At 38.2% G+C, this 72,089-nt stretch overlaps 1 protein-coding gene across 7 annotated transcripts; it reads left to right on the top strand.

Moving 5' to 3' along the window:
- The first annotated feature begins 7,006 nt into the window (after positions 1–7,006).
- Positions 7,007–37,211, top strand: CD55 (CD55 molecule (Cromer blood group)). 7 transcript variants are annotated; one of them, XM_043924577.1, is made up of 12 exons: positions 8,087–8,487; positions 9,222–9,413; positions 10,797–10,988; positions 12,338–12,437; positions 13,431–13,516; positions 17,779–17,967; positions 22,238–22,294; positions 23,177–23,260; positions 26,258–26,278; positions 32,601–32,673; positions 34,681–34,774; positions 36,007–36,143. In XM_043924577.1, exons 1-11 carry the CDS (start codon positions 8,388–8,390, stop codon positions 34,736–34,738), a joined length of 1,152 nt encoding a protein of 383 aa, XP_043780512.1. In that variant the 5' UTR covers positions 8,087–8,387; the 3' UTR covers positions 34,739–34,774; positions 36,007–36,143. The 7 variants fall into 7 exon arrangements, with proteins under 7 accessions (XP_043780507.1, XP_043780508.1, XP_043780509.1 ...); XM_043924573.1 differs by having other exon boundaries at positions 8,080–8,487; positions 22,238–23,260; XM_043924572.1 differs by lacking the exons at positions 26,258–26,278; positions 32,601–32,673 and adding an exon at positions 7,007–7,071 and having other exon boundaries at positions 8,303–8,487; positions 22,238–23,260; positions 36,007–37,211.
- The last annotated feature ends 34,878 nt before the right edge of the window (positions 37,212–72,089 follow it).

Below are 72,089 nucleotides of genomic sequence, written 5' to 3' on the forward strand. Positions count from 1 at the left end.
CTCCTAGGTTTTCATTTAATGGGAAGTCACACTTGGAAGTTCCAATGGATGTACTGGTAATAACGAGCCCTCTGATTTGACCATGTGCCTCTCAGACTATAGTAAACAACCAGGGTTATACTATCCAAATCAAAGGGTTTATCCAACATGCTTACAAGTTTTTGTCGTGTGGTCAGTTTTCTCAGGTATATAAAACACAGTTTTTTGGAAGTCAGCAAAGTCACTACTATTGTTCCTTATAGGCTAAGACTCCTGCACAGGCTGATATTATAGCACAAGTAAGGTTAACACTACTTAATTAAATCTGATCTACTAGATGAGGGGGCAAAAAGGAGAAAGATACTTTTGATTGTAGGACTTCCTTGGTGGCTCAGCAGTAAAGAACCAGCCTGCGATGTGGGTGACTCAGGTTTGATCCCTGGGTAGGGAAGATCCCCTGGAGAAGAAAATGGCAGCCCACTCCAGTGTTCTTGCCTGGAGAATCCCATGGATGGAGGAGCCTGGTGGGCTACAGTCCATGGAGTCACGAACGAGCCAGACACCCTTTGGGACTAAACAACAACACATTTGACTGTGCTGTTCTTGATATAATGACTTACTTGGTTCTTTGTTGCTGAAGCCCACTAACTCCAGAGCTGAAAACTGATCTCATTTTTTATCAACTTTATGGGCGTGCAATTTACATAAGCCAAATGGAATCATTTACAGTATTCAGTTTGATGAATTTTGACAAATGCATGCACACATAACTGCCACCCCAACGGATGTTATACAAAGCTTTTTTTGTTGCCCTCAGAATTTCCCCATTGCCCTTTTGCAATCAGTCCTCCTACCTCTTTGGCATGCCCACTTTAGATGGCCGCTAATTATATTTTTATCACAGTAAATATTTTGCTTGTTATAGAATCTCACACAAATGAAATCATATAGCATGTACTCTTATGTGTCTAGGTACTCTTGGCCGAGCGTGTTTTTCAGATTCATTCATGCTGTTGATGGTATCACTGCTGCTGCTGCTGCTGCTAAGTCACTTCAGTCCGGTCCAACTCTGTGCGACCCCACAGACAGCAGCCCACCAGGCTCCTCTGTCCATGGGATTCTCCAGGCAAGAACACTGGAGTAGGTTGCCATTGCCTTCTCCAATGGTATCACTAATCTGTTCCTTTTTAATACTGAGTACATATGGAAGTACCAATGTATGCATGCACTACGATTTTTTAAATCCATTCAGCTGTTGATAGACATTTGAACTGTTTCCATGTGTGGCTATGACGAATAAAGCTTCTAGGAGCATTTATGTGCAAGTCTTTTGTAGATATGTTTTTCTTTTCCCTGGGTCAATACTTAGAATTGGAATTGCTAGGTCATGGGGTCGCAAAGAGTCAGACACAACTGAACCACTAACATAGAAGGTATCCATTGAACTTTTTAAGAAGTGGCCAAAGTGTTTCCCAAAGTGGTTGTACTATGTTACATTCTCACTAGCAATGTACAAGAATTCCAGGTGTTCTTATCCTCACTAATAAAAGGTCTTTTAAAACTTCAGTCTCTCCAATGGAGTGTTTAGTAGTAAACTACTGCTTTTGATTTTTATTTCCTTGATGAATAATGATGTGGAACTTTTCTCCCCATGCTTATTTTGGCCATTTGAATATATTTTTTTTTCCATAAAATGTCTTCAAGTAACAGAGGCAAGAAATGGGAAGGGACCTAGATCTGAATGGATAATGATATTATTCTTTGAATAAAGCAGATTTGAAGTAGAGAGAGAGGGGCTGAAAATTAAAAGAGGCTCACTTTCATGTATGTCTCAAATAAACTCAAAATCGTCCTATATAGGTCTTTTATCCTGGAAAATTCTTTACTCTCTTTTTCACCTATTGAGGTTCTAATCGGATACAGAGGTCATGGAAGATTTATCTAAATTACGGACTATGAGAGAGAAATGGCCAAAGTTGAAATAATGCTTTCAGTCTTTATCGTAGTACATCTGCTGTGCTTATTAAACAAGTTAATAAATTCCAGGGTCATAAGGAAGATAGACTGGTAAATATAACAACCGTTTATTCAATACTTACTCTGTGCATGAAATTGCACTAGGGAATAAAAGACAAGATGATAAATTAGACCTTGTAATTACCATAAAGAAGTTCAAACCTTCTTGCAATTTAGAGTTATCCTTCAGTGAGCCCCAAATGTGGCAGAATGTACTAAAAAAGAATCAGCAAGGAGAGGCAAAGTGCTTTGAATCACAAGGATTAGTATGTAGGAGGGAGAAGAAAGGATACTACAGAAGTCTTAGACGAGGTGGTAAAAAATGGAGACCTCCAGGAAAGAGCATTTTCACCAGTGATTGCAGTCAAGCCTCGTTTGAATTGCCTTCTTTACAGCAGACTGCTTGGCTTTACATGAAAAAGTGCAATTTATTCCAGGGAAATGCTCATCTTTAGGTAACTGGCTTTTATTTGACAATGAAAAGCGAAGTGGTAAGAAAATATTTACCCACTAATGAATCCTTCTGAGAAATATCAAGGAACAGTTATCTTTAATTATGTACCAACAAATATAAAGTAACGTGTAGTGGAAGGATCACAATTTTAAAGCTACTGAGACCTGGATTCAAATCGTGGCTTTGCTATATATATCTCTTGATCCAATCATTTTTTCCCCTGAGCATCTGTGTTATACAAAAATAGATGTAGTAGTCGTTTGCTTGTGGCATTGCCATGATGTCTAAGCAGTGAGTTAGTCCTCAAACTAAGAGTAGCACATGCTATGTGATCCTTAAGTACAAATATCTTTTTTTTCTCCTCACCCTTCTGCAATTATACTGAGCTCAGATTGTAATTTTGCTTTTTAATTTGCAAGGTCATAAATCAAGGCAAACAGAATGCAGATGGGATTACAGGGGAAGTAGGGAGGGAGACAATGTTAAATAAATCTGAATCTTTGTAAATGACTAATTTTGCCAATGGTGAAATTCTACTGGGTGGGGAAGGAAGAAGGCGGATAATGGAATGATCTCAACACTATTAGCATCTCCTTGATACTCCTGTTACAGAGGTTTCAGATTCTCTGTCACGATATATTTTTTCAAATACACGAAAAGTGGGCATGGCCTGGTATATGAAGTGCTCGTTCATGCCTGTCATTGTCATCAATTGTTGGTAATAGTCGTTGAGTATTTACTGTGAGTCACACAAAGTATCAAGTGTCTTACATACATCACTTCACTTATCTTTCACAAAAACCCTATTTGGTAGGCAACATTATCACATCTGAGTTAAAATAAGTGATTTGTGCTACAGTGGTTGGATACCATGCCGCATAGAAAGTAAGGGAGCAACAAAATTAAGACAATATGACTCCCAGACTGCCCCCTCAGTCTTTGTGCTATGTTGCTTCCCATCACACACTCACACATATACACAAATACACATATACTCACACACACGTGAACATACATACACATGCATACCTGCACATACTCACACATTCACATACCTTCAGAAGCACAGCCACACACACATTAATACACACACACACGCATATAGACACATACTCAAACACACAGATACATACATACACACACACACACCCCCCACACAGGTTTCTGGTTCCTGCCACCACCTCCACTTCGGCAAAAGTTCACTGTCATCTCACAAAATCAGGGCTTGGCTAGAAACATTTGCTCATGTGAGTCAAGCAAGCATCATGCTTCCGTTCGGCCTCTGAGCCTTTCCTCACAGACAAGGAAGCCGGAGGCAGGGCAGGATGCCACCATGCCAAGTGCAAATATCACATGGTATTAAGTCACTGTTATGGGGTACTGCTAAACCTGCCCCTAGTGGGAAAAAAAAAAAAAAAGCTAAATTTGATATAGTACACTGATACCTTGATCAGTGAATTCCTGAAGAGTAAACTCCCCTTAAAAGAAGGAGGGGTCTTCTCTTCAGCTTTCATTAATTTTTAGGAATACACTTATTCTGTGCAGCACGGCTGCCCTGGTTTGCAACTGTGCAACAAAATATCTCAGAAAAAAGTTTTGTTTTTCATTGGCCACTTTAAGATTGACTGGGGATAATTCTAGGCTGAGTTATGAATGCAAATACGAAATAGACTGATTTAGAATTGAGGAACTGAAAGATCCTGAAAGGTGGTGGTCCTTTGGTACTGGGTCTGATTGTGAGCAGAGCATTTTGCAGAGGGGGTGTGCTGAGCAGTGCAACAGAGGGGTTAGGGTCCTAAGCCCCAGCTCCGCCCCTCACTGCCCAGTGATCTGGAGGCATTTAACCTCCGTAAACACCAACCGCCTCCCTGACAGCTAGAGTGATAATACCTGGCTTAAGGCTTTGTGTCTCTAGGCTTCCAGGAAATGGCACTTCTTTTCCTTCCACTGTTCCCTCCTTCCCCTTTATCATCTGCACTGTATTGCGGAGGCGAGGGAGTGATGGGGCAAGGCTCAGGCCTCAGGCCTCTGAGTTTCTGTTTACATTCTCCCCCTTGGTTACCACGCCTTCAGCCATATCATCCAAGCTCCAGCTCAACCTCATCTACGTTTTCATCTATAGACCTCCACGTGGACACCCTGCAAGGCATTTTACATTCAACAAGTGCACAGCCAATTTTTTTTTTTTCCCCAAATTCTTATTTCTTCCCTAAACTAGCTCTTAACTTTGAAACAATTCTTTCAAATAGGACCCCTAGGCTCAAATACCAAAGTGCTGAGTCAGCTTTAACACTTTTTCCCCCTTGTTTCCTTATCTCTGAGTCACCAAATTGTAAGTTCTTCCATTGAAACATATTTGGTAAGAACAATCATAAAAACTCAAATGGCTGTAAAAATTGTGTCAAGGGGTTTTTAGAGTAACAAGATTGTTTCCTTAACATACATTTATTAATTTAAAATTAAAGAAATTTCTGTTCTCCAATCTTAAGTGGCTCGGCCATTGCACAGTGAGCTATAATAAATCGAGTCTTTGCTCAGTCACCCCCATTGCAACATCCTACACACAACTGTGAACTTCACCTCAACTTCCTGCTTAAAATCTTCAACTGTCCTCCAGTGTTTCAGAATAGCACTAAATGCAGAAAAGCCTTGCATTTAAGGTTCCCTCAAATCTATTGCCAGTCTATGTTTCAACCTTTTATTGCTCCAATTCACTTCTACAAGTTCTCCCTAAACAAAACTCCTTACTCCTCTTGGAATAAACTGTGCTTTTCCTGACCCCAAATCTCTGCTCATACCATTCTTATCTATTTTCATATTTTCCCTATTACACTGATATTCATTTGTCATATTTAGTTGAATCACTAGGATGTCAGCCTCCTCTGCCCCAACAGCCATATTCCTTTTTGTCTTTTCTGAACCCTCAGAGCACATTGACTGTGGTATGCTCATGGCACTTATCACATAAAACCTCTCTCTTAGGTTACAGATTCTGAAACACAAATATCGCCACTTTCTTAAGTGCTTCTGAGTACTAAGTGGCCCTCAGTGTATTAAAAACCTTTGATGTAGTCATTGGATGGTGCCTGGGACAGTGGTGGAAGCCATGTTTTCTAACCTCTGCGAAAATCGTAGAGCTATTTTCTATTTTGTTAAATGTTTTTCAACCTAATTATATAAACATTGCTTTGGAATTCCAAAGCTCTGTAGAGACTAATCTTGTCCCAAATATTTCTTGATCAATGGGTACCTGAGTCCCTGAGAATACACAGATATTTTTTATGGACCAAGTATGAAGGCTCAGGACCACAGATGTCATCAGATGTAGCTGGTCTCAAATCATCTCCCCAAATTGCCTAACTCAGAGTCCTCCACATAGAGGAAATTTTGCTGCTTAACTCCAACAAAAAGAATGTAGTGTGGTAGAGTAGGGTAGGTAAGTAGAGGTTTGGGAATAAGACAAACTGGATTTAGATTCTGGCCTGGTCACTTACTAGCTGCACAGATTTGGGTAAATTGCTTACCTTCTCAGCTTGCTTCCTCATCTCTAAGATGTGGACAGTTATCTCCACTTTAAGAAGTTGTCATGGCAAAACAGTGTATAATGTCTATATTGGAACACAACAAATTGAAGCCAAAATAATCTAAATTACAAATTTGAATATCTAATTTTTCTTAATCATGCATAGATTTTTATCATAGAACTTTTTTCTAAGTTGAATAAGTGGAAATCTTTTTTTTTTCTTTCTTTCTTTTTTCAACATTCTGAGGAAATGTTGTAATTTTGGGAGTGCTGTTACTGAAAGTATTACTAGAGTCTAGTCAGTTACTTCTCATAAAAGTTCCCTTAAAAAAAGATGAGTTATTAACTAAGTAGTTTGGAAGGTAAATGCTTAGAGCATTTAGTGTGGTTAAGCTGGGTGATAGACATTTTTTTTTTTCTACATTTGCAGACTTCAATGTTTTCTTTGAATAAAAAATTATTACATTCACTTAATAAACTGTTCTAACAGGCCTCATAGATAAGTCTTCTAGCAACTCCATAACTGGCCTTGATCTTCAACTATTTTTTATGATACCACTTTGCCTTTCACACCACTTCTATGAGCTCAAGCAGGGGTGTACACTATCTGCCTATGATGGTGTAGCAAAAGGGAGTGGCAGTTAAAGCCAAGGGAGGCTCTTTGGAAAAATAAATGAAGATCTGGTATAACTTCTAAAACACTCTGAGCCCTTATACACTTTGTGATTTTATGCCAAATATGGACTTAAAAATAAGGTATTTTGATATCAAGGATGAGGACCACATTAGATGGTTTTAAAAGCACTCCCCTCCCCTTCTAAACTCTAAGGTGTTTTAATACCAATTGGCTTCAGTGAAAACCTATAGGACTTCCCTTCCTGGATGGTTCTAGCACTGGGTAACACACAGTTCCGTTCAGTACAGTAAGCATGAGTCAGAGAAAATACTGTTGTAGAAACTGATGTTTTCCTCCTTGTAAAGCTCACACTAACCAATAAAGAGTGACCAGAAAGCATTTAGGAAAGGATAAGAGGCATGGACTCCGCAGCTGGTCCGCGGACCAAGGCATAATTTCAAGTTGGGGATTCCATGTAATCAGGTAAAGTGTCTGGGGGGATAGGAAACCCAGGCTAGGACTCTGCTAACCAGCTCAGTTACCCTATTGAAGGGAAACACGTTCTGAGTTGGTCCCGGTGAGGATGAATAACTGGCCTCTCATCAATGTCCTTTGGTGTTTTCGGCAGGAACAGTCCCCTGACCAGCAGTCCTAGCTCTGTGGTTCTCAAACTGGCTGCAGAGTAGAATTACGTGGACCGCTCTAAACAATCCTGATGTCCTGCGGGTCCCATCTCCAGAGATTCTAATTTAACTCCAGGTGTAGCTTGAACATTTGGATTTTAAAAACATCCCCATGCCATTCTAAGGTGTGGCCACCCTGGCAAACCCCTGGCATATACTTAAGGTTTTTCTAACAAAGCTTCCTCTTAAAATCCACCCTCTTCCTATTTAGCTTTCTAGCGCTCCGTTTTTGTTTTTACAATTTTCTCCCAGCCGACACACGTCTACAGCACAGGCCGGTGACTTTCTACTTGCAGTCACATGACAGCAGTCCCTAAGTAGAATCCAAGAGGTGTCCTTGGTTTATAAGGAATACCCCTGGCGATGAAAGCGATTCTCATGCAAACACGCTAAGAACACTGTTCACTCCCTGCTGTTTCTCGACCTGCTTTCTTGGCTGGTTTCCCATTTGCTGTTTTCAGATTACAGAATGCTCAAGGAGACAGCACGCGGTGGTTCTTCCCTCCCATCTTCTTGTTGCCATTTGACAGACCTCCAAGGTGAAGACGCCAGGTCGCTGGGTGCGTCCCATTTCTCAGCTCCGGGGGCAACCTCCAAGCCCGCCGCACCTACCGCCTAGCTTTGCAGCACTCAAAGGCGCTTCATTTCCACTTAAACTAATCCAGATTCCGGGCCTGGAACGCCTATGCCGCTTAACCAGTCCTCTCGCCTCCTTTCCCCCTATTATTTTGTTTACGTAAGAAAGCAGATATTTACATTTCCACTTGGCGGCTCATAGCAGGCTCCACCCTAGCAAAGAGAAAGCAAGAGTCCCAGCGTTTGGCCCCGGCGAGCTGCTTTCCCTGCCCCGGGCCCCTCTTTTTCCTCTTTTTCGGATCCCAGGGGCCCGTGAAGATGGGGCTCCCGCCCTTACCCCGCCCAGCACCTGGTGTGAGAAAAGCCCTCGCCCACTCATCTGGTTCGCAGTCGTTTGGTGATTCACAGCCCCGGCCCCGCCCAGGGCGCTAATCTAACTTGTTGCTCAACTTCAGAGCGCTGCCCAGACTTCAGCTCCCGTTTCCAGCCCGCTGTGTCTTCACCGCGGAGGCCCGCGCCCGGTCCCCGTCCCCGCGCGCGATGAGCCCCGCGCGCCCGCGCGCCCGCGTGCTGCTGAGCCTGCTGGGCGGGCTGGGCCCTCAGCTGCTGCTGCTACTCCTGCGTCCTCCGGCTGCGTCGGGTGAGTGGCGGTCCGGGGCGCAAGCCCACCCCTGCGGTTCAGCCTTTGGGGCAGGGTGGAAGGGGTGGAGGTCGTCGGCGCGACAGCCGAGGGGTCCGCGGAGCGCGGCGGGCGAGCCGTGTGGGCATCCCTAATGTTCCCGGAGCCCTCCACCTGTAAGGGTCAGCCCTCTACTGGCACGATCCCTGGGGACGGAAAGGGCTCTTCGCTGCTCACCTGCCACTAGGAGGTTTACTGTGCTGGACCCCAGCTGGCAGGGTTTTAGGAGGGAGCCATGGAGGGGAGATGGGCAAACGTCGAGAAGCCAAAAAGACAGGCAGAGGTCGAAGGGAGTGAATCCTCAGCATCTCCTTAAGGCTGGGAGGCCAGATCACTGCCCACCACAGGGTCCAGCCGAGCCCAGACTTGGCACTACAAGTTTGCGCGTCGTCTCCTCCAGGTGTAACGTTCCAAGGGGGCATCTGTCTGTATTGTGGGCCTCGAAACAGCATCTCTGTGAAAGTCTAGAGCTCTCTCTGTATGTATATGATAACGAGGGGCAGGAATTTCTTTTAGTTTTGAATTAATTGGCAGACAGGAAGCCTGGCAAGTTCTTGATATGTCAGCTCAGCACTGGATGGAAATATTATGCAGGCATCAAAGGCTTTTGCTGCCTCCCTTATTTGTCTTGGGAAAAGAATGTTGCTGTGAATTGAAAAGTGGTATTTCCTTCAGTTTTGTTTATTCCTTCCTAGGTGACTGCGGCCTTCCCCCAGATGTACCTAATGCCCAAGCAACTTTGGAAAGTTGGAAGTTGGGAACAAGTTTTGCTGAGGGACAGAAAGTAAACTACAAATGTAACAAAGGCTTTGTAAAAGTTCGTGGCAAGGCAGACTCAGTGGTCTGTCAAAATAATAAATGGTCAGAGCTTGCTGAATTTTGTAATCGTAAGTTCTTCATTTCATTTTAGAAAAGTTATGGGAATGGAATGTTTCTTAAGTTTAATTTTATCCCTCTTTGGAATGACTGGTAATTGATAGTTTTCTAGCATTATTAATCACCTGGGTATACCTGTTGGCAATTCACAATCTAGCTAATTGATGGCATTACTTCCTGGAATAGGTCCTGCTCTTCATTAACAGGTTTTTTTTTTTTTTTTTCCCCTAACACTGTAACTCTTGAACTGATTAATAGCGAAAATAAACAATAGGTACTGTTTAGGGAGTAAATTACCGATAACTATGTTTGGCAGTTACCTTGAGACACATAACAGAATCCTCTGTAGGACTTGCCCAGTACCACTCTGTGGTGATACTTTTTAAAAATTCTCAATTTTCATTTCAAAATCTATCTTTATAGGCATTTCCCTAGTTTGGCCTTGACATGTACAAGTAAAGATAAAATGTAATTCCTGCATTTGAACAACTTGGAGCAATAGAAGCTACAGTGAGCATAGAAACTGCCACAAGTACTTTTTGAAATCAGGTGTGAAATCAGCTTTAACTTTTTGTTTTTATTTATCCATGATCCAAGGCAGGAGGTTGAAGTACATGTCTTTGCACATGTATCATGTTTTAGTGTTTAGAACTATTCTGCATAGAGTACTTCGTCTAATTCTTCAAACAACTCCCTGAGGATGTTAAGGACTTATTCACATTTTACAGTTGAGAAAGCAGCCCCCAGTTAAACAACTTCCTTGGGCTCGGGAGCTCCTTATGCAGATGAGCCAGCGAGTCTGTTGACGATAGATCTAATGCCCCTTACACTATATGATGCCACTATAAATTCGCATTTGTCTGGATGGTTCCAGTTTTTAAATACTTCCTGTGCTCCATTGGCTCATCTGATCCTTGCCTCCATAGGTTGTCCTGAGGATTCAATGAGTTCATATGTGTAAAACATTTACAAGTACTCAATAAATGTTAGCTGTTATTATTAACTATTATTGTTGTCCAGGACACTAGCCCAGGGATCTGGAAATGCTGGTTCTTACCTATCCCTATGATACATGGGACAGGGTAAGGGAATTGGCATTAATAGAGTCAATGCCAGAATGATGCCAGGCAACTTAAATAAGTTACACTTTCTGAGTTGTGGATGGAGTGACTTTAGTGTACCAAATCTACTTCACAGGGCTCTAGTAACTGGGGAATGAAAATTTACATGTGAATATGCTGATACACTATCAATGCCATAGTGACATTAATATGAATACTAAATGTACAAAGAAATACGAGAAAAAGTGATCTAAGGACCAGATAATTAGACAGAGATTGTAACATCAAGTGATACTCATTTTTTGTTGTTGTTGCTTTTGTTAATACTTTCAGGGAGCTGTGACTTTCCAAGCAGGCTACTTTTTGCATCTCTCAAAAAGTCTTATACCCAACAGAATTATTTCCCAGAAGGTTCCACTGTGGAATATGAGTGCCGTCCAGGATACATAAGGGACCCTTCTCTCTCAGGAAACATAACTTGTCTTCAGAATTTTACGTGGTCCAAACCTGATGGATTTTGTAAAAGTGAGTACAGCTTTAAAGAGTAATCGTAGTCATATGGTGTTTGGGGAAAAAATGTTTCTTCCTTCACTCATAGACGAAGTCTATGTGTACATATTATTATTTAGAACAATTCTTAAATGAACCATTAGAACCAATTTGTTTTAAATTAGGCAAACTAATTACTTGTGAGCTAGAAATATTACTTTGCTCCCTGATTTCACATTTAAGGTTTCAGTTCAGTTCAGTCACTCAGTCGTGTCCAACTCTTTGTGACCCTATGACCCACAGCTCGCCAGGTCTCCCTGTCCATCTCCAACTCCCGGAATCCACCCAAACCCATGTCCATTTAGTTGATGATGCCATCCAACCATCTTATCCTCTGCCATCCCCTTCTGCCCTCAATCTTTCCCAGCACCAGGGTCTTTTCAAATGAGTCAGCTCTTCACATCAGGTGGCCAAATATTGTAGTTTCAGCTTCAACATCAGTCCTTCCAATGAACACCCTGGACTGATCTCCTTTAGGACTGACTGGTTGGATCTCCTTGTAGTCCAAGGGACTCTCAAGAGTCTTCTCCAACACCACAGTTCAAAAGCATCAATTCTTTGGCGCTCAGCTTTCTTTATAGTCCAACACTCACAAGCATACATGACCACTGTGAAAACCTTTAAGATTAAACCTAGTTTGCTGCTGCTGCTGAGTCACGTCAGTCATGTCTGACTCTGCGCGACCCCATAGATGGGAGCCCACCAGGCTCCCCCATCCCTGGGATTCTCCAAGCAACAACACTAGAGTGGGTTGCCATTTCCTTCTCCCTGTGCATGAAAGTGAAAAGTGAAGTGAAGTTGCTCAGTCATGTCCAACTCAGCAACCCCATGGACTGCAGCCTGGCAGGCTCCTCCATCTATGGGATTTTCCAGGCAAGAGTACTAGAGTGGGGTGCCTAAAAATGAAATATTGGTAAAGAACTCTCCTGCCAATGCAGGAGACTTAAGAGACAGGAGTTTGATCCCTGGGTCAGGAAGGTCCCCTGGAGAAGGAAATGGCCCACTCCAGTATTCTTCCCTGGAGAATCCCATGGACTGAGGAGCCTGGCAGGCTGCAGTCCACAGGGCCGCATGGAGTTGGATGTGACTGAAGCGACTTAACATGGTGCAAAATGACTTAAGTGTATATTTTGAGGAAAGTGAAAGTCGCTCAGTCGTGTTTGACTCTTTGTGACCCCATGGACTAATACGTTGCTTTCTTGAAACTGATCAAATGAAGGTACAATTTAAATAGTTGGATAAGTAATAGCAATGGTTCAGATGGTGAAATTGCATAGATGTGCCTGATAATTTAATGAAAAAAATCAACTTATATTCTTTCCTAGAAAGATCATGTCCTAAGCCTAGAGAAATAGAAAATGGTCATGTCAAGATAACAACTGACATACTATTTGGTGCGGAGATCTATTTTTCATGTAACACAGGGTAAGTTTGAGCATATGAAACACTATATTTAACAACTGGGAAAACAAATTAGGATTTAAGATGGAAACTTTTTGATTTGTGACCAGTGTTTACGAGCAATAAAACTACCCTTCTGCTCAATGATGAACTCATTGCAGTTAAAATTAGTAAAATGGGGCAAAAAAGGAATATTTCTTATAATACCGCCACAATTCTCTCAATTGTTAGATTTCATTATAAAATTTTAACTGTGACTTGTAGAGGAAAAAACTTGTGATAAGTTGATGATCCTTGGAGAAATTAAATCTTTCAGTGTTGAAACCAGTCTTTACCTAAATAATGAGTTTGCATTTGTTTGTTTTCTTTGTATGCAAATAATCTGTTATAAAATATCAAGGGTGAAAAACAATCATTCTTAGTGTAAAAATACCCTTCTGACCTAAGATCTTTTGTAAGTTCTCTATATATGGGAAAGGGGTATTGTCATTGAGGATTATCAGTGTTTCAAGTGCTACTAAAAACTTTATATTCATTTTCTCATTTAATATCTGTAAATTGAACTATGATATTTTATTCTGTGTGTGTGTATCCGTGTTCTTTATAAAGCTACCAGTATCATTTGTCTCCTGTACTAAACACAGATATTTGGATCATTAATAACAAATCTGGGGATACTTTGAATGCTTTAAATATAAGTACATTCTGTTATTCTATGGAATCTATATTGATCTTTGAGAACTCAGAAATAGAAAAGATTTAAGCATCTGTATTCAACATATGCCTTACCCAAATAAAAAATATTTTGCTTATCTTACACTTTTTTATCTTTGATGTCACCCTTTTAGATATAAGTTTTTCTTTTCCTTTAAACTGCCAAATGAGCCTTTATCAACTGTTGTTTTGTCTCTGTCTCCTGGTGTAACAAATATTGTAAGGTGCTATTCTGAAGGAGTTAAGGGAAGTCAAATATGTGTGAATGGAACTTAATGTTTTTTTCTTCCCTCATTATTTTAGGTACAAATTAGTTGGTGCAGCTTCTAGTTACTGTGCTGCTATGGGAAATACTGTTGGGTGGGCTGATGAATTTCCAGAATGTCAAGGTAAGACTGAAAAATTCTAAGCACTCTGCTATGGGACTGAATAATCAATGATAAATTGCTTTTTGGTCTTTAAAATTACCCTCAGTATATATTTGTAGTACCCTCACCTTCCAATGTGTGAATGTTTTGCCTAGTTTATATAACTCTATTAGTAATGCTTCTTAGTTTATTAACCATGAGGATAAAGGATCAAAAATTAACTAAGGTTTATATTGTGCTTGGTCATTTATTATCTTATCATTCCTTCTAACAGTCAAATAAAATAGATTTGGGATGTTTTTCCCCCTCCTTCATAATTTTTAATTTTTGGTGGTTAAAATACTATTCATTAGAAGGTCTCTATGACTTGACCGTATATGCCAAAATAAGTGGCCAAAGTAGGCACTGAACCCAGACCTCTTGATTTTAAACCCGTCATTCTTCTAAGACCTAGTGTTACTTACACTAGACCCCTTTAAGGATTGTTAACTGAGCTAATTATGTTGAAGTGTTTTAAACCGTGATATACTTTTATCTTTAGAGAAAGAAGCATTCATAGTAATGAAGAAATAACTGCACTTGAAAATTCTATCTTCTCAAGAGGGAAGAGGGCACAGAGATTAATTTCCTAAAAGGGTATATCAAGTTAGATGTATGTGCATTAGCGACATATGTCTCCTGAAAACAGAGGAGTAGATATGTGCTGTGTTTTAAAAAGTAGGTTTTATTTCTCTCATCCTCGTTGAAATTATTGCTCATTTCAAGTTTTGGTGTTATTAAGAGCAGGAAACGTGAGTAGATATAGTATAATTTAACAAGCATCACACTCTTTGGTAGGGAAAGTGTGGGGTCAGCTGATAAGAAGACAAATGAAATGAGGCCTTGCCAACCAGGAGTTTGCTCTTGCCACACCCCCCCTTGGACCCCACCTCCTATATCTACTATTTCTTCCTCTTTTTCATTATTATTTTCAAGTATCCATCCTTACTACCTGCCATCACCTTTCCTATTTCCATCATCCAGTTAGGCATTCTGTAAATGATACTAAAGCAAACATGGAAAGCAAGCAGGAGCTGCAGTTACTGCTGCTAAGTCTCTTCAATCGTGTCCGACTCTGTGCGACCCCATAGACGGAAGCCCATCAGGCTCCCCTGTCCCTGGGATTCTCCAGGCAAGAACACTGGAGTGGGTTGCCATTTCCTTCTCCAATGCATGAAAGTGAAAATTGAAACGGAAGTCACTCAGTCATGTCTGACTCTTAGCGACCCCATGGACTGCAGCCTACCAGGCTCCTCCGTCCATGGGATTTTCCAGGCAAGAGCAATGGAGTGGGTTGCCATTGCCTTCTCCAAAGCAGGAGCTAGACCGTATCTTTTTTGCTGACAGAGGCAACAGCTTATCACAAAGTCTGGACAAGCAGTCTCCCAGCTGAGGCCAACATATTTACAAGCAACCGCTGTCATGAATTTCACAGAAATGTGTACACCAAGCGTGTGTTCCAGCACAGAAGAGCTTTTGCGCTGCAAACCCCATTTCTCTTTGTGTTTGCCTATAGCTAGTCCAGATCTTGCTCTCGGTCTAACATCTTCAACTCTGTGGTAAAAACCCTGATGTCCATATTTTCAGCTCTGACTGTCTTACCTGGCTCTGCAACTCTGCAATCACTGACATCTGTATTCTGTGGGAAAGAGCCCTTTTCATTCAGCAACCCCATGTCTTCAACTATCCCTATTAAAGCCCTACTTCTCCTAGTGTAGACTTTCCATTAAAAACTTCAAGTGGAAAGTATAAACTCTTAAGCAATGAGGTTTTTGACCTTGCCTGAGCACACAGCATATCTCAAGTATGCAGTCTGGGCCTTTATCAACACATGAGGCAGCATTGGTGTCCCTGTATGGATGTGGATATGGAGGTGTGGATCCAAAGAAGGAAGGAACAATGGGCATATTCAGAACTTTTCCTTGGTCATACATCAATCAGAGGTGACACTTGTTCACCTCTGAAGAAAGCCTCAGTGTCAGAAACACCTGTTTTCCTACCTTTCTGCCAGTATTTTCTTTTCAACAATAATTTTAGTTGACGGCTAGTACACACTAGCCTAGAATCAGTCGCTGCTATATAATATCTGTCATTCCAGGCTCCTCTCATTATCTTAACCTCTCACTTGTAATCACCAAATATTATTTCCTTTATCTCTTAATGTATTTCTCAAACCTGTATTTTATCTTCTATATATAACACTTTTAATATGGCTTACTAGCCTTCATTTCGACTTTTCAATAAGGGCTATTCCTAACATTTTCAGGGCCTAGGACAAGAGTATAAATGGAGGTCCCAGGGCCTCCGTGGTAGCATCTGACTGCAATGCGGGAGACCCAGGTTTGATCCCTGGGTCACAAGATCCCCTGGAGAAGGAAATGGCAACCCACTCCAGTATTCTTGCCTGGAAAATCCCGTGGGCTGAGAATCCTGGTAGGCTACAGTCTGTGGGGTCACAAGGAGTCGGACAGGACTGAGTGACTTCACTCACTCACTCAGTCTAAGATTCAGCCTTTCTCAAGTTGGTGCCCCCTTCTCACACTGTGAGGGGTCTCTGATGCCTGTAAGTGGATAGCTCGACCTACACACCCAAATCATATCCCCTGTAACCCTTAGCCCCACTCCGTTGAACTCTGGCCTAAAAGTGGACACCTCAGCAGTATAGACTATTGTCAAGAATATGGACGAGGAAAAGCCCTGAAAGGAGTGTTGGCCCAGGGAGTTCTGGGCACCAGTTCCTGGAGCATGATTTAGACGGGGTGGGGAGGAGCTCACATTGAGCCTGCTGTCTCAGCCCTGCAGTTCCCCATCCAGCAGAGAGAGGCACACCCAGAGGAGGGCAAGAGCATGGCCTTTCACGAGGTGGGAGCTAGGCAGGAGTTCCACTTGCTCAAGTGATGCTGACTGCAGTGGCCTCCAGCCTGCATCTCAGACACCTTCAGTGTTTTATCCAGCCTCAACCCAGTCATCCACCTGAAACACAAACGTGACTTGTCTCTTTCCTTCTTGAGAGAGACTTGATAGTATCTCCTCATCATTTACAATGTACAAACCCCTTCCTATAGTGTACAAGTCTAGCCATAGCCTATCCAATTCTCCACACGTTATGTCTTGCCCTCCTCCTTCAGAAACTGCTGAGGTTGTCTGGATACCTCAGACTTCTTCATGTCCCCACATCATTCCTATGATGCTGCCTTTGCCGGGAAATCCCTTCAGTGCCCCCACCCCTTTTATTTTGTTTCTTAAGAGTTTGCTCTGGAATTTCTCCTCGCAGCTTTCCCTGACTGTACCCACAGTCCCGGGCTGGGTAGCTGTTCTTTATTTCCATAACACTGTACACGCTTCTGTGATAATCCTCACCATTTTGTATGGACATGACCTCTTTGAATGTCTCTTTCTACTATAGTTTAAGACAGAGGAACTGTATCTTACTTGGTTATACTTCTATTTATAGAACAATGCCCAGTACGTATTAGGTGCTCGGAAACTGTTGGGACTGAACTGATGGTAATGTGTGTTGTCAATACCCACTCAGCCCAGTGTCAATCAGATTAGCTTGTTTTTATTCCCTGCTTTGATCAGTGGCCTAAAAGTAATTCATAAATAGCTAGTATTGTCTGGGTACTTAAGGGTATTTGATGTAATATAATTTGACTTCTACATGTGATCACATTGCTTTCCTGCTTAAAAAAAAGACAAGAAGAACAGCTTCATGTCTCTAGAGAATGTGGACCCATCAAATTTTTTATTAGGGAAGCTGCCAGGGAGAGGCTTCTTTTTATAATATGACAATCAATACTTTGCTTGTATTTGTTTTACAAATTCAGCTGCTCAGTAAGATTTACTTCAAATAAAAGGCCAAGAGTCAACACATGCTTTAAAAATTTTATCCTGAAAATTATAGTCTAATTTTGACTTTTAAAATCTTTTGCTCTATCCAAAATTTCTGTTTCCCATGCATGCCACTTACATTCCCAGCTCCTTTCATTCAGTATTGTTTCTCCCTGGAATCAAAAGCAGAGCCCTCTCCTCTGCTCTAAGGAGGGTACATCTTAGGTTTAAACTCGAGTCCTTTTACTCCTTAAATGGAAGTCTCTGCCTTGCTTTCTCTGAGATGAAATGTTCAATTTAGAAGAATGGTATATTTTAATTTTTTTAAATAAAATATTTAACCTATTTTAATCTTGTTTATAAAAATATCTTGGGGATTTAATTTATTAACATATGTTATGATGTTTTAAAAGAAATTTTATGCCCAGAACCACCAAAAGTTGACCATGGGATGATTCAAGAGAAACAAAACAGTTATGCATACGGACAATCTGTAACATATAAATGTATGGAAGGCTTCACCCTACATGGAGAGAGCTCTATCTATTGTAAGGTAGAAGATGACAAAGGAGCGTGGAGTGGCCCCCTACCTCAATGCAGAGGTAATCAGTTTGCGAAGTTACATTTCTGTTTATCCTTACCCTTGGGTCTGTATATGGGCTTCAGAGAGTATACAAACTCCCTGAGAAATGAATGTAAAATGTTGTACATATGCATATTTGCATTTTTCTGGGGAATAGACTCTACGAGGGGGTCTATGACTTCCAAAAAGGAAGAAGCACCGATGTGGAGAACATATGTTGTTGCTGCTGTTGTTTAGTTGCTTAGTCGTGTCTTAGTCTATGTGACCCCATGGACCGTAGCCTGCCAGACTCCTCTGTCCATGGGATCCTCCAGGCAAGAATACTGGAATGGGTTGCCATTTGCTTCTCCAGGGGATCTTCCCAACCCAGGAATCAAACTTGAGTCTCCACTTCTCCTGCATTACAGGCAGATTCCTTTACTGCTGAGCCACCGTATGGTAAAATACAAATAATACACACATGACCTCTGTGAGTATATGTATTTGTGTAATAGTGCAGGTGTGTGCATACTCAGTCATGTCTGACTCTTTGTGACCCTATGGATTACAGCCCACCAGGCTCCTCTGTCCATGGTATTCTCTAGGCAAGAATACTGGAGTGGGTTGCCATTTCCTGTTCCAGGGGACCTTCCTGACCCAAGGATCAAAGCCAGGTCTCCTGTGTCTCCTGCATTGCAGGTGGATTCTTTACTGCTTGAACCACAGAGAAGGATGGCGATGTATTTTATATATATATATATATATATATATATATACACACACACATATATATTTATATGCACACACGTATGTCTCGTGTTTTTAGTGAATTAGGTTATATTTGCTGATTCTTACCATGTTACTTTCAATGAGTTAATATAGATATATTCTTGTTTATAAAAAAAGTGTATAAATTGGTTTATTTAATTGAGAGGAAATCTTTGAGCTGGAGGATCTAAATAATGATCTTATATGTTGTGACAACAAAGAGAAACTCTTGCCTACCTCTTGACTTCATTGAATTGTACTGTTTTCTGCCTCCAGAATTTCTCTCTTATTGACAATGCGCTCTTCTTTACATTTCTAGAACTTTCCTAGGAGGTGGCATTTATTTAAGCAGTATCATATTCAAATGCCAGTATAACTCAAAGAAATGCTGCTTTTATAATTATACTTGAATTTTATTAGCATGGTTTTTAAATAGCATTGCTTATTAATAGTAATTTTTTCATATAAGTGATAGACATGAATATTATGAAGCAGTGTTAAAACTAGGCTTCCCAGGTAGCTCATCTGGTGAAGAATCTACCTGCAATGCAGAAGACCTCAGTTTGATTCCTGGGTTGGGAAGTTCCCCTGGAGAAGGGATAGGCTACCCACTCCAGTATTCTTGGGCTTCCCTGGTAGCTCAGACAGTAAGGAATCCACCTGCAATGCAGGAGACCTGGGTTTGATCCCTGGATTGGGAAGATCCTATGGAGGAGGGCATGGCAACCCACTCCAGTATTCTTGTCTGGTGAATCCCCATGGACAGAGGATCCTGGCGGGCTACAGTCCATGGGGTCACAGAGAGTCGGACATGACTGAGTGATTAAGCACAGCACAATGTTTAAACCATGTTGATGATTATATAAAATGAGAAGCAAAAGTCTCTTCTAGTCCTACCCTCAGAAGTAGCCACTCTTTACAAATTTTTGTTATTTATTCTAGGAAATAAATATACATACACATATTTCTTTTTAAAATCATATTAATTATATGGATATATTATTTACTTAACCAGTCTCCTGTTGAAGGGAATTTAGTATCTGTTCTAGTTTTTAAAAAATTATTTTACAAAAGTTCTACAGTAAATATTATTCTGTTCCTTATATCTGTGCAAGTACATTTTTTACAATAAATTCCTTGCAGTGTAATTACAATATCAAAGATATATGCATTTAAACTTTTGATAGATGTTACCAATATTGTTTCAAAAGAAACTGTACCAATTTACTGTCCCAGTAATATTGCATATTTGTTCTCTGTATCATTAATGATAACAGTTATTATGATGTGGAGATGTGATAGTTAAAGGATGGAAATTTCATTTAGTTGTTTGAATTCATTTAAAGTGAGTGAATTTTGATATTTTAAAATTTAGCCATATGAGCCACTTCATATTTATTTCCCCTATTTTATTAAATACTCAGCTATTTAGAATTTATAATTCTGTGGTAATGCTCAAGGATGTCATGGCAGGCCAATGCTGGCATGACAATAACTACAAAACCTGGGTAGATTATTTTTAAAAACCATATTTTAAAGGCAAAAATTGTTCCCTCAGGGGAATAAGTAGGGCTGAATGAGCTAAAATTCCAAGTGAAGGCAAACGATTCTGATGTGCACGTAGGCTGAGGATCTGTCTTGAGCCAGATAAAAGACCATTGCTCTTGGTCGTTGTGGTTAGCTAGGATAACACACTAGAAACTGGAAATCCTCAAATGCTGACCCAGTTTTTCCTAAGAGCCATTTGCCGATTTCTAGGAATGCAGATGAGACTGGGGAGCTAGACCCCAAGCTGCCAAAGTACAAAATGAGATCTTCCTGACCCTTATGGTATTTGGACAACAGACCCATCACAAGAACAGGCTTGTATCAAGCATACAGCCAGCGTCCTTCTTATAACATTTAAGCTCATTTGGAAGCTTTGTGGAGAGAGAGGTTGTGTTGCTAGAGAGAGCACTGCTGAAGCATTGACTTGGATCGCCCACAGTCTCTCAGGGCTGAGGAAGAAAGATCCACTTCCAAGAAGCAGCGGCAAGAGCAGAAGTAGGCTGTGTCATATGGGAAAACTGTAACCCAGCTCGGTCCTCATGGGTCAGGATGTGGTCACCGCAAACCAATCTGCCTATCAGAAGAGGGTACTCTCCCTTTGGAAGATCATATCATCTGAATTTTATACAATGTATTGCATATAATAAAAATTATGAGATGTGGAGAGATGTAAGAAATTATAACCAAATTAGGAGAAATGAAAAGCAAATAAGAAAAATCTAGATAATTGAGTTAGCAGATAAGGACTTTAAGTGATTAATATATTCAAGATACTAACAGAAAAGATAGAGAACTTCAGCAGAGATTTGGAGTCTATAAAATGGAGTAAAATAGACATTCTTCAATAGGAAAATATAGTAGCTGAGCAGCACAGTAGACAGGTTTAACAGCAATTTGGACATAGCAGGAGATGGTAGATGGAAGAAAGGTTAATTAAAACTGAAAGACAAAAAGAAAAATAAAGTAAAATACAGACCAAATTTGAGGACATTTGAGATATGACTGTTCTAATTATGATAAAAAAAAAAATAGGGGAGAGAAAGAGAGAGAGGGAGAGAAGTGTAAGAAATATACTAAGAGATAATGACTGAAAAATTTCCCAAAGTGATGAAGTATATCAACCAAGAGATTCCAAAAACCTTCAGGACTCTAAGCAGAATAAAAACAAAATCATCTCCAGGCACCTCATAGCAAAACTTTTTGGAAACTCATTCATTTTACAGATGAGAAAACTGAAGCTTAGAGAAGTTGACAGCAGTCTCTAATATGTGGTCAGACAGGCTTACACACTGCTCAGTACTGCCTTATGAGGGAGATTGGATCAGCAATCCAAAGTCAAATAGACCTAAAATTTTAATGTTAGATTGGTGACTCTCAGAATAGGGTCTTCACTAAATTTGCACTTCAGATATTTGTTATCTCACCTAAAATCCAAAGAGGAACTAAACTATTTTTCTATGTAAAGTTGGTAACCAACACAGGAGGAGAAAAGGGATTTACTGTAGTCTGACTGAATTTATTGCTTTAAAAGAGAAGTGAAACAAAACAAGTTCCCAAGGTCACTAACATGTCCTGACTGCTTTGGAAAAAGTGACTATGTTGTGCTTATCTTTGTTGGTTCAAGGTTGCATCCTGTTCTTCTTTGGTCTTGGCATGAGGGAAAGAGGACAATTTATGAGAAAAACTCTTTATTTGAGGGGTTTTAAGAATGAGATCACTGCCAGTTCTGACTTTGATTTCCTTTTTCAAATAGAAAACAGTTTTAGGAATCTCAATATTACTTTGGTGTTGCCTATAGGTACAACTTATTTCAAAGCAAAGATAATATATAGCATTTCAGTTCCTTGGGAAAGACATGAGAATACTTGGTTTCCTAAAAGTCTTACTTAGATATTTTTGGGGAAAGAGAAGAGTCAGAGCAAACAGTTGGTTCCTAAATCTTAACTTGGACAGCATTATTTACCTAATTTTATTATAACATTTTTCTTCTACAGAAACTTTTTACAATGTCATACCAAAAGTTCCGAAACCCACTGAAGTAAATGTTCCAGGTACCAAAGTCTTATCAACTCCTCAGAAACCCACCACTGTAAATGTTTCAGCTACAGAAACCCCACCAACTCCTCAGAAACCCACCACTGTAAATGTTCCAGCTACAGAAATCTCACCAACTCCTCAGAAACCCACCACTATAAATATTTCAGCTACAGAAACCCCACCAACTCCTCAGAAACCCACCACTGTAAATGTTCCAGCCACAGAAACCTCACCAACTCCTCAGAAACCCACCACGGTAAATGTTCCAGCTACAGAAACCTCACCGACTCCTCAGAAACCCACCACTGTAAATATTTCAGCTACAGAAACCCCACCAGCTCCTCAGAAACCCACCACTGTAAATGTTCCAGCCACAGAAACCTCACCAACTCCTCAGAAACCCACCACTATAAATGTTCCAGCTACAGAAACCTCACCAACTCCTCAGAAACCCACCACTGTAAATATTTCAGCTACAGAGACCCCACCAACTCCTCAGAAACCCACCACTGTAAATGTTCCAGCTACAGAAACCTCACCAACTCCTCAGAAACTCATCACAATAAATTCTTCAGCTACAAAGCCCACACTAGTTTCTCAGACATACACCACTGTAAATGTTCCAGCTACAAAGGTCCCATCACCTTCTCAGAAACCTTCCACAGCCAATGATTCCGCCATGACAGCCTGGAATTCCCCAATATCAAACACTGTCTCTACAGCAGCTCAGAATCCCATCATGGCAAATGCTTCTACAACCACACCAACAACCCAAAGATTCACCCCAGCAAAATCTTTACTTACACAGAATCTTAAAGCTACACAGAAGTCCACTTCTATACATACGACCGAGGGTCTCCGTATAACACAAAGACTGACCTCTGCTCATGTTACAGCAGCAAAAAGCACAGCTGTTCCCAGGACAAGCCCGCGTTTTCATACAACAAGCACACCTAAAGGAAGAGGAAGCGCTCCTTCAGGTCAGTTGACTCAGTTCAGGTTTCCACATATGGCTTTTATGTGCCATGGTAGAAATTTCACATTCATCAGGGTTAAAAAAATTTAAGTAGTCTCTGGTTTATTGTAGGGAGAGTTTCTTCATAGCAATGTTCTGACTTTCTACAGAGGCTAACTTTGGATTGTGCTAGAGCATACCTTTAAGAAAGAAATATTTTTGCAATGATACAGAAAAAGGTTGTGGTGTCATAAAAGCAATTCTAAATTAAGGTCAGTAAAAAAATGCTGCTTTTCATGTTAGCTTTAGGGAGTCACTGAATTCCTCATGATCCTTCAAAGAACCAAGTATGTATAATCCTTTAGGTTGATTTCTAGGTCTGATTCAGTGACAGCGACCCATCCCTCAAGCATGCTAAAGGAACTCTCCAGATTCCCTAGAGTTGCTGATTTGGTTAAGTACCTTAATAGTATCTTCTGAGTAATTAAAAACACAGAGTTCTTTGAAATCTTTCAGGTTAACTCTTTAAATGACAGTTTTTATGAAAGCAGAGTAACATATGCTTTAGATTTAAGGAAAACTTACTGAGTGAATGAAACCCATCTAACTAATGCTTTTTCAGACCACCAGGATATCTTCTTATTTTACAACTTGCTTAATGAATAGCCATTTTTATAGACACTTTTGTTCTCTAATAGAGATATGTGGATTTTTGGTTGTTTTTATCCATTAAAAATATACATAAAGGCTTAATAACTTTCCTAAAGCAAATATCAGTGTAACTACCACATATGTCAAGAAATAGAGCAGCATCAGCCCCTCAATTTCCAGATGCTCTGTCGATTCTGAACTCTGTTCTCTGACTTCTCCAGCCAGTGGAACTGTGGCTTTCCACTCTCTGTGCCAAGTGGCCTAGGGATTTCTCCCTGCTGCATGCAGGCAGATCCCACTCCTTGCAGCTCATCTGCTGCCTGAGCTCTCTCAGTTTTGATTTATTTCTTCCTGAGTTAGTTTGTTCTTCCGTGTCTTCAGATAGTTATCATTGTTGATTTTTCAGTACGTTGTCCAGATTTCATAAATTGCCATACTCAAGCTCATTTGGCCATTAGCCACAATCTTTAAGAACTTTAAACATTATAGATATTATTGTTGAAATTTCATTTGTATGTTTCTTTATTCCTTTAGGTAAAAGGTCAAATACACAAAATCTCACTCCAATTAGTTCCCCTTTTTAAAAAGCGAACTTCAATTCCTGCCTGCTTCTTTAAAAAAATTTTTTTATCAAAGTATAGTTGATTTACAATGTTGTGTTCATTTCTTCCATACGGCAAAGTGACTCAGCTTGTATGTATAAATCCCAACCTTCTAATTTCTCTCTCCCTCCAACCTTTCCCCTTTGGTAACCATAAATTTTGTGTTCTAAGTCTGTGAGTCTGTTTCTGTTTTGTAAATAAGTTCATTTGTGTCTTTTTTTTTTAGATTTCACAATACATGCTGTCATATGATAGTTCTCTTTGTCTGACTTACTTCACTCAGTGTGACAATCTAAAGGTTCATCCATTTTGCTGCAAATGACATTATTTCATTCTTTTTATGGCTGAGTAATATTCCCTTGTATACATGTACCACATCTTCTTTATCCATCCCTCTGCCGATGGACATTTAGGCTGCCTCCATGGACAGAGCAGCCTGGCAGGAGTCCATGGGTCGCAGAGTCGGGCACGACTGAGCGACTAAGCGCACACACAGCAACACTATTCTAGGTTTTTTAAGGACCCTCCATGGTGGCTGTATCAATTTGCATTCCCTCCAACAGTGTGGAATGGTTCCCTTTTCTCCACACCCTCTTCAGCATTTACTGTTTGTAGACTTTTTGATGATGGCCATTCTGACCAGTGTGAGATAGTACCTCATTGTGTAAGCTTCCTCTCTGTGTTTTTATTCTTATGCTACATTACTGCTTTGCATGTTTTTTATAATTTATGTAAACAGTATGTCATATGTTTCATTACCTAACTTGACCTTTTGCACTCAACATTGCTTTTGTGGCTTATATTGATCCAGTTAGATTCAGTTCATTAATTTTAACATTTATATGTGGTTACTGACTTCTTAAAATTTTATAACATCTCTGGCCTTAAAAATTTTTGGTTGAACATATAGGTTTAATAGGGCAAAGTGAAGAGAAACAAGTTCACTTAGTATAAATTTGTTATAGAGCTAACTGTGTTGCAATACTTTTTTTCTGCATGAATATAAGATAATTTAACAAATTAACTTAAACTTCTCAATTATTTTAAATGATTATAATAAAAATACAGTGAACATTTGGGATCGAATTTCTCTCTTATATACAATTAATTTACCCTTTAAATATTGTATGCCTTTTCTGCTCTTATTGAAAAAATAGTAGTAGCTACTACTGAGTGTGATCCAGAGTGGCATGTACCATGCACCTTCCATTTGTCAGTGTTAGTCCTTACAGTAACCTTGATTTGCCATCAAGTCATATAACCAAATTTACATAGTGTTTATTTCAGTATTCAATAGCTCTTTAATCACATTTTATGTTTCTATTGTTGGCTGACTTTGTTTAATAGAAAGAAAAGAAAGTGAAGTCGCTCAGTCATGTCTGACTCTTTGCGACCCCATGGACTGTAGCGTACCAGGATCCTCAGTCCATGGGATTTTCCAGGCAAGAATACTGGAGTGGGTTGCCATTTCCTTCTCCAGGGGATCTTCCTGACCCAGAGATCGAACACCGGTCTCCCGCATTGTAGGCAGACGCTTTACCGTCTGAGCTACCAGAGAAGCCCTTGTTTAATAGAGATAGATACTGATGTGTGTTACTTGATTGTTAGTAATATGATTGCTTTCATTAATTTATTTATAATTGTTTCTTTTAGTTACTTTTGAACTTTAAGTACAGTTGATTGATAAACATATATTTATTAAATTGCTAGCAAATCAATGACTTTAAAGCATTTTACTTTTGTAATTCTTTCCTTTTTTCCTTCTTTAGTTGCTAGCATCATTGCATCGGGTAAGTGTGTCTTTCTGAGAGTTCGCAGAATTTGTCGTCGCTTTTGGATATATAATTCCTGGAAAAGAATGTGGTTTTTTTACTGTCTTTGTTGTCACTAAGGCGTGACCAACTCTTTGTGATCCCATGGACTGTAGCATGTCAAGCTCCTCTGCCCTCCACTATCTCCCAGAGTTTGGTCAAATTCATGTCCATTGAGTTGGTGATATTGTCTTAGGGATACTATCAGAATACAGTATGTGTGGGTGCCAAAGAGAAAACAGGTAAAGGCATCTTATTGACATGTTTGCGGGCACCATTAGGTACTCAGTATGTTAGAGTACTCAGTATGTTAACATTTCCCACCATGTTCTTGTTCCAGGGTAATTTTAGGACAACTTCAAATCATTTGGCCAATCAGTCAAGTATTATTGCTTGTCTAGTGGCTCACTGCATCTCCTTCTAGTGCCTAAGAATCACAAAAGGAGAGAGTTATCAATACAGTTTCTATCCTCAAGTGTTTTATAATTAATCATAAACTACTCACTGACTATTTCTAGATTTGTCCTATCTCAAGTAAAACAAAGAATGTTACTTTTGGTTATATCGTCTTCCTTTTCCCTTCCCTGTCAGTGGTTTAAAGTAAAGTTTCTCCAAAAAATACTCTGTTGTGGGCATGAGACCAAAAACATACCTGTTGCAATTTCTTCTATCATTCGGTCCAGTCCTTTTTTGTTTGTAAATATATCATCTGATGTTATGTATTAACAAGATTAATGAGATGGTGAAAGAAATGTCTGTTAAGAAGCAATACAGCTAAATTGGCATATTGATAAGTAATGTCTAATGGAAAATACACATAAAAATTTTTAAAAAGCACTTTGATTTATGTGTTTATAAGCTAAAAGCTCATCTTATGCATGCATGAATTAGCCATATGACTATGAAACTGAAAGTAATACTTGCTTTTATTATTTTCATTGTTACTTATTACAGTTTTTATGTTTTAGGCAAACCTCTTTTAAGCTAAAAGATTTATTTTGAAAGATTCCAACAGTTGCAATTCACTTTGTCCTTTCTATATTTTAAATAAAAATAAATACATTCTAAGTGAAAATCTCATGATCTAATGGCTTAATGACATTTTTAATAGATGAACTTAAAATTTAATAGATAAGCTTTTTCTTACCAGCTCAGTGGCATTCAGTGAAGATTTGAGGTGCTTATTATTTTCTCTAAAATTCTTTAAGTATATATTGTGTGATTTTCCAGAAACTTTCCCTTAGGGTTAGTTGTAATTCCAACCTGTGCTCAAAAATAAAGAGGAATTCCTTCCCTCTTATATCAGACATATGGTAATATTTTTCTTTGGGATCTTATACTTGTAAAACATAAACCTGAAAATTATCTTTACTTCTTAAATAGTCTGTGAATGAGGTCACTTTTCTCATTTTAAAGATAAACTCTACAACAAGGAAATTGCTTTTATTGATTCTACTGCAAAGGACATGAGTGACACAAATGATATTAGAACTTTGCATTTGAATGCAAAAACTTTGAATATTTTCCTGTTTAATTTTGCCAAGAAATAGAGACTGACTGCTCATCTCAGAGCTTTGTCTGCTGTGTCAGTGAAGCCTGCCTTGTGGTTTTCTTCAAACATTTTATTTGTTTATTTGTTTTTGACTGTGTCAGGCCTCAGTTGTCACCTGTGAGAGCTTCGTTGTGGTGCGAAGGCTTTACAGTTCGCTGCCCATGGGCATCTGACTGAGGCCTAGTTGCCCCAAAGCATGTGGGATCTTTAGTTCCCTGTCCTGGGATCAAACCCGCATTCCCTGCTTTGGAAGGCAGGTTCTTAACCACTGGACCTCTAGCGATATCCCTGCGAGATGATTTGTAAAGCTGTTCTCTGCTGTGTACTAGTGTATTTTCCAAAAACAATTTTTTTTCCTTTTTTTTTCATTATTACCCTCTCCCCCTCAAAGATCTTTTTTCCCCTAATCATCCCTATAAAATATTAATACTACAGATATAATATAAATCTATTTATGTACTGTATGCACATCTGTACTTTATATGTAAAAAAGTAAAAAAAAAAACACTTTTTCTCCTTTAGGGATGATACCAACCCCACTGAGAATACATGCTGTATATAATTGTGGGGTTTTCTGTCTGTGTTTGTTGACAGTATTTTATAGACAGACTACTTGTGCTTTGGAATCAGTCAGACCTTGGTTTCAATCCTGTTTTGGATTTTTTTTTTCTTTCCATTTAGTAATTACTCAACCCAAGTGATTTACTTAATCTCTCTGAGTCTCAATTTTCTCATTTATGAGATGGTGATCATGATTCCTGTTTAAAGTCTTGGAAGCTTAATGAAATAATGGTTGTGAAAACTACTTGGCATAGTGCTAAAAACTGGGTAAATCTCAGCTTTAAGAACTCTTTTTTATTTTGTCACTATCATCTTTCTGAGACGGATGTCTGACAATTTTATCGCTCCCTCTGGCCACACCAAAGAAGCAGATAGTCCCTTATTAGAGTGACATGTGCATGTTGGGTCGTGGTGAGGACTGCACAGAGACACGCCTGTGTGTTATTTCACTTACTTCTCACACCAGTCCTGTAGTGTAGCTGTGTCCCACCTTGTAACTGAGAGAACTGCGGCTGTGCAAGATTCTTAACTTGCTCAAGGTCACACGGCCATTCGGCACGTGAATAGAGGGAGGTGATTAGTTTCTTCAGCACTCAGCGCTTGAAAGGGCAGAAAAATTCTTTTCCTAGAGCTGTACAGCTCAAGTTTAACAATTAAGATAGTCCTGATTATTTATAAGTGTTGCTTTTATTCTCTTCAATAAAGCAGAAATAGCTGTTTTTCTGGAACTCTCTCGCTTTTTCCATGATCCAGCGGATGTTGGCAATTTGATCTCTGGTTCCGCTGCCTTTTCTAAAACCAGCTTGAACATCTGGAAGCTCACAGTTCATGTATTGCTGAAGCCTGGCTTGGAGAATTTTGAGCATTACTTCAGTAGCTTGTGAGATGAGTGCAATTGTGTGGTAGTTTGAGCATTCTTTGGCATTGACCTGTCTCTTGAGAAACCTGTATGCAGGTCAGGAAGCAACAATTAGAACTGGACATGGAACAACAGACTGGTTCCAAATAGGAAAAGGAGTACATCAAGGCTGTATATCGTCACCCTGCTTATTTAACTTATATGCAGAGTACATCATGAGAAACGCTGGGCTGGAAGAAGCACAAGCTGGAATCAAGATTGCTGGGAGAAATATCAGTAACCTCAGATATGCAGATGACACCACCCTTATGGCAGAAAGTGAAGAGGAACTAAAAAGCCTCTTGATGAAAGTGAAAGAGGAGAGTGAAAAAGTTGGCTTAAAGCTCAACATTCAGAAAACTAAGATCATGGCATCTGGTCCCATCCCTTCATGGGAAATAGGTGGAGAAAGAGTAGAAACAGTGTCAGACTTTATTTTTGGGGGCTCCAAAATCACTGCAAATGGTGATTGCAGCCATGAAATTAAAAGACGCTTACTCCTTGGAAGGAAAGTTATGACCAACCTAGACAGCATATTAAAAAGCAGAGACATTACTTTGCCAACAAAGGTCCATCTAGTCAATGCTATGGTTTTTCCACTGGTCATGTATGGATGTGAGAGTTGGCCAGTGAAGAAAGCTGAGCACAGAAGAATTGATGCTTTTCAACTCTGGTGTTGGAGAAGACTCTTGAGAGTTTTCCCTTGGACTACAAGGAGATCCAGCCAGTCCATCCTAAAGGAGATCAGTCCTGGGTGTTCATTGGAAGGACTTAAGCTGAAGCTGAAACTCCAATACTTTGGCCACGTCATGTGAAGAGCAGACTCATTAGAAAAGACCCTGATGCTGGGAGGGATTGTGGGCAGGAGGAGAAGGGGACGACAGAGGATGAGATGGTTGGATGGCATCACTGACTCGATGGACATGGGTTTGGGTGGACTCTGGGAGTTGGTGATGGACAGGGAGGCCTGGCGTGCTGTGGTTCATGGAGTCGCAAAGAGTCGGACACGACTGAGCTACTGACCTAACCTGACCTTTATTCCCTTCATTGCTGAAATCCTATGTTGTGACACTCATAAGCCGCTTGTAGCAATTAGCAACAGTAAAGAAAAAAAAAATTAAGAGAATGCTCAGTGAAATATCTAAAGTACTTTTTCTTTTAAACATCACATGCTTATTTACTTATGCTTTTATGTCAAATAGGATTATAAGGAAGAACACAACCTGCTCACAGCTTTGTTAGTTTTTCACAGTATAAAGAGTGCATTTCCACTTCATGGCATGTGTATAATTGAGGCCTTTTGAAATGACTGGGTGAATCCACATTTCTTCTGGAAAGAAGGCAAGCCTCATTCTGATTTGGGTTGTTCAGGAATGGAGATAATACTCTATATATTAATATAATACCCATCTAATACAAATTTAGTTTGAGTAATCTCAGGTATTTTTATTGAGAATATTATGAACAGTTAAAATCATGCATTTTTACTATTTATAAGTACCATGCCAGTTATTGGAGATAATGTGCTAATATGTGAGGAACTGCTTTGCACTGTTTTAAGTACCGGGTAAATATATTTCTACATAATGGGGAACATTACTAAAAAACTCCTTTTACTTAGAGAAAAACATTTCTAAAATTATGTGATTTTCCTACCCAAAAGCTCTTTAATGACACTGGAATCATAATCTTAATTTCATTTATAATATTATAGTTTCATTTATCCCAGGTTGTTGTTGTTTAGTTGCTCCTACTCTTTGCTACTCCATGGACTTTGGTTTGCTGAAGTTCACCTCTATTTAGTCAGTGATGCTATCTAACCAAGTTGGCCTAAATTGTTTTAGTCTTAAATTAGTACTCATTCACCTTTGGGTGAATTTTAGATCATAAACTATTGACTTTATAAAGTTTTCTTTGTTTTCATTTGCAAAATAGCATTCTCATTAATTATTAATCGAGGAATTATTTATTTAGAATTATACTTCTCATATTTCTGTAGTTTGCATTGGTTTTCTCTTAAAACATAAACCTTCACACTTTCTTTTAGAATCACATATATGTACTGACCAGTGTTCTAAGAATATTCCCACTTTTGTCACCCAGACATTTGGGATCACTTTAAAATTTTTCGATCTTCGTTTATCATTCAAATTGAAAATGGGATTTTTCTGCAACATTTGAAAATGGTGGGGTTAATGGGAAGTGGTAAAACAAAAAGAAACCCCAGGTTTTACAGGAGCCATGATCTATTAGTGCAGCCTTTCAAACTAATGCTGTGGTGCTAAGGAATCAAATAAATTGGGTAAAATGCTGTAAATTCTGTGGTAGAAACAGCTGTTTTTAAAGTTATGTATCCACATGACAGCTCAGTTATGCGACATCGTATTTTGCTGATTTGAAACTGGACACACTTGTTAGTCACATTAGCTTCAGTTGCTTTTCTAGTATCATTTATGCTTTTCTTTGTAGTACAGATCAAAAAAATAGAGTTCAAGGATTTGGGAGGGTGTAGTGGGGAAGAAAAGGGATACGCAGGGTGGTGAGGAGAAAGAGCACTGATTGGTTTTAAGAAGAAAGTTTATGTGTAAAAATCAAGGTATAAAAATATTTTTTTTACTGTTGATCAAATTATTTCATCAATTATTTGTTGTTGTTCAACTCAAAATAGTGCATTTAATATTGAAAGTAAATACCAGTTTCCCTAAATGAAATTTTATCTGCAGTAGACCAAACACTGGAAAGCATTTCTGTAGTTTGACTCTCCATGCCCAGGTACTGATGCCTTTCCTATGATGGAGAAAGGCCTACATCTCTGTTACCTTTACTATGAACTGAGTAAATGGCCTTGCCATTAGCCACATACGGAAGCTTCACCTTTCTGAGACTCAATTTAATTATCTACAAAATAAACGTGAACTCCAAGACATCTTCTAGTGCTGAAATTGCACATAGTACAGTCAATATGTTTAAATAATCAGTGATCAAATAATTTAAAATTAAGCATGGTGGGGTTGAAACATTTTAGAATCCTCTCAAATCTGTAAGATTTTATTTGAGCATTGTGATACTTCGTTTTAAATATTTAATTTTCCCTTGGAAGAAAATAAGATAAATAACACGTAGATCTTACTGTCAAACTTGTGACATAAGCAAGCAAGCAAAGTATAATTCATGTCTCCTGTTTTTTCTTTAACTTACCTGATGATCAGTATGTTTGTCATTGTGAATTACACTGTATATGTAATTGCTCATTTCTATATTGATTGACTTACCATTTTTTCCCCCTCAAGGATGTGTTCCTGTTACTGTAATAATTTGTATCATAATTCTAGTCAAAATTTTCCGAGACAGTGGAAAATCAGGGTGAGCAAAAATTCTGATGCTTTTTAAAAATTTGTTCTTAGCTTCTTTCCAGTAAAACTTGACACTATAGCAGTAGATAACTTTCTAAGCTTAATTGTATTTTTTGTCATGCTATATCTTTATTCCTTTTGTCTATATTTACTATCTTGAATGAATAGCCTGTGTCTTTAAAAAAAAATTTAGAAATCTGAGTATATACAAGAACATTAGGTGATTTGAAAGCCAAAGTCTCATTGCAATCTATTGATCAACTCATCTTTTTTCTCTGCTCAGTACAATTTATGAATATCTCTGTGTTGTACACAAGTGAAAATGTCTAGAAAAAGAAATTCTAATGTATTGTTAAATTGCATGTGACTAGGCCTATGAATAAATTGGATTTACTAATAGACGCCAATCTAGCCAAAGTCAGCCCAGTGCTTAAGAGGGCAAGTTCTAGAACCTGGTTGCTTGATTCCAATTCAGGGTCTACGGTTTACATGCCATTTGACTGTGAGGAGCTTAACCTCTCTATGCCTCAATTTTCTCATTTGTAAAATGGGGGAAATAATAGTACCCACTTCATGGAATTGTAGTATCTTTTTTGTGGGATCAAATGAATCATCACCTGTAAAGGAGTTAGGATCTCCCTTCGCACACAGTAAGCACTCAGGTGATAAAACAACACAGGAAGAAAAAGAAAATCAGTACCTGAAACGTCTGGTCTGCATTGAATATACATGTGTTAAATATAAAGTCATGGTTGGCTCTGATATATTCTATAGACAGAGTAATATTTAAATTGACCTTCTGTTTTGTAGATTTTATCATTCAGAAGACTAATTGTGGAGTTCACATAAACTGAATTCTTTCTGAAATGCCCTAATGCCTGTCTATTTTTTCATTGCTGAAGAACAATTATATTTTAATGCTGTTACTAATTGCCTTTTCAATTCTTTGGATGATGTATCTCCTTTTTAGCCTTCTTGGCTCTTTCCCTTCTCTTTAAGTGAGCAATGTTATTTAAGCCTTTTATAAGGTAAAGTATGAAAACATTCTTTAAATCACTAAGCAGTTCAGTCTTTTGTTAAAAGCGTTTGGTCACTAGGTCCTATTTTTTCTTTTTTGGCAGGATTTATAGATATTTCTTTACTGCCAATAAAATATTCTAGATGCTTTAAGAGCAAATGTAGTAAAATATGACTTCTTCAGATTTTTCTGAAACTTTTAAAGAATGTGGTTTAGAGCTCAGTATAAATAACAGAATTCTAAGTCATATAAAGTGAGTTAAGTTGGTACAGATGCCTCCTCAAGACTATTTTGGAAAAAAGAATAAAAATTTTTTTTCTGGGCTTCCTTACATATAGTCTAGTTCTGCTTTTGAATTGAAGCATTATCAGTATAATTCTCAAGCCAATATTCCAGGGCTTGTTAGGTTGAGGGGGATGGAATGGAATGAGTTTGCTGGGGGCTTTCTCTTGGCTATCATCAGTTTCTTTAGATGTTTTGGTAAAATAATTAACCATGATATTTTTAATAGAATGAAAAGTGCTGAAATGTAGAAGGAGGGAATATTTATGTTTTATTGGGATTTTGCAGTAAACCTAATTCTTCTATGTCTGAATCAGAGAAAATTCATTCAAACCCCTGAGAAAGAATTTGCCTTTTTTTTATGTCCACTTAAAAACACTCCACTTGCCTTATTTTGGAAGTATAAGCTGTTGAGTGTAAGAGGTAACTTTATACATTCCTTGTTATTTTCTCAATTTTATGCTGATTTAATTAAAATTTGATTTTTAATGAGACAGGGGAAAGAGTAAATGAGTGTGAAGGTGTCTCATACCTTCACCTGTTGATATTTTGTGTTTGCCTATCCAAGGATTTATTTACATCTTTTAGAAGTGTTGGTATATATGATAAATTTTAGTGTATAAAAAGAATGTGATTGTAAACAAATGCTCATGTTGCTTTTTGATTGAGCTTTAAACTTTCATAATTCAATCACTATTTTCCTTCTCCACTATTCAGCTCTTACTACACGCGTGAGGACAAAGCACATAGGTGTCGTGATAACTATAACTGGTGATGCTGCAGAAGTAAGACCTTTGGTAATTTACAAAAGGTATATGGTTCAGTAAAATCACATTTCTCTGTCTTGAAAAATGTCCATTAACACAATTGGCTTGGTATCTATCTGTGACTATTAAAGGACAATAGAGGTTTAAACCTCTATTATTGTTAGAATTGTTTTTCTTTGTTGAATGATTGACTAACACATTGAACCTTTGTTAACGTGACATGTTTTCAGCCCTCCACTCTTCAGCAGTATACCTATTGTATCATTCTGTGTTTTGTACTCAGTTTATTGAAATGTTTGGATGTTCGCAATCCTATAAATAATCTGGAAAAAGCAAAAGATTGATACATTAGGGCTTACAAATAGGAATGCCTTCATTGTGACTATTTGCAGCATGAGATGGTTGACTCATACTATATTTGCTTTTCTCATTTGTAATGTTTAAGAAATATCAAATCTATTTTAAAGAGTCTTTTATAAGTCATGTTTATAGATCTTATTTCTGTTCTGTTGTGAGTCAAAATTATCAAACAAAACTGACTTAATATATATGTATGTGTGAAACTTTCTAGGTGTCTTCTTCTTTTGATTAAGCTTTCTTCCATTCCAGGGAGTTTTCATCGATTTTTAATCTGAAGTATCTTAGTTGAATCTAACTTGGCAATTTATCACAAGAAACTAAAAACTCAAGTGTCATATTTTAGTTGGTGTTGCTTAAAGAATCCACGTATAGTACCGGAGACCTGGGTTGGGAAGAACCCCTGGAGAAGGGAATGGCTACCTACTCCAGTATTCTTGCCTGGAAAATCACATGGACAGAGGAGTCTGGCAGGCTGTAGTCCATGGAGTCACAAAGAGATGGATATGGCTGAGTGACTAACACACTTTCATATCTGCTGCTGCTGCCTAGTCACTTCAGTCATGTCCAACTCTGTGCAGTCCTATGGACTGTAGCCCACGGGGTTCCTCTACCCATGAAATTCTCCAGGCAAGAATACTGGAATGGGTTGCCATGCCCTCCTCCAGGGGATCTTTCCAACCCAGGGATTGAACCCAGGTCTCGGGCACTGCAGGCAGATCCTTTACCACTCAGCCACCAGGGAACTGTACTGGGTGGGATGGTCCATGCTGTATAACTTACTAACTTTGCATTTTTTTGTACCCCAAATTAACCAACTATTCTATTTCATGATTTATCACATAGTAATTAAAAATGAATATATATCACCAGTAAGTAAAGTTATTTTGGTTTTAATTTTTTTTTCTCTTACTTTCAGGACATATGTGTATAACATTGACAATTTTGCTTATGATGCTAGTAACTGTTGGCTAACTGAGCCAAAGAAGTTGAGAAGAAAGTGTTTTGCATGTTATCTTGTTTTTAAGATGCGTAGGAATGTCCACGAAGCAAGGAAAGATGAATCTGTCCTGGAATCACAGTCTCAACACTCCTAAGACACTTGAAAATAGAACAATTTGTAAGATTAAGAGTGATTACTTTCATAAAAGTGTGGGAAAGTGGAGAGATTTGTTCATGTTTAGAATGTGAGAAAAAAAATGAATTTTTTCACCAAATATGTAATGTTATTTTTATTTATAAAAACACAAAAAATTAAAACAATTGGATATTGAAAACAAATGAACCAGTCTCTTATAAGGAAAATTGTCAAAGAGATAAAACACTTTATACAATGATCTTCCTTGACTAAAGGGCATTTTCGCTTTTCTTATTCTATTAAAATGAGCCAGAATTAGTTGGCAAATTTTTTTAAAGGAAAAACATGCTGATGATCCAAGAGTGTTGAGTTTCTTGGGTTCGTTGGTGACAAAGGAGGAATAAAGAATGAAGGAATAATTCTTCCTTTTTCATACAAGCACAGATAGTGAATTAACCCCTTATTTGTAAGATAGATCAGCTATGATTTTGTTCTTAGAGCAATTTTTTCTATTTGAAAAAGAGCCCCCATGAAAGAGTGAAAGTTGTCTTAGATTTACTTAATGTCTTTAAAACTCTGTAGAGATATTATAATATTAATATAAGAAAAGATTCTATATTTCTGAAGTGAGATGTTCATATTCAAATTGTAAATCTTATTCTTTTGTAACATTAAGTTTAATTTATATTTATTTATGTTTTACATGTATATCAGAAAAAGTTCAAGGAGATATGTAAAGAAAAATTTATCTTCCCTAAATAGAAATAATCACATTTTTGTCTCATGTGGTATCTGGCATTTATTTTCTTGTGTAAATTATTTATAAATAAGGGAGTCCCTTACTGCCTTTCATAGGAGTTTAGAATGCTGTCCTTTGGCTTAGTGGGAATCACTTTTACTGTATTACTTGTTATTGATTTACCTAAAGGCAATCACATCAGTTCCCAGATTCTTAATATGTTCTTGTCATCTTGCCAGTTACATGTTAAGTGTTGGAATAGACTAGAATATATACATAAATAAATTTCACAATAATTATTTTGTCACATTGCTTCATTGACTTTGTTGTTCAGTTCAGTTCAATTCAGTCGCTCAGTCGACTGAATCTGAATCTTTGCAACCCCATGAGTCATGTCCCCTCTTTGCCAGGCCTCCCTGTCCATCACCAACTCCTGGAGTTTACCCAAACTCATGTCCATCGAGTAGGTGATGCCATCTAACCATCTCATCCTCTGTCATCCCCTCCTCCTGCCCTCAATCTTTCCCAGCATCAGGGTCTTTTCAGATGAGTCAGCTCTTCGCATCAGGTGGCCAAAGTATTGGAGTTTCAGCTTCAGCATCAGTCCTTCCAATGAACACCCAGGACTGATCTCCTTTAGGATGGACTGGTTGGATCTCCTTGCAGTCCAAGGGACTCTCAGGAGTCTTCTCCAACAGCACAGTTCAAAAGCATGAATTCTCTGGTGCTCAGCTTTCTTTATTAGTCCTACTCTCACATCCATACATAACTACTGGAAAGACCATAGCCTTGATAGATGGACCTTTGTTGACAAAGTAATGTGTCTGCTTTTTAATATGCTGTCTAGGTTGGTCATAACTTTCCTTCCAAGGAGTAAGTGTCTTAATTTCATGGCTGCAATCACCATCTGTAGTGATTTTAGAGCCCCCCAAAATACAGTTTGTCACTGTTTCCATTGTTTCCCCATTTGTTGTTAAAGTGTTTTAAAATAAATTCCATAAGCATCATGACATTTCACTATAAATATTTAAATATGTATTTCCAACAATAAAGACTTTTTTCCTAACTAGCCACATCATCACAACTAACAAGATTAATGGTAATTTCCTAATAGTTTCTAATATTAGGAAATTCTTTTAACTTCCTTAAAAGTTCTGCAAATAGGCCAATGTCTATCTACTAATTCATTCATTTGTTAAATAGGAGGACCTACTCTACCTGCTGTGACAGTCTGTGCTTCCTGGGGTAGCAGCAAGGATAATACTGATTTAGTTACTCAGAAAAATCCACAAGAGCCTACTACATGCAGGTTATCACGTGTTAGGTGCTGCAGCTACCAAATGACTGCAAAGTATCTACCCACTTATCTACTTAGAAGAAGACCAAAGCCATACACTTACTGAGAGAAAGAATGTAGAGTTATAAGTGTTACACTTGTACAGAATATAAGGAGTTCCTAAGCCATTTTTGCTAGGTGGTGGGCTGGGATCATTCAAGACTGTGCAAACTGAGAAAGGACAAATAGATGAGATTCACCTGGCAGGACTGGGGGCTGCAAATAGTGTAGCAAGCTCAAAGTAGGAAAGGCTTGGAGAGAGGACTATGGTGTGTCATGTGTAGTGTAAAATAATAAATTCTGGATAGTTTATTTTGATGTGATTAACTTAAAAGTCGAAATCAATGGTCACAAGTTTATAGTAGCAAGAGTTTTAGATATTGGGAAACATTAAACTTTGGCAATAAATTATACTGAGTCTTTACATCTTATTACTTAGGTAAGGGTATAAGCTGAAAAACATCTAACAACCAGTTACATGAAGAAAATAATTATAGAAATAAGTATTTTAAGTATAATGGGATTTTCCTGTATGACTTATAATTTTTATCCTGTAATCATGAAGCTGAATAGTTTTATATTTTCCCAAGGTAAGCTCTTCTATAATATTATACTTTAATTGCCAAGATTGTATTATTGCTTTTACCTTGAGACTGGTGCTTATTTGTTGTAGGAAATTATACTTGCTCACCACAGAAAGTTGTGTTTTATAGTATTTAACCTACAATTGTTATCAAATTTCTTGGAACATTTGAACATTAATTGTTTTTGTCTTATCACACCTTGGCACTGATTTTTTAGTCAATGCCCAAAGTGGAAATGCCTTATCTTCCACACCCCTACTATGAGTGTTCCCTTCACCCCCTTGCCTGAGTTAAAAACTGCCTCCTCCCTAAGGTTGGTGCTTCCTTTGCAGCCCACTCCAGTGGTGGCTGATTTATTTTCAGACTGCAGATCCTTCAGTGTTCAGAGGTGGTGGTGTTTTCCTTGCTTCCCCTTGCCACTACTTCCATCTCAGGTCTCCCATATATTATTTAAAAAATTATTCTTTTTACTCTAGTTGGGTAATTAACTAAAATGTTAATTTTTTTACCTGTAGTTTTTCCTCTCCCAATTTCAAACAGCTAGCCAAATTTCAGTCTTCCTTGCCACAGGGAACAACATGGAAGCAGAAGATTTAAAGAAGCTTAAAGACAGTTCTCTTCCTTGTTTTGTTTTTTTCTCTGAAATTCTGTGCTCACGTCATAGACTAAGTTGCGTGAAGGAAGGTAGAATCAGAACCAGGAAGAGAGAAGATCCATGTAAACAGCAAAGAAGACAGATGTTGCTCACAATCTAAAAGTTTCAAATCTAAGCATCCTGATGGTTTCTGGGGTGGGGAGGTAAGGGATGGGAAGTGAATCTTTTGAAGTTGGATATTTTGAAAGGTTAGCAGAATTTGTTAAAGGATTAGGTGTGCAGTTGAAAAAAAAAAAAAAAGGAGTCAAGGATGACACCAAGATTTTTAACCTGAGCAACAGAAAGGAGGAGGTTGCCACTTACAGAGCAAGGGAAGACTTTTGTAACAGAAAGATCAGGAGTTTGTTTTTATACATGTGAAGTTTGAGATGCCTTTCAGACATCAAAGTGGACATGCATGAGTGGTCAAAAATACAAATCTGGAGCTCGGGGGAGGTGACCAAGCTCGATATGTTTGGGAGTCATCAATAGAACATATGTCAGGGAACCCAAAAAAGCAAAATAAAGATTAATAGTCAACTTTTGGGTTGACAATACACAGGCTATTGGTGGCCTTGTACAAAATTCTTCCAGTACAGTTGTTGTGGGTAAAAGCCTGATTGAAAGAGAAACCTGACAGACACCACATTAGTCAACAGATCAAAGTCAGGTCACCGATCATGGGACAAGTAACATGAGTTGCTCCTGACAGATCACCTTGAGAAGAGCTCGGTATCATCTGCATGGTTTAAAAATGCGAAATCTAGATCAGTTTATGAGAAAGCATCAGAAAAAAGCAGTTTGAGGAACATTCTACAAAATAGCTAGCCCATACTCTTCCAGAGTGTCTAGGTCATGAAAATCAAATACTGCCCTCCGCCCCCCGCAGATAATAAAGTACAAAAATCTTTGAGATGGAATAGCAAAAAGCAATAGGAAAAAAACAATGAAATCAAAAGTTAGGTCTTAAACAATACAACTGACAAAATTCCATTTTGACTGATAGAGAATAAAGAATAAAAGGAGAAGACAAGAATTACCAGTATCACAGTATCAGAATGTATCACCCTATAGAGCCTGGTCGTTAAAAGAAAAATAAGATAATGCTAATTTTGTGCCAATAAATTCAACATTATACCAATAAGTTCAACAAAAAATTAGGTAAAATGAATAAATTATTTGAAAACACAAATTATATAAAGTCTGACTCAATAAGAATACACAACTTGAATAGCCCTATGTTTAAAAAAAGTTTTCAGTTAGAAATCTTTCCAAAAAGAAAATTTAGGCCCAGATGGTTTCACTGGTAAATTGTAACATTTAAGGAAGAAATTAGACCAATGTTACACAAATTCTTTTAGAAAATAGAGGAAGAGAGACTATTCTTAAACTCATTTTATGAGGCCAAAGACATCAGAAAAGAAAATTATGAGCCAAGATCCCTCATGAAAATAAACACAAATAGCCTCAACAAAATTTAAACAAAACAAACCTAACAATATGTAAAGAAAATGGTGTATCATAATCAAATCAGTTTTTAAAGGTTGATTTAATATCCAAAAATCAATCAGTATAATTCACCATATTAATAAAGAAAAAAAATGATCAGTTCAATGGATGCAGAAGAAGTTTGATAAAGTCTAATATCAATTCATGATAAAATCTCTCAGGAAACTAAGAAAAGGGAAATTTGTTAACCTAATTAAGAGCATCTTTAACAAACCCACTTTCATTGTGCTAAACGGTAAAAGGCTCAATGCTTTCTACCTAAGGAAAGGAAGAAAGCAAGGATATACTACTTCTATTCAGTATTTTATATGAAGTTTTAACCAGTGCCATAGGCAAGAAAAAAAAGTGAAAGTCAATGAATTGAAAAGGTAAAAGCAAAGCTGTCTTCATGAGCAAATGGTATGATTATGTATATAGAAAAGACTCTACTAGAATAAATGAATTTAGTAAGGTCACAGGATACAGTGTTAATATACAAACAATTATAATTTTATAATTCATATACCAGTAATGAATTATCAGAAAAAGAAAATTTAAACACAATCCCATTTCCAGTAGCATACAAAACATGAAGTATTGAGAGATACATTTTCCAAAAATGTGAAAGAACTCTATGAAGAAAACTATAAAACTTTGCTGAAAGAAATTATACATCTAAACAAATGATATATCGTTTTCATGAGTTGGAAGAGTTAGGGAGATTAAAATGGAGGAAACCTTGTTCAAGTTTCCTAAGCAGGAGAAGAGGCCTCTAACCTTGCTTCTGACCTACCTGGACACTGCAGATTCCGTGCATGTCCACTAGTGAAGATAATCAGGCAACACTTTAGATAAGAAAGGGAGTGGTTCTTTGAATTCTTGAGCCCCTGGAGGTCTGGCCAACTGCACCCAGGGTTTAGTGAAATACTATGACTCACAAGATAAACCAAATTTTACACCATTGTAAATATGTTAAAGTAAAACCAGAGCTGCATTTTTGCATGCAAACTGATGATGATATCTGTCTGCAGCCTGGAATTATAAGTGGGAATCCCTGAAACTGCAATTTGAAATCTCACTCATGAAGTAGACACACTGCCTGGGAACTTTTCCAAACTCAGACTCCATATTACTCTTAACAAGGGACTTCCCAGTGTGTTGTTTAAGTCTGGATATTAGTCAGCCCAATTTGATGATGTTTGTGTTGTTACTCTTTTTTTTTATTGTTTCTATTTTTCTTTTCTTTTAATGTTTGCATATTGAAATTAAGTTAAAGAATCGTCTATTAAATATTTTATTTATTTATTTTGTTTGTGATGATTTTTTTTTTTATTGGTTAATAAATCCTTCAAACCTAAAATGAAAGTAAAAACTTCAACAAAACATAAATTGGTGCTATGAGCAGGATTCGTGAATAAAATGCCACTCTGTAAAAAGAAAGAAGTTAAGACTAACCAAGTTTTTATTCCTGGATGAGAAGGTTTGCCTTACTGCTGGTTAGCTACTGAAAGGGACATATCACTGGATTGTGTGAGAACTGGGACCCCCAAATTAAAGTGGGCCAAACCTTTACAAGTTATGGAATGGTTGTGGCTCATGCCAATTGAGAAAGAACAAGACTACCTCACTGGGTACAAGAGACTGGATCCTTTTCTCTGCCTAATGTAAGATATATGAAACCAAATTAAAATTGCTTGAAGATAAATTAAAATTAGAGAAAGAGTTATGTGATTTGAAAGGATGATTGTTCATGTTACAAAGTCAAAATTGCATTTTAGCTGACTGAATCTGCATCAGTCAATAGCCAAAAAGGCCTCTCTGTAAAGATTGCACAAGTTAAATATGGAAAGCAGTGTGGCAAGGTTAGCAAAAAGAGGGGGAAAAAAACCCCAAAACTGAAAGAAAATTCATCTGGCAATAGCTAAAGTAGAGGTAGATTGGAACCCCAATGCTTGGGATGGGAGATCAATCCCTCCAAAATCCAGGGACCTGCCCAAACTGTAAAGTTTTGGGGAACAAAATGGGCTAAAAGGACACAGAGAGATTTTACCTAAGGCAAAACAAAAGATAAGGAAATTTACAACTCAACAGGCAAGAAGGGAGGCTCAAAAATTTCTAGGCCTATTTGGTTTCTGGCAACAGCATATTCTACATTTGAACCAGGTACTGAGTCCACGTTAGAAAGGAACTCAATATTATCTTTTAAGGAAAGAAAATGTAAGTAAGAGCTTTTCAGTTCAGTTCAGTTGCTCAGTCATGTCCGACACTTTGTGACCCCATGGCCTGCAGCACACCAGGCCTCCCTGTCTATCACCATCACCCAGAGCTTGCTCAAACTCATGTCCACTGAGTTGGTGATGCCATCCAACCATCTCATTCTCTGTCGTCCCTTTCTTCTCCTGCCTTCAATCTTTGCTGGCATCGGACTTTTCCAGTGAGTCAGTTCTTCGCATCAGGTGGCCAAAGTATTGGAGTTTCAGCTTCAGCACCAGTCCTTACAATGAATATTCAGGACTGATTTCCTTCAAGACTGACTGGTTTGATCTCCTTGCTGTCCAAGGGACTCTCAAGAGTCTTCTCCAACACCACAGTTCAAAAGCATCAATTCTTCTAAACATCCAAGCATCTAAGAGATTTTAGATAACTATTAAGAATAATTATGCTTTAGGAATGTCTACCTAAAATAGTTTCTGCAAACATTGGTAACTTAAATTGCTAGGGCTGTGCTAAATTAAGTGATGAAAGTTTATTGAATAGCTAAGCCACTCCCATATAAGATACTGAAACTAATTGCCGAACACTGGCTTCCTCTTACATTACAACTATCAGTGAATGTTTGGTACCATCCTGAGATGTTCTCTATAAGAAAGCAAATATTTTAAAAATTATCACTGGTATTTATGTTCACCAATCTACAGAATGCTAATATAAAGGACAGTTCATTGTTGCTTAAGGGAAGTAGGATGCGTGCTTTTAGTAAAGAAAGTATGAGGAATAAAATTGCATTTAGTTAAGAGAAAAGGAAGTAGGTCTTACTTATAGGTGTCTGTTTCTGAATGGAAAAATAAAATAATGAATATAAAAAGTGATAAGAAAGTTTTGTGGAAAGCGGACTCCGAGAAAAGAGTTTTATGCATCATACAAGTTTTTCTTGGGATGTTGTACAGCCTTTGATAACACATTTTAAATTTCTTTGCCTCTTAAAAAGGGTCTTCCTGGTGACTCACTGGTGAAGAAAACACCTGCCAATGCAGGAGACAAGGGTTCAATCCCTAGGTTGGGAAGATCCCCTGGAGAAGGACATGGCAACCCACTCCAGTATTCTTGCCTGGGAAATCCCATGGACAGAGGAACCTTGCAGGCTATAGTCTTTGGGGTCACAAAAGAGTCAGACATGACTTAGTGACTAAACCAACAGCTACCAACGTCTTAAGTGATCTATATTTGCTTTTGAAATCTGTTATTATTACTTTAGCTGAGTGAATGACTATTGTTTCATAGTGACCTGTGATCTTATCTGACTGAGTTTTCTAAACCCTTTAATATTTTTGACCAACTTCCTAAAATCAAATTCTAATGAAATTCTTTTGACCTCTAGCTATCTTTGGGGTGCTTCAGAGGACTCCTGAGGCATCCCAAAGAAAGAGATGAAGCTAATTAAGTTCATTTGGTAGGTTAAAGGTACATGAGAAGTATTGTTAATAAGTAATAAATCTTCTCAGGTTGCATTGTATGGTAAATGTTACTAATATGGATATTCTGGAAATTATATAGAATTCATGAAGATTTGATATGTCCTGGTAAAATGTTATCAGTCATAATTCCAGTTACTATCTTAAAGTGTTTCATGTCACAGCAGTAACCAAGTTACTTTGTCAATTGCATTGTCATCAGAATTTAAACGTGCCTTCTTAAACCTTTTTGTCATTACAGAGAGCTATGGTTTCATTCTAATGCCTTAACAAAAAAGAAACTACCTCTTCAAGATTTATAGAAAAGACTTTTTAAGATTACATTAAAACTTAAATAGATAAACAAAATTTTATTATCAACAGTAAGCTGGTATCAGACTGGAATTTGGCTTTCTTTCTCTGTTATGAGAATAAAGTTTTCTTGGAATGTGGTTTTTGATAACAGACTATGCAAATTTCTTCATCTTTAAGTAATTTACATTTGTTTTTAGAATCTTTTGTTACTTTGGTAAAGTAAATATTATTTCACAATGATCTATGAAGATTGTGGCACACATAGATAAAGCTCATTCTGCTTCTACAAAAAAATAGCCACTCATTGTTAGACTTTTGCTATCCTGATGTCCATAAGATATGGCAACAATCTACTCCTAAATCAGGGAATTTAAAATGGGTAAATAATAGCTGTAAATCACACAGCTAGGACTATGGGAAGTCCAAGATGGCTGCTTGGCCTTTACCAGATCTCTGACAAACCTCATTTTTAAATTTGAAGGGATATAACCTTCCCTGGCAGCAGGGTTAACGCCCTCACAAAACATTTTTTATGCTTCACTGAATTGTTTTGTTAATTGAGATCTATGTTGACTAGGATTCACTTCCCAGATAGTTCCTCTCTCTTTGGATAGAAATTAGTTACTCCATGAGCTACAACCAAGGAACATACAATTATATATATTAATTGGAGTTTATGGCAAAAGCAGCAAGGCAAAAGAATACCTTTGGGCTTCTGGACTAGGAAAATTTCCAGAGGCCAGGAGAAATTACACTACCTTTGAAAAACAGTTATTGGCTTATAATTGGGCTTTGATTGATATGGAACAATTTACTATAGATCATACTGTAATATTAAAGCCTCAAGTGCCAATCATGCAATGAGTACAAATTTTCCCAGTATCTACAAAATTGGGCAAGCCTAGGTGTCCAGCATAATAAAAGTGAAATGGTATATTCAGGACTGAGCCAAACCTTGGCCATATGAGTTCACTGCCTTATATGAAAAGATTTCTGAAATTTCAACTGAAGGACTCAAGCAAGAGGTTATAATTAAACCAATGATAACTGTGTCCCTTGTAAAGTGGGGCAAGCCCTTTGACACTTGAACTACACAAGAAAAATTGTATGCACTTTTAGCTGATGGATCAGCTAAATATATAGGATCCACTCACTATTGGAAAGCGGTGGCATATAATTCAGTGACTACTAAATTGCTAACAACTACTGGGGAAGGTAAATGAATAAAGGCAAAATGGTTGTCTGAGGATGCCTTACAAACAGCTGAAAAAAGAAGAGACACTAAAGGCTAAGGAGAAAAGGAAAGATACACCCATCTGAATGCAGAATACCAAAGAATAGCAAGGAGAGATGAGAAAGCCTTCCTCAGTGGTCAGTGCAAAGAAATAGAGGAAAATAATAGAATGGGAAAGATTAGAGGTATCTTCAAGAAGATTCAAGATACCAAGGGAAAATTTCATGCAAAGATGGGCACAATAAATGATAGAAATGGTATGGACCTAAGATAAGCAGTAGAGATTAAGAAGAGGTGGCAAGAATACACAGAACTGTACAAAAAATATCTGAATAACCCTGATAACCATGAAGGTGTGATCACTCACCTAGAGCCAGACATCCTGGAATGGGAAGTCAAGTGGGCCTTAGGAAGCATCACTACAAACAAAGCTAGTGGAGGTGATGGAATTCCAGTTGAGCTATTTCAAATCCTGAAAGATGATGCTGTGAAAATGCTGCACTCAATATGCCAGCAAATTTGGAAAACTCAGCAGTGGCCACAGGACTGGAAAAGGTCAGTTTTCATTCCAATCCCTAAGAAAGGCAATCCCAAAGAATGCTCAAACTGCCACACAATTGCACTCATCTCACACACTAGCAAAGTAATGCTCAAAATTCTCCAAGCCAGGCTTCAACAGTACATGAACCGTGAACTTGCAGGTGTTCAAGCTGGATTTAGAAAAGGCAGAAGAAGCAGAGATCAAATTGCTAACATCTTTTGGATCATTAAAAAACAAGAGAGTTCCAAAAAACATCTATTTCTGTTTTATTGACTATGCCAAAGCCTTTGACTGTGTGGATCACAACATACTGTGGAAAATTCTTCAAGAAATGGGAATACCAGACCACCTGACCTGCCTCTTGATAAATCTGTATGCAGGTCAGGAAGCAACAGCTAGAACAGGACATGGAACAGCAGACTGGTTCCAAATCAGGAAAGGAGTACATCAAGGTTGCATATTGTCACCCTGATTATTTAACTTATATGCAGAGTACATCATGGGAAATGCTGGGCTGGATGAAGCACAAGCTGGAATCAACATTGCCAGGAGAAATATTAATAACCTCAGATATGCAGATGACACCACCCTTTTGGCAGGAAGCAAAAAAGAACTAAAGAGATTCTTGATGAAAGTGAAAGAGGCTTGAAGAGAGTGAAAAAGTTGGCTTAAAATTCAACATTCAGAAAACTAAGATCATGGCCCTGGTCCCATCACTTCATGGCAAATAGATGGGGAAACGATGGAAACAGTGAGAGACTTTCCTCTTGGGCTCCAAAATCACTGCAGATGGTGACTGCAGCCATGAAATTAAAATACACGTGTTCCTTGGAGGAAAAGCTATGACAAACCTAGACAGCATATTAAAAAGCAGAGACATTACTTTGCCAACAAAGGTCAGTCTAGTCAAAGCTATGTTTTTCCAGTAGTTATGTATGGGTGTGAGAGTTGGACTAGAGAGAAAACTGCACCCTGAAGAATTGATGCTTTTGAACTGTGGTGTTGGAGAAGACTCTTGAGAGTCCCCTGGACTGCAAGGAGATCCAACCAGTCCATCCTAAAGGAAATCAGTCCCGAATATTCTTTGGAAGGACAGATGCTGAAGCGGAAACTCCAATACTTTGGCCACCTGATGTGAAGAACTGACTCCTTGGAAAAGACCCTGATGCTGGGAAAGATTGAAGGCAGGAGGAGAAGGAGACGACAGAGGATGAGATGGTTGGATGGCATCACTGACTCGATGGACATGAATTTGAGTAAACTTGGTGAGTTGGGGATGGACAGGGAAGCCTGGCATGCTGCAGTCCACAGTGTTGCAAAGAGTCGGACACAACTGAGCGACTGACCTGAACTGTGGAAGTTAAAAGTAGCTGACTTTCCAAGCTGAGAATCCCATGGATTGAGGAGCCTGGCAGGTGACCGTCCATAGGGTCACACAGAGTGGTATGCAACTGAAGCAGCTGAGCACACATGCACATCATTTATGAGGTATTAAAGGAAGAGAATTTATCTGAATGACATCTATTCACAGATTCTTAATTGGAAGCCAGTGAGTTGGACCTGGTTTCCCCTATGGCTAAAGAATAACTGACAAATTCACTCCAAGGAGCTATGTAGAAATAAGTTATGGTCCGACCTTTGGGAAATTGTTCAAACTATTAATGTTTCAGTCTTCTTGTAGATGCTCACAGTGTTCCAAATTCTACAAAATGATGGTATAACTCTATTACAGGTAAGCAAACATTATCCAAGCAGTAGAAGTCGATCCAGACTCCAATGACTTAAAAGGCTTGACTTTTTGGGCACACCGAAATGTGGCCATCTGGGAGAAAAAGCAACATATGGGTGAGCTCAGAATCAAGGTATTTCTTTAACCATGGATCTCATTAAATCTGTTATTTTACAATATCCAATTTTTTAACTTATTAAACAGAAGCTTGCCGCAATTAATCAAAGGACAATTGACAAGTGGCAAGCTGCCTGGGCACATATAGCAAATTAATTATATCAGTTCATTGATTTGAGATAAAAGATGCCAATATGTATGTACTGCTGTGAACACCTATTCTGGATTTTTAGTGGCCACTCCTTTTGGGAAAGTTAATCAGACTAATATAGTTAATTTATATATGGTGTTCTACTTCAAAGGCAACGTAGCAGTGGATCACATTTTAAAGGTAAGTTAATACAAGAGTTTGCCCAGAAATATAATATACAATGGATTTTTCCCATATTTCTTATTATTATCAAGCTGCTGGCTTGATTGAAAGAATGAGTAGCTTGCATAAACAGAAGTTAATTAAACTTGGAGAGGGCTCTTACAAAAATTGGAAGACTAACTTTATTACTGCCTTCACATTTTAAATAATAGACCTATAGGAGAATCAGAAACCCCTTTGAGAATAACTATTCCAAACTTACAAATTCATAAAATAGACTTCCAACTTGAAACAATTGAGTGTTGGGAAATCAGTCTAGGAGTACTAGCTCCTTTCTGAGCTACTCCTGAGGCTTTTGGACTGGATTTGTACTCTATATCTGAATATAGACTTACTAAAAGATTGATATGTATTATTTCAAGTACTGGAATTAAGATGTCTCCTGGACACCTTGGATTAATTAAAGAACATTCCAGTTTAACTTTGAAAGTGGTCTGTCTCTGTGGGGGAGTTATAGACCCAGACTGCTAAGGAGAAATACAAGTAATTTTACAAAAGGAAAAAAAGGGTGATCTATTTATCAATAGACAGGATTTGTTGTTGTTCAGTCACTAAGTTGTGTCCAACTCTTTGCAACTCCATGTTCTGTAACCTGCGAGGCTCCTCTGTCCATGGGATTCCCCAGGTAAGAATATTAGAGTGGGTTGCCATTTCCTTCTCCAGAGGACCTTCCTGACTCAGGGATCAAACCCACGTCTCCTGCATTGGCAAGTGGATTCTTTACTGCTGAGCAACAAAGAAAGCTCCAGGAAACAGGATGGAATCACCAAATTGCTGATTCTTCCATGTGTAATTGGCAAAGCATGAAAAAGAATATCTCCCATCTTACTAACAGTGAGATGTGATGGCCAGTTTGGGTCCATAAGTGAAATGCTTGCAAGTGGAGCTAAAGTCTGGGTGAAGCAGCCTAACAGCCCTCCCATACCTGCTGATATGATTATGCAGGGGAAACATAATACCATGTTAGTTATAATCCCCTGACAGGAAAAAATGGAAATACTTATCATTAAGCCAGTGTTATTTTCATGAATAGATTATTCTTGAAATCCTGATTGTAATGTGGATTGCCATTCATGCCTCGACATTCATGGGTATGCCAATTAAAAGAAAAATATGAAGAAAGCAATTAAGGAATTTTCAGCTGGAGAAACATGAGCCAGACCCAAACTAAGGATAACTTCACCTGCCCTGCAAACAAGGCCTGTATTTTCTGAACTTTGCCTTTCTACAGTCAAAACTTTGCCTTTCTGTCTGCTAGATTTCACAGTACTGGTAAACATATAGTTCAAGCCTTGAACACAGGTATTATGTGCCAATTTTGTGTATTAATTTAATAATCATACTTACTGCTAGACTGTGACAAAGCTACCAAGGGACTCCTATATGGATCGACTTCTTGCATTTGGGAACCCTACTTATTGGAGAACTCAATGAATATCTCCTCTTAATCCTTTAATGTGTTTTTTTGAAATTGTCCCTCAATTTGTGTGGATGTCAACCAATGATTGTAGAAACTACTGCATACTAGTTGGGAATCCCTTTTTCCAGAAGCCTAACACATTTTATCATTTATATTAGAAAGGGACCACATATTACTTTCCCCCCATGAGAACTCAGGTATTGTGACTCAGATGTCATTCCCTACTCTTTCTGTTCCAAATTTTAGCTTCCCCTGAGAACCCTTATGTAAAATTTGGCAAAAAACCAGAGTTATAAACATTCATCAGTTCTGTTCAGTCACTCAGTCATGTCCAACTCTTTGTAACCCCATGGACTGCAGCACGCCAGGCTTCCTTGACCATCACAAACTCCTAGAGCTTGCTCAAACTCATGTCCATTGAGTCGGTGATGCCACCAAACCATCTCATCCTTTGTCATGCGCTTCTCCTCCTACCTTCAACCTTTCCCAGCATCAGGGTATTTTCCAACGAGTTAGTTCTTCACATCAGGTGGCCAAAATTTTGGAGCTTCAGCTTCAGCACCAGTCCTTCCAATGAATATTCAGCTTTTGTATATGCTGTCTAGGTTTGTCATAGCTTTTCCCCCAAGGAGCAAGTGTCTTTTAATTTCATGACTGCAGTCACCATCTGCAGTGATTTTGGAACCCAAGAAAACAAAGTCTTTCACTGTTTCCATTGTTTCCCCAACTATTTGCCATGAAGTGATGGGACTGGATGCCATAATCTTAGTTTTCTGAATGTTGAGTTTTAAGCCAGCATTTTTGCTCTTCTCTTTCACTTTCATCAATAGGCTCTTTAGTTCTTCGCTTTCTGCCATAAGGGTGGTGTCATCTGCATATCTGAGGTTATTAATATTTCTCCTGGCAATGTTGATTCTAGCTTGTGTTTCATCCTGCCCCACATTTCACATGATGTACTCTGCATAGAAGTTAAACAAGCAGGGTGACAGTACACAGCCTTGACCTACTCCTTTCCCAATCTTGAACCAGTCTGTTGTTCCATGTCCAGTTCTAACTGTTGTTTCTTGATCTGCATATAGATTTTATCAGGAGGCAGGTCAGGTGGTCTGGTATTCCAATTTCTTGAAGAATTTTCCACAGTTTGTTGTGATCCACACAGTCAAAGGCTTTGGCATAGTAAACAAAGCAAAAGTAGATGTTTTTCTGAAACTCTTGCTTTTTCAATGATCCAATGGATGTTGGCAATTTGATCTCTGGTTCCTCTGCCTTTTATAAATCCAGCTTAAACACCTGGAAGTTCTCAGTTCACATACTGTTGAAGCCTGGCTTGGAGAATTTTGCACTTTACTAGTGTGTGAGATGAGTGCAATTGTGCGGTAGTTTGAGCATTCTTTGGGATTGCCTTTCTTAGGGATTGGAATGAAAACTGACCTTTTCCAGTCCTGTGGCCACTGCTGAGTTTTCTAAATTTGCTGGCATATTGAGTGCAGCACTTTCACAGCATCATCTTTCAGGATTTGAAATAGCTCAACTGGAATTCCATCACCTCCACTAGCTTTCTTTGTAGTGATGCTTCCTAAGGCCTACTTGACTTCACATTCCAGGATGTCTGTCTCTAGGTGAGTGATCACGCCACTGAGATTATCTGGGTCATGAAGATCTTTTTTGTACAGTTCTTCTGTGTATTCTTGTCAGCTCTTCTTAATATCTTCTCTTTCTTTTAGGTCCTTACCATTTCTGTTGTTTATTGTGCCCATCTTTGCATGAAATATTCCCTTGGTATCACCAATTTCTTTGAAACTTTCATAGATAAATGTAATTGTATCCTGATAGGTTTTCAGGCTACAGTCCATGGGGTTGCAAAGAGTCATACAGGACTTAGTAACTGAGCACATACTTGATAGAATATTGTATTATTACTACTGTTGCAGCCAATGAGTTATTGGATATAGGAGCAGATGTACAAAAACATACTTCTCATGCATGGTAGGACTTTTTCTTTACTAAACTCCCTATTGTTGAAAAATTGTTTCCTTCATTGCTTAACCCATTACTTAATTTTTTGATTACTTTATTTATTTTGATGATCTAGAATTTTCATTTGGCATATACAGTTAAGAAGGGTGCTTGTGTTATTTTGCCTTATTCCCATGCTCCTCAGCCTAAATAGTCCTGAGGCTGTAAGGGAAATTACAGTGGAGGAAGTCTTGCTCAGGCTTCACAAGATGGGAGAGCAGGTATCTGATTTTGCTTCTGACCTGCCTGTACACTGCCCAGATTCCGTTCCTACCCGCAAGCACATTTAGTTAGGCAGCACTTTAGATAAGACAGGCAGTGGGTTTTGGAATTTTTGAGCCCCTAGAGGTCGGCCAACTGCACCCAGAGTTTAGTGAAATCCCATGACTCATCAGATAAAACAAACAGCATTGTAAAAATGTTAAAATAAAGCCAGAGCTGCATTTTTGCATCCAAACTGATGACAATATCAGTTTGCAGCCTGAGATTATAAGCGGGAGCCCCCAACACTGCAATCTGAAGTTTCAAACAAAAGTGAAACTTTTGGCAAAACAGGAACACACAGTGTTAAGAAATCAGTTTTCCACACATCATTCTAATCTAGATCGGAAGTATATTTTTTTCTCAATCTTCCTTTTACAGTGTCATTTTTTTTAAAGGGTCAGAAAATGAAGAATGGACACACTAGAGGCAATACAATTAATTGAGATTGCAATTTGAAATGATTCCACTGTCCATTTCTAAGATAAGTTGTTTTATATCTGCCAGTCTGTACTTCATATCTGCCTTTATTTGCTTAGTTATTAATGACTGTTTATCCTTCATTAATTTCTCAAAACACTTATTTTGGTGTTTTTATCATAGTTTTTTATTAAAAAAATTTCACACATAGTGAATTCCTATTAAAATGTTGATTTCTATTGGCTGTTTCCTACAATTTTTCACATATTTTATACTTTTGATTTGCAATTTAAGATAACCTCCCTTGATCTAACAGCAAGAAGGGATTTCTCCCTCTTAATTTCTAAGCACTCTTTTTATGGAAAGCTAAAATGCATTATTAAAATGCTGCCCTCAGTATATTAACATATTTGGAAAACTCAGCAGTGGCCACAGGACTGGAAAAAGTGTTTTCATTCCATTCCCAAAGAAGGGTGCCAAAGAATGTTTAAACTATTGTACAATTGTGCTCACTTCACATGTTAGCAAGTTTGTGCTCAAAATCCTTCACACTAAGTTTTAGCAGTACATGAACCAAGAACTTTCAGTTTTACAAGCTGGATTTCAAAGAGGCAGAGGAACCAGAGATCAAATTGCCATCGTTCGTTGGCGCATGGAAGAAGCCAGGGAGTTCCAGCAAAACATCTACTTCTGTCTCATTGATTACCCTAAAGCCTTTGACTGTGTGGATCAAAACAAACTGTGAAAAATTCTTAGGGATGGGGTCTCCTGAGAAACCTATATGTAGGTCAAAAAGCAACAGTTAGAACCAGACATGCAACAACCGACTGGTTCCAAATTGGAAAAGGAGTATGACAAGGCTGTATATTGTCACCCTGTTTATTTAACTTCTATGCAGAGTACACAGTGCAAAATGATGGGTTGGATGAATCATGAAGATTGCCAGGAGAATATCAACAACCTCAGATATGCAGATGATACCACTCTCATGGCAGAAAGTGAAGAGGTACTAAAAAGCCTCTAGATGACAGCGAAAGAGGAGAGTGAAAAAGCTGGCTTGAAACTTGACCTTCAAAAAACTAAGATCATGACATCTGGTCCCATCACTTCATGGCAAATAGAAGTAAAAGTGTAAGCTGTGACAGATTTTAATTTCCTGGGTTCTAAAATCACTGCAGATGGTGATTGTAGCCATGAAATTAAAAGACACTTGTTTCTTGGAAGAAAACCTATGACAAACCTAGACAGTGTATTAAAAAGAAGAGACATAAACTTGCTGACAAAGGTCTGTTTGGTCAAGGCTATGGTTTTTCCAGTACTCATGTATGGGTTGAGAGTTTTACCATAAGAAGACTGAGCACTAAAAAATTGATGCTTTTGAACTGTGGTGCTGGAGAAGACTCTTGAGAGTTCCTCGGACAGCAAGGAGATCAAACCAGAAAATCTTAAAGGAAGTCAAACCTGATTATTCCTTGAAAGGCTGATGCTAAAGCTGAAGCTCCAAAACTTTGACCACCTGATGGGAAGAGCTGACTCACTGGAAAAAACCCTGATTCTGGGAGAGATTGAAGGCAAAAGGAGAAGGGAGCAGCAGAGGATGGAATGGTTAGATAGCATCACTGACTCAATGGCTTGAATTTGAGTAAACTCTGGGAGACCGTGGAGGACAGAGGAGCCTGGCCTGCTACAGCCCATGGGGTCACAAAGAGTCAGACAAGACTTATCAGCTGAACAACAGTGACATTCGCTTTTATTATTTCTTTTACCTTTCTGTTGAAGCGCACAGCATGTATAACACATTTAAATACAATTTTTAAAAGTTGCTTTGTTGTTGTTGTTAAGTCACTCAGTCGTGTCTGACTCCTTGAGACGCCAAGGACAGCAGCATGCCAGGCTTCCCTGTCCTTCACTATCACCCAGACTGTGCTCAAACTCATGTCCATTGAGTCGATTATGTCATCAACCATCTCATTCCTCTGTCGCACCCTTCTCCTTCTAGGAAATAGTTTTTCAAGTAATCATTTAGATATTTTATCTATAAACTCACGGGTATTTTTCTTGTCAAAATGTGTTACTTACCTTTAATGTTATACCATTAACCAAAAGGTTTAAAAGTCAACTGAATAATATCTTTTTATTATTAATACTGTTTTTAAAGTAAATTTGAAAGGTGTTATTTCTAAGGAGAAAACCACTTTGAGGTAAAATTCTCTGACTATTAAATTCATTAACCTATTTCATATACAAAGATTACAGTTACCAGGTGACCGTAGAACCTTCACTTTTCCCCGAGTACATGAATTTTTTAAGAATACGAATATCACATAGGAAGAACTGAAAAAAAAATTGCCCACTTTCTTATTTTTTCAATTTTTATGGTTATTTCATATTTAGATAACTACTTAGTGACTTTTAATATTAATTAAAATAGAGATTCTGTTGTTTGAAATTATTTTGCCTCTAAATTTCAAAATTATCTAAAAGCAAATAAAACAGTCTAGATATAATGAAATCTTGAGTCAAAGCTTACAAATTGGAATTATTTCATTCTTTGAGAAGTGTAGACAGCCATAGTGCTTCATCATCAAAGGCAGAAATCTATTTTGGGGTTCTGGGAATCTCACATACCTCAGGGTGAATTTAGATTTTGTTGAGACTAGAAAATACACAACTGTTGGAAGGGGTGATGCTTTTTAAGAAAATGAATACAAAATGATGAATTCAAATGTAGTTACTAATACTACCACCTTGGAAGGGACCATGCAAAGGAACACCCGTGAGCATTAGCTTTATTGATGGAAATAATCAATAAATAATCTATAATAGGAGCCTACAATAGAAGTAGAAAAGAGTTTTATTTGAGCCAAACTGAGGACTGTAGCCTGAAAGACAGCCTCTTGTATAACTCTGAGGAGCTGCTTTGGAGAAGTCTGGGTTTCAGAACAGTTTTGTATCTTGTCAGAACAAAGTACATTAAACAAGTCAGGGATATATTCCTTGAAGATTTCAAAAATAAAAAACAAAAGCCCACAACAGATTAGCAGGTACATATAAGTAGTTAGCACAGCCTTGCACCTGGGGAGGGAGTTTTATTATTGAAGGAGTACTTGCCTTTGTGCCCCAGAAAAAAAAAAGTAATTTAATCTTTGTTTTTTAATATGAACATTCTTTACTTCTGGCCAATGTGCCTTTTCCCTAATAAAGTAGATGTATAATATATATTTGATGGGCCACAAACTGGCTGTTTTAGTTAGCATAAAAATGAAGTTAACTCATGTAGAATCTAGAATTAAAATAGGAGGGAAGGGAGCAGGGCACAACCTTTAAAAGAATGACATAACCTCAGGACACAATATAAACTGATTAGAACCAAATAGGTCCAAGATGGTAGAAGAGTTGACTTCCACTAGAACTTGAGCCTCAGTATACGCTCAATGTACTACATCAGCTAATGTAGTAAATGTAGTAAAGCTAAATGATTCACCTATAGGTGCAGGTCCAAGGGGACCATAAAGTCAAAAAATGGGTGGTGGCCCAATTCCTGAAAATCCCCACCCCTTTCCCCAAATAACTGGAAAAATCCTTCCACTCATTAGCCTATGAAATTACCCAACCCTTTAAGAACTGATAACCCCATCCCCTGGGGCTGCTCTCAGCTTCTGAGATGGCCCACAGTCTGCTTGCAAAGTGTGTTTCTCTCTAAATAAATCTACTTCTTACCTGTCACTTTGTCTCTCACTGAATTCTTCCTGTGATTAGCCATCAAGAGCCTGAGCTTCATTAAGTCCTGAGACCAGGTGTGTAATCTCAGTTAAAAGAACATGGGTTCAAGTCCCAATCTGAGTTGCATGGTTTTGGAATGATTTCTCCAGACCTCCATATGTGAAAATATCTCTTATCAACTTTGGACACAGTCCATGTCAGTTCATGTTGTCTTTCACCAAGGGTAGGGATAAAATGACCCTCAAACTATGACTACAATTTTCTTCCACAGGAAAAAAAAAAAAAAAAAAAGAATCTGTATGTTCTGAACAAGTTTAGGTAGGCAGATAAAAGGTCATCTTTCCATGTTCCTGCTTGACATAGATTTAAGAGTGAAGCACATATTTAGAAGTAAAAATACAAACACACAACTTTCCTTTCACTCAGTGGCCCTGGGCCTCCACTTTTGCTAAACCACATCTTCACCTGCCTTGCCTTCTCATCCTCCTAATGGTGGCAGTTTCCTGTCATGAGGAACAGCCTTCTTACTAAAGATAGTTCACCAGAGTTTCAGTTCTGTACTCTGATCCTACCTGTTGTTGTTTTTCAGTTCCTAAATTGTGTCCACTCTTTGTGACCCCATGGACTGCAGCATGCCAGGCTTCCCTGTCCACCATCAACTCCCAGAGCTTGAGCAAACTCATGCCCATTGAATCGGTGATGCCATCCAACCATCTCATCCTCTGTCACCTACTTCTCCTCCTGCTTTCAGTCTTTCTCAGCATCAGCATCTTTTCCAATGAGTCGGCTCTTTGCATCAGGTGGCCAAAGAATTGAAGTTTCAGCTTCAGCATCGGTCCTTCCAATGAATATTCAGTGTTGATTTCCTTTAGGATTTACTGGTTTAATCTCCTTGCAGTCCAAGGGACTCTCAAGAGTCTTCTCCAACACCACAGTTCAAAAGCTTTAAAGGAACCATTTGTTAAACAAAAACCAACAGGATTATACTATTTCATTGTAACTTCCATGTTGAACAGGGGACTTAAAATGGTATTGTGTCCTTGTTCTCAAATCACCAGTTTATCAGAATTGATTCCTCTTCATTTCCTTATCTTTCTGGGACTTGTTTCACTGACAAAGATTTAAAATTAAAGAGTATTAATATTTTAAACATTTTCTTGACCAAATCTTAATATGTATTGTATCTTCCTACAGAAAATTTAAAACTGCATGTTTTTGTCCACTACACCATTCATTTGCCCCTGAGAAAATAGATATGCATGTCTATTAAGAAGCAAACAAGATTAGCTCATTCTGTTTAAGAATATATGGCAATATTTATTTCAATAATTGCCTTCACTTTTCATAATTTTATATGTTTTATGTGTGTATTTCCATAGAATTAATCTTTCATTTTAATAACTTTTTCTCATAAGGAGAAATTCTTAACATTGCTTTTATGTATTTTAGCTAAGCCTCTTAAGAATTCATTTCCACATGTTTATTCTCATTGCAAATTTGTATTAAAGTTAATAGATAAAGCTTCTATGACTTATGAACTGTCTTTGCACCTCTAGCCTTAACTATAGCCTGCCCACCAATGTCTGAATCATTGAATTTTTATTATTATATATTCCCATCAATTTGTTATTATTTTAATCTAATGTCTATTTTATGTGTAGAAGCGAATGCAAGCTTATTGAAAAATGATTTGAAGTGATTTGCTTGATTTAAACCTTGTATTGGATCATTCCAAGACAACTAAAGTTATCATCTTCTACTGCCAAATTAAAACATCTGGAAATTTTCTAAAATGTTGGCTAAAGTTATGGACATTTTCCTTAGCATTACTATGGTATTATCTGTCCAGATTTTAGTGAAGTTTTCAAATAAATGTTTCTAATGGGAACCATTTTTATCAAGAAATAAATATAAAATTTTATGTTTACTTAAATGTTATGCTAATTCTAGCTCTACCAAAATTATTAAATTATAAAGAGTTTTATATTGTAAGTAATTAGTTAAAATATAAATTATACTTATATCAAATAATATTTAGGAACAGACACAGTTCTGAGGGATCTTAATATATGACTAAGGCCGAAAAATTGATGCTTTTGAACTGTGGTGTTGGAGAAGACTCTTGAGAGTCCCTTGGACTGCAAGGAGATCCAACCAGTCCATCCTAAAGGAGATCAGTCCTGGGTGTTCATTGAAAGGACTGATGCTGAAGCTGAAACTCCAGTACTTTGGCTACCTCATGCGAAGAGTTGACTCATTAGAAAAGACCCTGATGCTGGGAGGGATTGGGGGCAGGAGGAGAAGGGGACAGCAGAGGATGAGAAGACTGGATGGCATCACTGACTCCATGGACATGGGTCTGAGTAAACTCTGGTAGTTGGTGATGGACGGGAAGGCCTGGCGTGCTTTGATTCATGGGGTTGCAAAGAGTTGGACACGACTGAGCGACTGAACTGAACTGAAGGTACCATATATTATGGTGTGGAAACTGTAGTTTAGTAAACTAATAGTGCTATACCAATAGTCAATTGATTGAAACAATAGTGTTTACTTTGTAATCTTTCCTAAGAGTTATATTTTTATTTTAGTAGAATATGTGGTGTGATAAGTGGTCCTTAGCACTGGGTAGCAATCATAAGATCAATATTATTTTTTTGAAAATGTATTAAATATTTTACCTGAAAGTGCTTCTATTTTTTCTATTTGATCATAGAAATTAAAATTATAGTTTGTTTTAATTTCATTTATTTTTTCCACATACTGAAATAAAATTTTTTTTCAGAAATTTAACTTCCAATATTTCAAGGTAGAGTATAATATGTGTTTTAATCTTTCTTTTTGAGGATCATAGATTTTCTTTGAGCATGAATTTTAACAGAACATTTTAGTCCCATCTTGATGAAATATATGAATATTTCAGCTTTTAAAGATGAAACTTTTGAATGACATTTTCTTGTAGTTCTTTTCCTTTTAATAACCTTCACACAAGATGCTAGTTTTATTCTGTAGCTTTCAGTCTTAACGACTGTTGTGTATTGGTTGGGTATTATTTCAAATCTACTGATTTATAATTTAAGCAGCGTTGCTTTAATTCACTTGTTTGTGACAAATGCCAAAAAAAAAAAAAAGTTGTTTTTATAAGTACAGTTGTTTTGATATAAGAATGAAGTTAAGATGTCATCCTCTCATCTGTCCTGGTTGATAAGCACTTGCAGTTCAGATGTTGAGGGGCCCCTCTGGGGGCTTATGGATAAGAATGTGTGGAGAAGCAGCTATGAAGAGGGGACATTTAGACTGTACCTACGGAGAGTTTGTGAGGAATATTCTAGAGTTCGGATCAGAGCAGAGCTACCCTTTGCTGGTCTAGCTTTCTGAAGATTCTCAGACACATGCTTCTGCTGTAACCAGGCTACTCTTGCTGGGCAGTGGTGGTAAACCATAGGACCGTCTCCGAGAGAGAAGGGACATAAGGGGCTCAAGCCAGGACAAGTCCCTGTAGTTAACCCCCCGGAGCGGCTTAGCTGGCCGGTCAAACTGGCGTGTCAGTCCCCTAGCAACGGTGTTCTAGCAACAGGGGACTTTTATTCTTGCTCCGGCAGCTGGACTCCAGTTGGTTCTGGTTAGAAACCAAAACTCTGGAACTAAATTTGGACATTATTCCTTCTATCTCCCCTTGCCTGGAACAATAGTGTGATTAACTTATCATTCATTGGTTTGGAGTATGTTATTTCTTGAGTGGCTTATTATTGTATGCTGTTGGTTTGTGAAATTCCCGCAGTGAATCTGTGTTAAACTATCGGCAAAGACAGTCTCAGTCTCTGAGTATAATTTGCTTCTCACCCAAAGAAAACATTATGGTGTCCCTCCGTTCTGCCGACACTTTTCACTTCTCTGTCTCTTAATTTCGGTTGCATCAAAAGCACACGTTCACATTTCACACACATTGTTCCATACAGCTCTCCATATTACTTATCTCTCTTTGTTATCATAATTGCATGCCTTGCATAATTTTATGTCTTATCACTCAGCCGTAAATCCCATGAAAGCAGAAACTATATTTATCCTACTCAGAATTGTATTTCCGCCCCTTTCAATGGCCGCGCACTATGGGTGCTTAATACATATGTACTTAAGAAAAATAAGCCAATAATGACAAAATGAACAATGTGATGTGATATTTATCTTGCTTTATTGTTGACTGAAAATGATAGTTTTATGGTTGAAATTATTGGAGAGTGTATTTAAATTCTTGTGGTGGTAAGAGTAACTTTTATGAGCTAGTTTTGTGAGTTATAAATTTTTTTTGTGTGATTTTAGCTTGTTACTCTCTTTTTATATTAGATTCTGAATTCTACTGCTGGTTTTCTGAGAAATATTTTTTGCTTTATTTTTGAGGCTTATCATGTGTTTTTTACAATTTGTCTCCTCAGATTTCTTCTCTTCCTCTGCTAGTATTGTGTTAACCTTAAGGCCAGAATCAAACAATTGATGAGGATTCAAATGAAGTGATCATAGAACTATTAAATTTGTATTTCTTCCTACCTTTTAGAAATATTCTACTTTAATAGATGAGATATTTCTCATTAAAAAATATCAGTGAGATTCATTTAACCTTCACAAAACTTGTTTAAAGGAACACAGCATAATAAAAATATCCAAAGCCCGTTTGCAGCTCCGGTGGAGGTTTTATCTCAAACTCTGCCTTTTATCACATAGTGGCAAGTAATCCTCCACCTTTACCAATTTCCTAGATGTCCTAGTAAAAAAAGTCTGAGATCATATACTGTTCTTTTTTATATTTAATTAAGAACCAAATAGAATCAACTGCTAATTTCTTTTCACACATCATGCTTGTGTATTTACAAAGTTACTGGACAGTGACAAAGCATTCTGTAAGGTGTTCAGTAATTTCATCAGTTGGCTATTTATCAAACTCACCACTTCAGTAATACAGGTGCCTTGTTACAGATCCAGATAACCTGAATTAGGTTTTCCTGTGGCAAGGAATGGAATCTGAATTTGTAAAAGATCACAGGTGACTCTTATCTATAGCTAACTGTGAGAACCACTGTTTTAGACAAAAGTGTATTTACAGAATGAGTAGCTAGATGTTTAAGTGTCTTCTATAAAGTCTGGGCTTCCCTGATAGCTCAGTTGGTAAAGAATCTGCCTGCAATGCAGGAGACCCTGGTTTGATTCCTGGGTTGGGAAGATCCCCTGCAGAAGGAGTAGGCTACCCACTCCAGTATTTTTGGGCTTCCCTTGTGGCCCAATTGGTAAAGAATCCACCTGCAATGTGGGAGACCTGTGTTCGGTCCCTGGGTTGGGAAGATCCCCAGGAGAAGGGGTAGGCTACCCACTCCAGTACTCTGGCCTAGAGAATTCCATCAACTGTATAGTCCATGGGGTTGCAAAGAGTTGGACACGACTGAGTGACTTTCACTTCACTATTAAAGTCTGAAATCTATCTACATCAGTCTCTGGGTACAAGATGCTGAATTGCAGTTTACTATTATTTATCAAGTTACTATAATTGAGTTTGAAATCTAATTTAATTTACAATTATCTACATCATCTCCCTTATAAGTTTCCTATTTCTCTGGTTTTTGCAGAAGTCTTTTTTTGCCAGATTTTTGCAATTCTGTTTTTCACATTGGATACTCTTGGCTAAGTGTCATAGAAGAAAATACCATTGTAAGCAAATTCATTCAGTAAAACACAATCAAAATTTGAAGAAAATGTCACTTTAATTGCAATAGGCTGTTTTCTAAATTTTAGTTTTTATTAGTTTGCTTAAAATCTTAAAGAAGTAATAAAATAAAAGTAATATTTTCAACCATATAGTTTTTAATGTTTAAAAATCCAAGAAACAATTACATCAGAAATCTACATAATATTATAACACAGTGCTTTGCAATTATTGGGTTTCATTTAATAAAAGATGCTTAATAGGTGATTTTCATTGCTATGGTTGTGGATTTGTCAAGACTCACTTTTGTTTAGGTTACCGAAATCAACTGAATGCAACTTAAGAAAAACTATGCACATGTGTATGAAGAAGTTCCATAAGAATTAGGGGTCTTAGGGACCCCACTGACAAGCATATAGCAGGCTTCAAACAGATAGTGGGACCTGGCACTGGAGAAGCAGTCAGAGCTATCTCGCCAGCACTCTTGAGTGCCAGCTTTTTTTTTTTTCTTTCTTGTCTTTCTTTGCACAGATCCTCCTGCTACTTTGCCCCTATCTGGCAGGAGACATTACAGTTAACTGCTCCCAGGTTTGATATTTCTCTTCAGGACATACATCCATATTGAAAGTGGAATCTCTTAGACCCAACCAAATTCCAGGGAAGGGATTCTGACACGGATCAGTCAAGGGCCAACCAACCCTTAAGTAAAAAGCATTTATTTATTTATTTTTTAAGTCTTAGGTATGTTTCATTATTTAACACACACATTGATGCTGAATTAGACATAGACTTTTAACCATGTTACCTTTACTTTCAGAATTTTTCAGTGACTTGAAGAAGATTTCTCTCCATCTGTTTCGGCCTAGATCCTCCAAAAATTCTAATTGCCTGTGTGGCCAATGTGTTATTCTTGGTTAATTTTGATCTCCCAGTGGCAGGAAAAGATGGCAGCATTGCTACTACTCATAATGTGATGGCGCTTTAGAACCTGTTTATATTGATATAGATATAGATGGAAATTCCATCATATTTGAGAGACATTTTTGCCTTTTTATTAAAGAATTAGGTGCATAAATGGATCTTGATCAACTTTCCCAGCATGGAAACTGGGTTGTATTCTGATATAGGGTTATCTTCAGTATGCTAATTTCACTTCTCAGGAAATAATGCAGATTCTGAAACTAACATGTTTCTGAAAGGCTAAAGCTCCTATTTAGAAACTGAATTTCACTCGGATATCCTATTCCCCATCTTTCAATTCAGAGAAGAAAAAACAATAAACTTCAGTGGTAGAATTTCATCAAGTGCTTATGCAAAGGAGATTATATACATCCCTTTTTGCCCGAAGAAAAGAAGGAAAAGAGATAACTAACTTTGAATCTTGGCAGGTAGACATTGGCTTTGTAGAGGACTGTTCTACGCAAAGTTTCCTAATCACTGCCAAGAATGAGCTTCAGGGAACCGGAACATAACGCTGGATATTTACCCACCAGAGGGCGGCAGTGTCCTGCTGCTAGAGCAAAATATCTGGGGAGGTCAGAGATTAGTCTACAGAGCTCCAGAGCTCCACTGTTGCCCGCTCACAGGGCAAAAACAAAACCTTCCTTCTGGGCCCTCACTTTGCCCAAAGAAAGAAACCTGTTGCCTGCCCTTAATCAGACTCGGGTTCTAATCAAGTGAACTATTACACCAGAAATGTGGAATTTAATCACCCATCATCAAGTCCAAAGGCTTGTAGATTTCACTGGGTCATTAAAAACAACAACAACAAAATCTGGATCCTGTGGCTCCAAACTCAGTAACAATCACCAACAGGAGAAACAGCAGACAACCTTCCCTCTGAGTCCCAGATGGAAGTTAATCTTAACCTCTGCCACCATACACCCCACCTCAGCTTAATCATTCAATCTTCAAACAGTTGTTCATTTAAGAGAGACATGGACTCCTTTAAAAAAAATATTTTTAATTGAAGAATAATTGCTTTACAATAGTGTGTTGGTTGCTGCCATACATCGACATGAGTCAGTCATAGGCACACATATGCCCCCTGCCTTATAGGCATACATATACCTCCCTCCCACCTCCCACCCCATCCCACCCCTTGAGGTCATCACAGAGCACTGGGTTGGGCTACCAGTGTCATATAGCAAACTCCTAGTTCTCTTTTTGAGTAAGGGATTCAACAAAACCCTGGATTTTGCTTTATCTTTTGAACAATGGGAATAAACAAAATTTCAAAGCTCTTCCTTGAAAATAAGACTCATAAGCATCTATATATTTGATAAAACAGGTAACTGAATTTGAATATTACACCCAGGGCTTACATTATTAAAATAACCATCAGAAGTCTATACTTTCAGGAAATATGTTACAAACCATACCTAAAGGAGGAATTTAGCATAATATGATTCTGAGAGTCTTTGTAGGAGAGATGGTGGGAAATACATTTTAACCAGGTTGGCTTATAGTTAAGCAGCCAGTTCAGGCTTTCCCCGACTGAAAATCCCACTCAGAGAAAAAGGGCTTTCACTAAGTTTAGCTAATTTATTATAGCACAGTATGCTGCACTGTTCCCAAGAAAACAATCATTTACTTTAGTGGGAAAAAAATCCCAATTCAAATCAAAACAAAAGAGCTATTCATTGTAGAAAAATTATTGAAACAAAAAGCACTGTGTTGTCTTTAGGTTTTAGGAAAACTAGGAATGATGTAGTCATAATTTCTGATAAATTTATAATTTATCTTTTCTGATGACTCAGAAAGAGAACAAGTAAAATTGTTTATTTCATCATCACAAGTACAGGAATTATACTGAGTTATTGTAATTTTCACATCATTGTTTTATATCTTTATAATTAGTTACATAAGATTTTCCCAACTTATCACATTACATAGCTGATGCATATGTACTTTTCCATATGCAATTGTTAGAGGGTGACGTGCTTTCTCCTTTTAAATAAGTCATTTTGTCAGTTATGGTTATGTCTCCATCTAGTGGTAGGAATATATTTCAACTGTTGATATTTGTACAAAAAAGAAACGTTTTATTTTCCTTATTTTCTATTTCTACACTGTGAAACAGCTGCAGTGCTGAATAAATAGGAATTATTGTGGTTGTTACTGGGTACATACCATTAGAGTCTACACAGTTTCTTTTGCTGTTATACTGGGAGGCAATACTATTTCCTGCTGAGTGTTAACTTTATTTAAATTTTAAATTCTTCTATGCAAATAGTAGCAAGTTTTTGAAATTCTAACAAGATCTTTTCATAAAAAATATAAAATTGTAATCTAAAAATATATAGTAAAGATGCTGGTACTTCTTAGTTATGTGATGAAGTCACTTAGCTACATGGCGGTTTTATCAACTCTGCCGTGTCCTTGCTCAGGTTTGTTACTAGCACTTTTCTTAAAAATAAAAAGTTCAAGTAGAAAATTTAATAGTTTTATAATTAAAGAATTTATAATTTAATTAAATGAGGCTCTGCCTCATTTAAAAACTTTCTGAGTCTTCACTTCTTTATCCATAGCAATGTCAATAAATATTAGACAAACCTGTAGTATTTCCTGTTATTACACACATGGTCTCCCCTAACCCCCCCTACAACTTTGCCAGAACAGTAAAGGTGTTTATGACTCTGTCATATAATGAAGAAAATATGGTACAGAGAGATCTTATAACTTAACCAATCTCAATAAACAGATAAATGGCAGAAATAGAAATTTATGGTATATTTCCTAATTCAAAATTCATTACTTTTTACAAGACCTTTTCTCACTTGCAATTATAAAGATTAAGTGAGCTAATATTCATACAAATGCTTATGAGCAAGTTATTGTAAAATTACATACTAAAGAGAATAATAAAATCCCTAAATGTAAGAAGATTATGGGTAGATAAGATAGAAATACCTCATGAAAGTAGTGTGTGTATATATATATATAAATCAAGTTGAATTGAGCTGATAATTTAAATTTTAAAAAAATCTTCAAAAATTTGAAAGGCTTTAAATACATACAATTTATACAAATTGTGTATTTTTTGAGGGGCTTCTCTGATGGCTCAGTGGTAAAGAATCCAGCTGCCAGTGCAGGAGACGCAAGAAACACGGGTTCAATCCCTGAGTCAGGAAGATCCCTGGGTCGGGAAGATCTGGAGATGAGGAAATGGAAAACCACTCCAGTATTCTTGTCTGGGAAAGTCTCATGAACAGAACAGCCTGGAGGGCTACAGCCTATTGGAATTGCAAAGAGTCGGGCATGACTGAACAACAACAACAGCAACATATTTTTCTGCCTCCCCACCCTTTTCCTACAGCTATCTTCTTAAAGCACTGTTGGGTGGATTACTGGTAGGTGAAGATTTCTGATATAAATTAGAGGAGTAACTAGGAGAAGGTGCTGTATAGATAAATAGACATTTGTTTATAACTGAAAAAAAAAGAAAGAAGAGAAAAGAAAAAAAAAAAAGGAAGCAAACTGAGTGTCTGTATTTGTTTATCACATGTAGAAGTCACTGTGCAAAGAAGTGTGCATGCAGGGGCTGGAGGCTGGCTGTAGAGAAGAGTAAGATCAGGTTTTTTTCTCTTGAAAAAGATCTTGTTTCCTTCCTCCTACACTTCCTTTTCTCATTTCACTTTATTCCCATCAAGGGAACTGCAACTTATATAAGATCATGAGACAATAGGAATGGAGAACAGAGATAAAAGTTGTCACATCTTCTGCTCCTGTCAACTTTCTGTAGCATGAGAACAACTAGTTTCCAAATCTACCTGGAGGTCCGCGTATTTAGTGGCACCTTAGGAACCCACTGCATATAGCTATAGAAAAGTATATTCTGATCGTATACTCTATGAAGAATGGTAAATGAGTTGCAACCTCAGTTTCTCTCAATTTCTGCCTCCTGCCTTCCTCCTTCCCACTCTGTGCTCCTTTTAGAGGTGAAAAAATAAAACTGTTTGTTGCTCAGTCATAGACTGTATGTAGCCTGCCAGGCTCATTTGTCTATGGAGTTCTTCTCCAGGAAAGAATACTGGAATGTGTAGCCACTCCCTTTTAAGGGGGTCTTCCTGACCCAGGTATTGAACCTGGGTCTCCTGCACTGCAGGCAGATTCCTTATAGTCTGGGCCACCACTAGGTGGCCTTTTAGACACAATGAGACGCAAAATTCAAAGAGCTCGTCTTAAACACAGTCTTCCTCATCAGCATCACTGATAACAGAAGAGACTGCAAATACTTGTGGCCCTAAATCCAAATGGACATACTCAAAGTTAATCACAGATGTTTATTTTAGGAAAAAAACTGAGTTTGGAAATCTAGACTTTGTTCCTTCTTGTCATGGGTAATAAATAAGTACAGGTTAGCTCACATATTTTTCTGCCCTTGGAAAGGTCCAATTATGTTTGGACAAATGACTTCTCAACCAGAGGTTAATATTTTCTTAATTTTCTTTCCCACATAGGCCAACTTGGAGCATGTTCTCCAGCCCAGAAGAGCTTTTGAGTTGTATCTGGGCAGAACATTAGCTGGGTGTTAGGAAATCAGATTCTAGCCCCAGTTGTCCTTGACTTGTGCTCACTTTCCATTCAGGACCTTAGTGCTCTCTCTTGCAAATTGAATAAGTTAAACTGAGGACTCTCAAAACTTTCTTCTGGCATTAGTAAGCTGATTCTACAGTTTAACTGAGATTTGGAAATGAATTCCTGACCTTTGCTTCAAAAGTCCCTGGTACTGGAGTGAGTCAATTCCCTGAAAAATACTTGCAGAGAATTTGCTGCAGAAATAACTGAAGCAAGGTTGGATGTGAGTTCTTCCAGGACAGGATCCTTCCTCTACATTTAACATTTTCTTTGCCAACAAAGTTAGTCTTTCTTCTTATTCTTTTTTTAAATAAGTGCCAAAAGGAATAAACTTAAGTTCAAGGATGTCCTCATCTGACTTTGGAGAATCGCCATTATCATTGCTGCTTTACCTCTTTCTTAGTAAACTCTAATTTAAATTTCAAAACTACATTTAATTCATAGATATCTGATTTCATTTACTTTTTGTTTTTTTCAGTTCAGTTCAGTTGCTCAGTCGTGTCTGAATCTTTGTGAGCCCATGAATTGCAGCACAACAGGCCTCCCTGTCTATCACAAACTACCAGAGTTTACTCAAACTCATGCCCATCAAGTCGGTGATGACATCCAGTGATCTCATCCTTTGTCATCCCCTTCTCCTCCTGCCCCCAATCCCTCCCAGCATCAGGGTCTTTTCCAATGAGTCAACTCTTCACATGACGTGGCCAAAGTATTGGAGTTTCAGCCTCAGCATCAGTCCTTCCAATGAACATCCAGGACTGATCTCCTTTAGGATGGACTGGTTGGAACTCCTTGCAGTCCAAGGGACTCTCAGGTGTCTTCTCCAAGACCACAGTTCAAAAGCATCAATTTTTCGGCACTCAGCTTTCTTCACTGTCCAACTCTCACATCCATACGTGACCACTGGAAAAACCATAGCCCTGACTAGACAGACCTTTGTTGGCAAAGTAATGTCTCTGCTTTTTAATATGCTATCTAGGTTGGTCATAAGTTTCCTTCCAAGGAGTAAGCGTCTTTTAATTTCATGGCTGCAGTCACCATTTGCAGTGATTTTGGAGTCCAAAAAAATAAAGTCTGACACTGTTTCCACCACTTCCCCATCTATTTCCCATGAAGTGATGGGACCAGATGCCATGATCTTAGTTTTCAGAATGTTGAGCTTTAAGCCAACTTTTTCACTCTCTTCTTTCACTTTCATCAAGAGGCTTTTTAGTTCCTCTTCACTCTCTGCCATAAGGGTGGTGTCATCTGCATATCTGAGGTTATTGATATTTCTCCCAGCAATCTTGATTCCAGCTTGTGCTTCTTCCAGCCCAGCGTTTCTCATGACATATGCTGCATATAAGTTAAATAAGCAGGATGACAATACACAGCTTTGATGTACTCCTTTTCCTATTTGGAACCAGTCTGTTGTTCCATGTCCAATTCTAACTGTTGTTTCCTGACCTGCATATAGGTTTCTCAAGAGGCAGGTCAAGTGGTCTGATATTTCCATTTCTTTCAGAATTCTCCACAGTTTATTGTGATCCACACAATCAAAGACTTCGGCATACTCAGTAAAGCAGAAATAGATGTTTTTCTGGAACTCTCTTGCTTTTTTGATGATTCAGTGGATATTGGCAATTTGATCTCTGGTTCCTCTGCCTTTTCTAAATCCAGCCTGAACATCTGGAAGTTCATGGTTCATGTATTGCTGAAGCCTGACTTGGAGAATTTTGAGCATTACTTTACTAGCATGTGAGATGAGTGCAATTGTGTGGTAGTTTGAGCATTCTTTGGGATTGCCTTTCTTTGCGGTTGAAATGAAAACTGACCTTTTCCAATCCTGTGGCCACTGCTGAGTTTTCCAAATTTGCTGGCATATTGAGTGCAGCACTTTCAGAGCATCATCTTTCAGGATTTGAAATAGCTCAACTGGAATTCCATCACCTCCACTAGCTTTATTTGTAGTGATGCTTTGTAAGACCCACTTGACTTCACGTTCCAGGATATCTGGCTCTAGGTGAGTGATCACACCACTGTGATCATCTGGGTCATGAAGATCTTTTTTGTACAGTTCCTCTGTGTATTCTTGCCACCTCTTCTTAATATCTTCTGCTTCTGTTAGATTCATACGATTTCTGTTCTTTATGGAACCCACCTTTGCATGAAATATTCCCTTGGTATCTCTAATTTTCTTGAAGAGATCTCTAGTCTTTCCATTCTGTTGTTTTCCTCTATTTCTTTGCATTGATTGCTGAGAAAGGCTTTCTTATCTCTCCTTGCTATTCTTTGGAACTATGCATTCAAATTGGAATATCTTTCCTTTATTCCTTTGCTTTTTGCTTCTCTTCTTTTCCCAGCTATTTGTAAGGCCTCCTCAGACAGCCATTTTGCTTTTTTGCAATTCTTTTCCATGGGGATGGTCTTGATCCTTGTCTCCTGTACAATGTCACGAACCTCCATCCATAGTTCATCAGGCTCTCTGTCTATCAGATCTAGTCCCTTAAATCTTTCTCACTTCCACTGTGTAGTCATAAGGGATTTGATTTAGGTCATACCTGAATGGTCTAGTGGTTTTTCCTACTTTCTTCAATTTAAGTCTGAATTTGGCATAAGTATTTCATGAGCTGAGCCACAGTCAGCTACTGGTCTTGTTTTTGCTGACTGTATAGAACTTCGCCATCTTTGGCTGCAAAGAATATAATCAATCTGATTTTGGTGCTGACCATCTGGTGATGTCCATGTGTAGAGTCTTCTCGTGTTGTTGGAAGAGGGTGTTTGCTATGACCAGTGTGTTCTCTTGGCAGAACTCTATTAGCCTTTGCCCTGCTTCATTCCGTACTCCAAGGCCAAATTTGCCTGTTACTCCAGGTGTTTCTTGACTTCCCACTTTTGCATTCCAGTCCCCTATAATGAAAAGGATATCTTTTTGGGGTGTTAGTCCTAAAAGGTCTTGTAGGTCTTTGTAGAACCGTTCAACTTCAGCTTCTTCAGCGTTACTGGTTGGGGCATAGGCTTGGATTACTGTGATATTGAATGGTTTGCCTTGGAAATGAGCAGAGATTATCTTCCCTTGTGGTTCAGGTGGTAAAGAATCCACCTGCAATGCAGGAGACCTGGGTTCAATCCCTGGGTTGGGAGAAGGGAAAGGCTATCCACTCCAGTATTCTGGCCTGGAGAATTCCTTGGGGTCACAAAGAGTTGGACATGACTGAGTGACTTTCACTTTTCATTATCAGCCAGAGTTTTTTCTTTAGGGGTTCTTCTAGATTCCCTCCCTGAAGGAGAAATCCCTCATGGGATGCAACATTGTCTGCCCTCTGCTCTCAATGTGGCAACAGGCCCTTTAAACCTCATGCTTAGTACTGGGGCTGCCTCACTCCTAAAACCTGACCTTGCCCCTTAAGACTTTCCCCTCCAGAGATCCTGGATGCTTCTGGAGAGAGTTCCTTCAGATCCTGATGTAGGGATCAGAAATGCAAATAAATTAGCCCCTGCTCTGCTCAAGTTTCTCTCTCTGTGTCATCCTTACTTAAATTGTCTAAAAAGCTATCCAGAGTCCCAAGGTTTCCAAGTGACTCATTTTTCCTCAGAAAGCAACAAAAATTCCTTCAGGGAAGTCTGGAGCAACTCAGTTGCATAAGTTTCCAGCTCAGTGTCTTAGGGATTTTCTTAAAGCAAGGGGGAAACGGGGTGCCTCCAACTACTCAGTCTCCATCTAGGAGGTCAACTGGAGGCCCTTTCAGCCCTGCAGTGCACAAGCCCTCTGGGACATGCCACCCCTTGTGGAGCTACAAGCAACAGGCGTGAGGTTTCAGGGCTCCCACTGCTCTCCCCTCCTTCTTACAAAAGGGTCCCCGGCCCCCGCATCCCGTTTTGCTCTGGTTCCAGATGCGGAGGCTGTCCCCGGGTGGTCCAAACACAGGTTCTCAAGAGTGCCGCCGCCCACACCTTCAAGGTCCCGCACCCATACTTGTAAGGTTTTGTTTCTTCAGCTGTTTGCTGGATATTTATTTTATCATTCTCTATGCATCTTCATATATCTTGATCACTTAGTGATATCTACAAGATT

The sequence above is a fragment of the Cervus elaphus genome, chromosome 14 (genome assembly GCF_910594005.1).
Source record: "Cervus elaphus chromosome 14, mCerEla1.1, whole genome shotgun sequence".
In the NCBI taxonomy this organism is placed as follows: Eukaryota; Metazoa; Chordata; class Mammalia; order Artiodactyla; family Cervidae; genus Cervus; species Cervus elaphus.

Bases quoted from the DNA above. Each gene is read 5' to 3' on its own strand.
- CD55 (XM_043924572.1), top strand. From the start codon at position 8,388: ATGAGCCCCGCGCGCCCGCGCGCCCGCGTGCTGCTGAGCCTGCTGGGC. The intron at 10,989-12,337 runs GTGAGTACAGCT...ATTCTTTCCTAG, and splicing joins ACCTGATGGATTTTGTAAAA to AAAGATCATGTCCTAAGCCT. The intron at 23,261-34,680 runs GTCAGTTGACTC...TCCACTATTCAG, and splicing joins AAGAGGAAGCGCTCCTTCAG to CTCTTACTACACGCGTGAGG.